Source organism: Cucumis sativus, chromosome 3 (genome assembly GCF_000004075.3).
Source record: "Cucumis sativus cultivar 9930 chromosome 3, Cucumber_9930_V3, whole genome shotgun sequence".
Lineage (NCBI taxonomy): Eukaryota > Viridiplantae > Streptophyta > Magnoliopsida > Cucurbitales > Cucurbitaceae > Cucumis > Cucumis sativus.
Window position 1 is genome coordinate 26,216,663 of NC_026657.2, and position 72,089 is coordinate 26,288,751.

The window sequence follows — 72,089 nt, forward strand, 5'->3', positions numbered from 1 at the left end:
CCTGCATGGTGGAATGAGACGGGATAATGCATAAAAGATGTGTATTATGCCAAGAAGCTTGAGCAACAAGGAATGAATCGGGAAATTCTCAAGGACGATGCTATTGATGAAAAGGTCATCACAGTAGTCCATGCACGAGAATGGTTCATGTCTTGGTGAAAGGAATAAGTGAAACTAATGTACATTTATGATTTGAAATGTGTTATTAAATTTAGACAGTGAGTCTGTATTTAAATGAAAATGATTTATGAGTTGTATTCCCAAAAAGTTTTCAAAAGCATCACTAACTAATTCTTTTGACTTACATTTTAAGTTTTTCCACTTTAGGTTGTATGAGGTAAACGATAGTTTAGAAAGGTAAGTGTTCAGGTAGACATGTAAGCGATCGTTCAAGTTGCTAAGTGATCGTGTTTGAAAGGGTCAGAGATTAGGGCTAAGCAATCAGTCAAGGAGCTACATGATCAAACTGGAAACCTAAATGATCGTTGAAGGTTGAAGTCTTTGAAGACTTTCAACATTTCTTTGTTTAATTCTTGTTAAAAAAGTTTGTATAAGTTTACTAATTTAATTTCCGTTGTGTGACATTTAGTTACGATTTATTTAAGTTATGTTAAGTAAATTGGTACAAGATTGGCACATACCTTTATCCTATTACAAATACTTCCACAACTTCTTATAAATTTCTCCATAATCAAAAAGGGCAGAGTCGAAATTAGTAGCCGAACCCAAAATAAAATCACAACTAATCATCCAACTATGATAAAGCAAATACATAGACGTGCTAAAACGAGTTTTGTTCAACGATAATTGAAATGAACTCAATTTCTTAAAACTGAAAGGTTGAATTCTCTATTCAAGGCATAGTCGGACAAGTAAAACAAATTCAAAGCCAATAGAACAATACGAACGAAGTTGAGACTAGATACTTCCCTTTTTTTTCCTTTAGTTTTAATCTTAGTTATGTTTTTTTCTCCTTTATGATCTAACATTAAATTGAAATAACATCATATCTACAACCAGCTACATGAGTCTTCAATTAGAAGTTTCTCTATTTAATTGGTCCACATGTTTATGTGTCAAATCAATGGGGTCGTTTATGGCCAAAATTGAATAACAATTAAAAATATCCCAAAAAGTTAAAATTCATTGAAGGAGGGCATGTTGGTTACCATTAACCTAAACCTCCTTTAGTTTTTCTAATTTAATTGAACTATAAAGTTACAACTTATAAGGTATTAAGTGTTTGGAAAAAACTTCATGGAAGAAAAAACGATAAAATAATTTTCTCTCTCCCAACTTCAATCACAAGAGCACTCTTTGGAAGCTCTTAACTACTCGTACCTTTATTCAACTTTAAGATGAGTGAATAGAAAAGAAATTTAATTAGAACTATCACACTATGAGTGTGTTTGAAATACAATTTTAAAGTGTTTAATTTTAATAATAAGTTATTTTGAAAAAAAAAATTACTACTCAAAATAACTTTTAAATATGTTCTTTAGACTCATAAGCCCAAAAATTACAATGATATTCATTCCAGATTCAATCAAAAAGAAAAGCATAATAAAATTCATGATATACAAATTTTTCAACAAAAATACATAGGTGTGCTAGTCGATGGGACAACTTAATCTTGTACATGGGTATGCTAGTTGATGTCGATGTCATGATGGAAGTCTGAAAAAAAAAATGATTTAATTAGAGAAGTTGCTCCAAAAGGAACAAGTATGACCAATATGGGAAAACACTTTCAATCACCTCTAAGAATTTACGAGGAATATAAATTTGATTTTGAAACACATACTGAAAGTTTGGAACGTGCGAGATAACATGCATAAAAGCAGTCCAAAAGACTTAAAAAAGACATGAATTTGATTTCGAAACATATACTGAAAGTTTGGAATGTGTGCGAGATGATACATATAACTATTAAAAGACTTCCTAAACATGCATAAAACAGGTGCAAAGCCACCTATAAAACGCCAAAACTATTTTCATATTAAAACCAAAACAACTGAACTATAATAGATAATCTATACCATGCATTTGAATTAGTAAACAAAAGTATATAATTGATTTCAACGAAAAAAAGAAAAAAAGACAACCCAATAATAGAAAATTTTTAAACATGCTAAGAAAAACTCTAGAGCCATGAATACAACCACTCCACAAATTTAAATTTATTTGTACAATGGTACAAAAAGGGAGAGTGATCACCTATCAGGATTTAAGGAAGAAATTGAACGATGTAATCATGGAGGAACTAAGTCGCAAAGAAAGAAGATCGAAAGGAGACCAAAGAAAGACAGTGGAAAGGTGTGCTCTAACATTCACCATTGCCTCACTGACGTTCATTAGAGGAGAGATTTTCCTGAGTTGAGAAAGGCAAGGAGAGGTTTACATTGATTCTTCGACCGCCACAAAAAAAAAAGGCATGCTCCGATGTCCCAAGACAAACTGAAGAAAGGCAATGAAAAAGCATGCTTTGACGTTCACCATTGCTTCACTAATGTTTACCAAGGTAAAGGAAATCGCGAGGAAAACATGTCAATTTCTTTTTTCTTTTTTACTTTTACAATAGAGAAGAAATTGCAAACAGAAGAGAATTATCAATTTTTTCTAGGTTCAGTTTGAAATTACATTAAGGGCTTGACTTTTCATTCTAATTTGTCTTAAATCTAACTTTTTTTTTAAAGTTGTCAACTCTTTCAAAATTGGTTTATTTTTTTTATAATTTTCTAGTTTAAGATATACATATAAGTTATAATAATTAAGTCCATACCACACACATTTTATTATTTTCAAAAATGGTAAAAACGAAGTTCAACCCACCCATCAGGAGGTAAAATGTCACAAATGTCATTGTTACTAATATACGTTTGATACACTTTATACAAGTCTGATACACCTACTACACCCCTTGATACACTTGATACATTTGATTGATATACTTGATGCACCTGATACCTTTTGATACACACCTGAAACATTACTAATATATGTTTGATACACCTGACACACTATAGATACATTTAGTATTCTTCCCTTATACAATTGATTAATTAAATGCACTTGATATGTTTGAAGTCCTACTTATACACTTGATATACTATGGATATACACTTATAAACTTGATAATAATAATTCACTTTTATTTATATGTTTTAACAATATATTGTTGATATACTTGATAATGATACACTGAGTTACATTATTCATATACTTGATAATACTCTAATGAACTGCATAAAATTTGGAAAAATAAAAATCACATAGTAAGTATATTAACCAACTAATAGATGTAATATAAGTACATCACAACACTGATATACGAAACTGGAACAAAGTAAAACAAAAAAATTAATGTAAAAAAATAAAACAAAATCATTTGGAATCAGATTCAATTCAAAATACACATTGAAGAAAGTAAAAAAAAACCACAAATAAAGTTAAATTACTCTGATCAACAACCATTATATTATATTATATTTTATATTGTAATTATTGTACTGTTGATACTTTAAAATTAAGATTTAGACAACAAAAAATATTTTTTCTAGTATAAAAATAAATAAATAATTAAAATCTTAAAAAATGGGAGAATAAATAAATAATGAGTAGTACATTAGAAGAGAAATAGAAATAAGTTATTGAAGAGTAGTTTAGGAATAATAACGAATTTAAGATGAAAAAGTAAAATTTTTGGTATATTTGCAAAATTATAAAACAATTTGCTATAATTGCTATATTATATTATCAAAATGTTATCCTATCCAATTTTCTTAAATATAATTGGAACCAAGCCGAAGGTTTTATCTAATATTTTTCTAAAAACCCGTAAAAAGAAAATTTATTAAAAATATTTAGAAAAATAATAAAATTATAATCTCATTTAACATCTAATAATGAGTGTTTCTATATAATAGAAACAAATTATATATATTTATATAATTTGTGGTATGAAATGAGTAGAAGTGTATCTAAGCTAGAATTAGTGTTTCTATAAACAAATTATACTATATTATTTATTATTTCCTTCCAAAAAAGCAAACTAATTCAAAAGTCAAATAGTCAAAACCCTAAAAAACCTCCGAATTTCTCCCTGAGAAAATTGGCCTTTCGTTCGACAATTTCTCTTCGACTCGACCAGAGTCGACCTTTACCAGAAGCCGCCATGGTTGGAAAGCTCAAAGAGGACTCTACCATCAATGAACAACTGGCCCAAAAGCCCTTCGAAAAACCCGATTTCAAAGCCGAGAAGAAGAAGAAGAAGAGGAGAGACAGGGACTCGGTTCGTTTAGAAGAAAATGAAGTTAGTCCCAAGACGAAGGTACAGGAAGGAACTGACTCAGAGCTTCAAAAGAAGAAGAAAAAGCACAAGAAATCAAAAGATGTAAATTTAGACATCAAAATCTCCGACGAGAAAGAAGAGGCAAAGGTGGATGAAAATTCCACCGATGGGTCCGTGGTGGTCACTGGTAAAGGTGTGAAGGAGGCAAAGTTCGTACCGCTTAAGTCGTTTGTCGAATCGGGACTTCCAGATGAAGTATTGGAGTGTTGTCGAACTTTCAAGAGCCCGTCGCCCATTCAATCCCATGCTTGGCCGTTTTTGTTGCACGGTCGAGACTTTATTGGAATTGCCGCAACTGGATCAGGTAATTGTGGAATTGGCTTTTAGCATTTTGTGATGAGATCATAATCATCTATATTGTGTAGCAGTAGCGGATGTCTTAGTTAAATGTTGTTTCAGGCAAGACTCTGGCGTTTGGTGTACCTGGTATTATGCATGTCTTAAAGAAGAGGAAGGGCAAGATGCCAAGGGGTCGGAGTCCTCTTTGCCTAGTTCTATCACCTACGAGGGAATTAGCTCAACAAGTATGTGCTTACGAAATTGAAGTCTCTTGGATTGAATATTGTACTTATAGTTTGGTATCTGACCTTCTATGTCAAACATCTATACGAAATTTTGACTTTTGGATCTACCAGACATAAAATTGAAATTTATATATTTAATAGATCATTTAATTTGTAACAATATTCAATTTTTCATGGACCCGTTAAGCCCAAAGTTAAAACTTCAAAGAACTATTAGATACAGAAGTGTTAGTTTGCAGACCTATTTGACACTCTTGTAAGTTAAGGTACTAGCAACAAGCAAAATATGAACCTCAAATTAAGGACTAAATTTGTAATTTAAATTTTGTTTTTTTTAGTTGGGAATAATTGTGTTCTTGTTGCAATGCTATTATTGTCTTATGTTGAACTTGTTTTACCTTTCTTTCATTTTTCACAATGAAAACTCTGTTTCTTATGTAAAATCAAATATATATAATTATAAATAATAAATCTTGTTTTACCACTCAGATTTGCGATTAATCATAGGCTTCATGTGCTATGGCAGATTTCAAGTGTACTGGAAAATGCCGGAAAACCTTGTGGTGTGATGTCTACTTGTTTGTATGGAGGAGTTTCCAAAGGCAGCCAAATATCTTGTCTTAAATCTGGTGTTGTATGATGTTTCTGCTCCCTCTTTATGATTTGATGACTCTTTTTATGTTGTAGATATCAACCAATTTGGAACTTATCGTCATTTTCTTTATGACCCTTTTTCTTGTTCCATGTTTTGGATAATAATAAGGTTTCAAGCACTTTATAATTTTTATCGCACACACATACTCATACCTCTCTCATGTTTTTTACTTCCTTTTGGTTAATTCAAGTCTATGTTTCCCCTTTTAGTGATAATAGGTTTACAATTATAACTACACAGTCAATACACAGTCTCATGTTTTTTACTTCCTTTTGGTTAATACAAGTCTCAGCTGGTTCTTTGATTAAGAAAGTAAGAATATCAAATAGCTTCTTATTGGGCCGCTTCTGGAAAAATCAATATCTTTGTTATGGAGTAATGCAGTAAAGGCAATCTTGGTAGAAATATGCTCTAAGAGAAACCGACAGGTCTTCCATAATAAATCTTTCTCCTGGAAGGACAGATTTGAATTGGCTTGCCTCCTTGTGGTGCTTGCTTAGTAAACAATTCAAAGATTTCTCTCTACAAGATATTTTGCTAAATTGGAAGGCTTTCATCTTTCCCGTTGACTGAAGCTCTATTTCTGGACTCGAGCTTTAGATGACCCTTATGATGGCTGTCTCCTTCCAGTTTTGTATTCCAGTTTTCTGTATCTGTTTGCATTGTTCTCAGATTTTTTCAGATTATTTTGGGTTGTATTGGCTATGTTTAATTCGGATTGATCATATGTTTGCTTGGTTTGTATTGGCTGCATGTAGCCTTTTGATCTTTAATTACTTAGGTTGGTATCCTTTTGTTTGGATATGATAAGAGTGTTATGGGGTGTCAACCTAGTTGAGATGTTCGGATGCACTTGTTGATCCTTCTCGTTCTATTGTCATAGCATTTGCTCATTGTATAACCCTCTTGTGCTATGAGCTATTGCTCCTATTTGTATTAATCCATGAGTTTGTTTCCTTTTCAAAACAAATTATAACTACACAGTCCCACTCCCTCCTGACAATCACATGTTATGTTCTTACACTCAGGACATTGTGATTGGAACACCTGGACGTTTAAAGGATTTGATGGAAATGGAGGTCTGCAGACTAGCAGAAGTATCCTTTGTGGTATGTGACCGATCTTTGGTACCATTCATATGAAAACTTGTATCTTCTTAATCTTAGCTGATGTCACTTTGAGTTAAATCTAATGATGTTTATCTCTTCTCGAGTTCTTTTGTTGCTTTAGTTTCCATTTTGTGCATTTATGTAGGTTATGAGTTTTCTTTTGCTGTGCTCTCTTTTTTAGACACTTTTTGCTTGTCTTTCTACTCTTTCATTCTTCTCTTCAGCGAGAGGTCAGTTTCTTGTCACATTTTCTTCCTCAAAATGGGCCAAAAACTTCTCTAGAAATATTACAATGAAGAGCTAAATAAATTCCAGACCCTGTGTTGCAAAAAAGCCACTGTAGTTAATGTTGTATTGGGTATTATTATTTAAAAATAAATGATTGAAGGGTGGAATGCGCTGTTAAGGAAACATTAAACAGCTATATGAACAGTGTGCATGTTATCTGTGGTTAATAGTTTTATTGATTATTTTACAAATGGCTCTGAAAGAGTAGTGATTAGTGGTGATAGATTTTGCTAGGTCCAACATACTATCTTGTTGTTGGTTATATGGCGATTTATTTTGTCAATTTTGTATTGTAATCCTATTAATAAGACAACTTAAACTCTTTTAGGTCCTTGATGAGGCAGATCGAATGTTGGACATGGGATTTGAACCGGAAGTGCGCTCTATATTAAGCCAAACTTGTACAGGTTGACATATTTGTCTTCATTTGCACACTTTGTCACTTTTTATCAATCATTCTCCCACAGTTTGAAATGACTGTTATATATTGAGTTTATTTTTACGAGACTAGGTTGTCGTGCTATGCACTCATTAAGCTTTAGTTTCTTTGCAGAACGCCAGATGGTTATGTTTAGTGCTACATGGCCTCTACAAGTTAATCAATTGGCTCAAGAATTCATGGATCCTGACCCAGTAAAGGTGTGAAAACTTTGCAAATAATTGAAATTTTTGTTCTTCAACTTTTTAAGAAGGAAGTATTTTATGACAGGTGGTTGTAGGTTCAGAGGATTTAGCTGCCAACCATGATGTCATGCAAATAGTCGAGGTATCTTTTTCTTATCCAGACTGAGCTTTATGGATCTAATTTAAGCAAGATAGAGTTAACAATCATCAATTGTTGACATGAATAGGTCTTGGATGATCGATTACGTGACGATCGTTTAGGGGCTCTGCTTGAAAAATACCATAAATCCCAAAGGTAATTGCAGTTTTTTAAAAATCCGAAACTATTCTAATTATTAATTTGTTCATCTATTATGTAGGTTTGTGTTACAATTATTTTTCAAACCCAATCCTAAACTATTTAAAGCATCCTGAAGAGGGGAGATATTATATTGTTGAACACCAAATCATTTAATTCAATGTGATGCCGTATGATTGGAGATTAATACTTTTAATATAACTTTATGTGCATTTGTGAATAATGGTCTGTCAGCAACGTATTATTTTCTTTTCAGGAACAGAGTATTAGTTTTTGTCTTGTACAAGAATGAAGCTGCACGAGTTGAAAGAATGCTTCAGAGAAGGTAAAATTACACCGCAATATCTTGGGGTTAACAATTTTTTGCTCTTGATCCATGACATGATTTTTAATTCTTATCGGACCATCTCTCCTTCTCACTCTTGTTCTGCCTTTATTTATGCTCTAGGGGTTGGAAGGCTGTTTCTATACACGGTGACAAAGCACAGACTGAACGCACAAAAGCATTGTCATTATTTAAAAGCGGTAGCTATCCGTTAATGGTATGATTTTGCAAATATTTGTTCCTTTGACTGTTTAATGTTCATGACTTGTTTTTGTTGGGCTTTTGGCTTGAGAAGAATCCGATGATCTGTAACGATGTTGAGAAATCTAATAAAAAGGTTTGGGAGTTGGTGAGGTTTAATGCTATTGTTTGGCATTGGTCACTAGACTATAAATTATTTTGTAATTATGACTTGTTTTGTTGTTTCGGATTGAAGTCCTTTTTGTACCTTTGTGGTTGTTTTGACATGATTTAGTTTTAGTAGTCAATTGTGGGTTAAATCATTTTTACTTTTAGCAGTCAATTGTGAGTTGCTAACATGTGAATTTTGTTGTAATTATAGATAGCTACTGATGTAGCAGCTCGAGGTTTGGATATTCCAGATGTGGAAGTAGTAATTAACTATAGTTTTCCTCTTACAACGGAAGATTATGTCCATAGAATTGGAAGGACTGGACGGGCGGGTAAGAAGGGTGTTGCTCATACATTCTTCATGCAGCAAAACAAGGTTATCTTGGTTATATTTATATATTTTACACCCCTTTCTTAAATAAAATATAATAATTTGGCCTATTTAATTAATTTCTTTATCCTTTGTTCCAATTCTTATAGGGACTTGCTGGGGAGCTGGTAAATGTTCTCCGCGAAGCTAAGCAAGTTGTACCTGATGCACTTTTGAAATTTGGTACTCATGTGAAGAAAAAGGTAATTCTTTTTTTTTTTTTTGGTCTCTAATCTGTAATGGAAGTTATTTTTTTCCCCTCCCTACTTCTAAATAATAGGTTGGTATGATGTTTTAGAGTAAATCAATTTGAATGTTAGAAGGTTATGAATACGCGTCACTCATTGCATCTTGAAGAAAGAGTTGACCGATTAAGAAGTCATGGTTAGGACTCGTTTTTATAACCATTTACCTACTTGTAAAGTTTTTTTTTGGTATATGTTTTCTACTAATGTTAAAAAACAAGTCAGAAAAATATTAAGTTTCTTTAGAACTCGAGTAAGAATTCAAATATTTTTAATATTTCTTTAAGAAAGATAAGTAACTAATGCTAGGAAATTGTGGAACTGCTTAGTTCAAGCATGTAAACGATTTTGGTATTAAGCAGCCTACATTCATTTTTCTTTTTTCAATAGTTACACTATTGTTTTAATACAATAATTACAATGGAGATCGTGATTTTTGAAACATAAAGAGGAAGGGAAATAATTAAATGCTTGAATAGGGATTGTTTGATTTTTAGAAGCTTTCAATTGATGATATATATGTTAATTAACTGCAGGAATCAAAGCTGTATGGAGCCCACTTTAAGGAAATTACGGCAGATGCCCCCAAGTCCAAGAAGATTACATTCAATGATTCTGACGATGAATAATTTCTAACTAAATTCTCCCAATTTTTTTCCAGGTCCAAAAGCAAGTAAGATTGCTTCGTTTTTGTAAGATGGTTAAATTTATAATAGGAACCATGTATTTTCTGTTTTATTCAATTTTGTTCTTGTGAGCCTCATTAATGTATTGATGAACGAGGATTGGAAAAATATATTGTTATCAATTTTCAATGCAATATTATCATATTGTAAAATGTGCCATTGTGCAAGGTTATCATTTAGCCTCCTTTTAGCTTTTAAACTTTTAATTTGCTATGTTTTTCAAAATATTTTTGTTGGTCGTGTATGTAAAAGGTTGCTTTACTTTTGGGATGGAATGTTGGAAAAGAGTGGTTTTTTTTATTAAAAAAGGCTAAACGTTCAGTTGAATTGAAACAAGGTCTCTTTCTTTATCTAGTTAGTACAATATTTTTAACATCTCACTTACAAATACAACATTGACAGTTTGTTGTCTAGCTTTGTTTAGTCCAACATAAAGACCTCCATCAATATGCATTTAGGTCTGCCGTGGTGGGGGCGTGCTTTAACCAATATCTTATACTAGCTCTATGCATTATGCAGGTTCTCTCTTTACTGTCACAAGTTCATGATGCCCCTCCTTCACCTATTCTCGTAGGGTGGGAAGAACTTTTTCATAAATTTCTCAATTAATTATTCTCTGTTCTCACCTCCCTAGTTTCTAAGTAGTTTGCCCATCTCTTTGCCTCGTCCCTTAAGAGTAAGAGGAAAGAGGGTAAAACAGAGCTCCTCTTGCAATATGTCTGACATGTGAAATGAAACACATTGAGTAGAAGCTTTTGATATGTTCGTGTGGATCTTTGCCTAGGTATTCCCTAGATTGACCAGTGTTTTGGATCATTTGTAACATGATCGATTTAATTTCAAATCTCGCATTCTCGCCAAATACAAGGTAGGTGATACCAAAATTGAAATTGTAAAAGTTTTGTGAAGCATAAACCCTAATGGGTCTGTCCAAGTCATGGGCTATTGGGCAGGGTTCTTCTAGGGACAATGTTGTTTAGAGGAACTCCGTTATTGTCAGTCATTATGTTTGGTTTCTGTCTCCTCTGCTTTTGTTTCTCCTTCGTTGAAAAGTTCGTTCAATCTCAATTTTGGTTATTTGCTGTCACTTATAAACCTGTTCACGTGCTCTTCGATTAAACACACGATATAGCCAATATTAAACTTTCTGCACGAGATTAGTACACAAATTAAATTCACAATAAAATCTGATAATTCCTTGGCAATGCGCCAAAAACTTGCTTGTTTTTATTCGTGAATGCATTCTAATTGGCCTCTAAGTATGCGACTAGAGTAGGCATCTAGGATAGGTTCATGCGATAAAAAAAAGTGTTGATCCTACCTATGTGTTACTAACGCAAAGATTCATCATTTACATGCAAGTTTTCCTCTCTTGTCCAAGTGTAAGCGAAAATGGAGGTTTCCTGAATAAGCCATGGTTGAACTTAGGGAATTAATGATCTTAAGGGGATAATCATGCATTCTAAAATCATATGATGTTTGGACAGTATAATTAAATAAACAATATTATTTATGGCAAGATGAATATGGTGTAGGGGAATTATTGATTGTAAACTCTAATGTATATTGGCAATGGTAACGTAAGGATATCTAAATAATTAGGTATAAGGGTGCCCAATACGTTGAGGCGATATAGAGCATTTGTTAATTTCATATTTAAGCCGAGCAACCTCTTAGTGCTTTCGCCATACTTGCTCGCTTTTTAGGATCCACATACTTGAAGTTAAAAGATGATTTATATATGATCTTTCTGAATAAATTATATGCAACCCTTCCTATATTAAGGCAAGCAACCTCTCGAAGTCTCATTGTCACACACATGATATGTATGCTAAGGATGAACTTGACGACAATAATGCAATGCTACATTCTTTTCGCCATTTGTTTAGTTAAATCCAAGTCATCACTTTGTCAAGTGACAAAAGTCATTACTTCATTCATTCTCTCGAATGAAATGAGACGTAGATTGCTACATTTAACTTAACAAGACAAATAACGCAGACATTCAGTTTCTTTACCATTGATTATCTCTTGCATCATTATCCTTTTTACTTAGAAATTAATAGTTATGGGTAGAGAAAGAAATGGGAGAATGGAAATAAAAAAAGTCGCATTTAAAATTAAAATTGTAGGCCTTTCAGCCATGATGTTCAAATTACAAACACGATAATAAAAATTACAAATGAAAGTATAAGTAGATGCGTCAAGCCGATGAATATGATTTCTCATACTCATTGGCTCAACTTTTTGCCTAATATACTGACGAGAAGCAGAATGGGGATTTCTCTCACCTCTGCTTTAAGCTCTCCCAAAAAACACAATAGGAAAAATGGAAGATTAAAGTGAGTTTGCTCTCTGATAAATTCACACACCTTTCTTGAAGATGCAACCTTCTATTTATAAGTGGGTTGATAGGACTTCTCATAGTCTAGGCTGATGGAAAGTAGTAGATATGGGCAGTGAAAATACAGATCCATTTTACTGTAAATACATCTAAACCATTTAGAAATTAACATGCATCAATTCTCTAATTAAATGAAATTAAGGTTAATAAAAAACATACATTCGTAGATTCGAATTTCTTGTCATCTTCTCACAAACACAATCTTTGGACCACTGTTAGTGTTGATCCGTTAATCTCCAAACTTAGAACAAGGTTATGAGATTCGATAACTGAAGGAATTGAGAGACATATATGTTGGAAATTGAAGGTTTAATTTGGGGTTGAGAGTTAGAGAGAAAATTGGATTTGGTAAGATTTTGTAAGTCAACGTTACAAATTTGGCAAAAGTCGTAAAACATATGAAATGAAGCCTTTAAATAACCTAATTACATTTGAACTTTTTAATTTTCACCATTTTTTCTGTCTTGATTAATTCCAAACTCCCGAGCATGAATTTGCATATTCATTTTTCCAAAATTCAAATCACATTTGAATATAAAGTCGGCCAAAGTTTGACTTTTCAAAGTCAAAAGTCAACATTTTGAGTTTTACAACTTTAACCATGTTCATCAATTTCAAGCTTTCGAACATGAGTCCACATTCATATTTATAATATTTAAATCACATTAAACTTAAGCTCTATATCAACCTGATAATCAACGATTATATCACATATATTCGTCAGTTTCTCTCTATTTACCTAATTTGAACAATTCAAATTATTCCAACATATTGTTCTAAGTTAATTTTATATGAGCTAGTAGAGGAACCTAATGGACTTATAGATCATAGGCTCTAATGATTGGAGATTAATTGGCTAAACCCTTTTAGATCGAGTTAATCAATGTTCGTTAACTAACAGATCATTCTACTAAAGACACGTAGTTGCACTCTCCCTTACTATAGATATATTTATGTCCATCTGATATAACCATAATCAGTTAATTGTCACACCTCGATCCGCAAGACAACCAAAATTGTAGGAAATGGTGTGGATATGACACAATTTAGCTTAAACTTTGCAATGGGTCTTCGCTAAGCTTATTCTCAACTATTTTTAAACTATCAATCAAAACTCAAAATGCAACGAGAGTCAACTTTAAACGCCAAGTGCGATAAATAACATAATCACAACTTACACTTTATTAATAATAGATGTTTGGTATGAACATACAATTACAACACTTGGACCAAACATAATTAACATTTTTACAATAAAGTTAGATCAACTCGCGAATCACATCAATATTCATTTCGCATAAACACCCGTTAGCCAATTATTCTTTTCCCAAGGATCTTGAATCGTTCTCTATGCTTGGTCTCATTACCTCACTTTAGACTACTGTAACAACAACATCTGAGAACATACATATTTGTCCTTGTTGCTGAGATCGCTAAGCTTTATACGCTCCTTTCAATGCATAAGCCAACTTCTTATCACCATGTAGTTCTGTACACTCCATGGTGGCCTTGACTCTTTATGTACACATATAAGTTAACATCATCTCAAGGAAGCAACTGATGGTTTGGAAACTATTTTATAATATTGAAATCATAATCATCAAATCAAGCTTTGACATTATAAATCATGTTTAAAAATTTATAACTTTTCATAGAAATCTCTTTTGAAACACTTTTCATTTAAATTCCTCTTTCAAAACAGTAAAGATAAATCATAATAAAGTTTTTAACATAAATTCATTTGAGAGATAACACTCACCATACTTTACCATAAATCCTCTTCTTGTTGGGATTTATGTCATAAAACTCATAACTTGTAAATATAATTCACTGACCGTTATTAATAAAGTATTATTATAATAAATGTTATTGATTATATTATTAGTTTTGTCTTAATAACCTAAATCCAATAAACTAACATCTTAATCTATTTGATGAGTCTTGAACAGTATGTAGAGACATACAAAAATCAATGTACGAGATTAGCTTAAAGGGTCTATAGTATAGGGATAAAGCTAAGTAACTTATCATGATAACACTATGGATACAACTCACTTTGTATTTAATACAAATGCAATGATCTAACACGTTTGTGTAGTTGACATGCCAGTGAAGCTATCCTATGCAATGAGTTTGCATAAAACAAGACCACGAAATAGTAACCACTAAATGTAACTTTGTTAACTAGTTAGGTTTTTATTTCAATAGGATGACCTAGGTAACTTAGTCTTAATCCTAAGTGTATTATGAACTCTTGTTCACGAGGGATTGACCTTTGATTTGTACGAGTGAGAGTGACTAGATTGACGACTCAATATGCTTATCATTTTGGGGACAAGACCGAGTGGGAAGCGGGAAACATAATTACACAAGATGAAATTCACTCATTTCCTACTTTAAGGTAAGTAGATGATTGTTCCCTTAAATGGTGTCTTTAGGACTTAAACAAAGGATCCTACCTTCTCTATGGCACGAGAGGGGTTTCTGTCTATTTATTGAACCATAAACAAGTTGTAGTGGAACACTAGTATTTAAGGACTAGAGGTAACCTAAGGGTAAAATAGTAATTTGACCCAGCTAGTGTTATGAACACTTGTGAAGGACTAACTTACTGTTATTGGTTTATATCCATGGACACAGAAATAAATCTACAGTGAGAAGAGTTCAACTATGAATATTTAGTGGAGTGTACATAGAGTTAATGAATATTGATTAAAGTGGTTAATGAGTTTAGTCAATAATCTCATATCATTGTAGCATCCAATCTGTAGGTTCATTAGGCCCCCTTCGTAGCTCGTAAAGGGTAATGCAATTTATTTATATTGGTTGTAATTTGAAATGTTCAAATTTACTTTGGAAATTAGTATAATGTATGGTGATACATTATAATATGAAGTTTATATATTTTAATTAAACTTTGTTGTATAAATTTAATTTTGGATATGATTCAAAATTAGGATATAAAATATTTGAATGAGTTCAAATATTAATTTAATATGAATTGGATTCATGTTAAAAATATTGGCTATGAGAGAAATTTATATTTGAATATAATTCAAATTTAATTTAAGTTAAATATAAGATATTTAATTTAGCTATTAATTTATTGGAGAATTAATTAATAGTTTAGTTTTATATTTATTTAATTAAATTAATTTAAAACTATAAGATATTGGAGAGATATTAATTAAATATAATTTAAATGAAACATTAATTAAATATAGTTTAATTAATTAGTTGATTTAAAATCTTTATTAATTTAATATTTTTAAATTAATAGAATCTCATTATTCTCTTACTTGAAGGAAAGAGAGTTATAAATATACAAAAGAAAACAATTTTTTAAATTGAACTAATGAGTTTGCTTTTATGCAAAATAGTATCTCTCTAAACCTTTTCTCATTCCAATTGGTTTTTACAGACTAATCTAATCCTAGAGAATATGAAGGTCTGTGATGGGTGGTATCTTCGATGGATTGTAGATTTAAAAACTTCAATGGGTAATGTCCCCAATTCCATGGATTGTAGATTTAGATACTTCAACAAGAGTAAGTTCTTTGTATCTTTTAATTTAAAAGCATGCTTAGTTTTTTTTATCTAGAATTTTGATTCTAAATATTGCCAATGTACTGATATTTTATGATTCCCAAATTAATTTGAGAAATGGTTATATAAAATATTTCGCTACAAAGGGCTTTATATTTCGCTACAAAGGGCTTTTATCCCTTCACCTCTTTTTTTTTTTTTTTTTTCACGGAGCCTTATCGTGGAACAAATTGTAACACTTAACACTTTGTTTTTCTTCTTCCTGCCAAAGAAAAACAAAAACAACATTTAGTTTTTTTTTAATAAGATCTTTTTGCTTCCTTCATAACCAAGTCCTTTATTTATAGAGCCCTTTAATTAACTTAGTCATGTTTAAACTCTTTTCAAATTTTCAGCTCCTACTTAAAACTCTACCCTTGTAAATTTAATATTAACCCAATCATGCTTAAATCCTTAATCTTACACGTTAACCCCTGTTAAATCAAATATGATATTTCTTCACCAGACCTTTCTTTTCGTCTAACTCCATTCCGCGAAATAACTTCAACCACTCAATATAGCTTCCATAGATCTTAACACAATAACTCTTTTTTTCTCAAAACTTCCTTGCGAATTACCCTCTTAATCACAAAACTTATACTTAACCCTAAAAGTTTTTATCTTCGATCCTTTATGCGAATTGGTTCAAACGCTAACTTCTCATCATAAGTGTTACTTCAAAACGTCTCTTCTTATCCAAAACATAAATTTTCAAAACACTGAACCCTAATTTTCTTCTTATACTCAGATTAGAAACATGTCTAACATTAATCCTTCATAGGTTGTTTGTAACATTGACTAGTTCAAATTACCGTTTTACTCCCGAGATTACATCTTGCTTCTTAAGTCCCACTGATCCACTGTTGAACAATTGGTTTAAGGTCCAACCTAGAAACTGAATCCCTCTCGGGTCAATGTGAGGGTGGAACCCCTTGTTTCAGATTTGGATTTAGTCCTTAAGGGAACAACCTTTCTACTAACCCTAAAATAGGTAGGAGTGAATTCCATATTGCATCCCATGTCCCTAGCTATCCACCCGGTCTAACTCCTAAAATGGTAGGCTTATTGGGCAGCGCTATTGAGCTACCCTCACCTATGTAGATCTAAAAATAATTTCGTATGACAGAAGTTCGTAGTTAGCTTAGTATTAAGATTAAGTTATCTAGGTCATCAATAATCAGAATAGTCAACTTTATATAGTCAATGATGTTATAACTTAAAAGTGAATATTTCATGGTCTAGTGTTTATGTAAACTATTTATATAGGATGTTCCCACTTTCATGTCTCTACATGAATGATTCAGAATCACATCATTTGTACTAAGTACAAAGTGTGTCGCATACATAGCGTCTCCAGAATAAGACGTCCAACCTTATTCATGCATTGTAAATCATTTTGGCTATATACTCTATCTTGATCCACATTTATGTATCTACGTAAAATTCAAGTCTACACTAGATAACCTTTGGAACTTAAGTTTATTGGATTCAAGATTATAACATTCAATTTTCACTAATAAGTTCTCAATAACCATTTTATTGAATAAAATATAATTTAAACGACAAACTATGAGTTTTAAGATATAAATTCCAACATTGATAAGGATAGATTGAGTTGAAGCTAGATGACACGATGAAGGAAGTTGTGTTCAAGAGTACTTAGGCGTTTTGATGTCTTATCGCAAAAATATTAAGGGTTGCAAATTTTTGAAAAAATTCCTAATTGTGATTAATTGGTGAGCTATGTGTCAAGGTTAAGCTTAAGCATGACTAAGAGAAACGATAAACCTATACATGTAAAGTATCAAGTAGGAGCTGACGAGCTAAAGATAGTTTAGGGTTGGCAAGTGAGAAATGGAAAAAAGGAAAAGTTCTTAGTGAAATGACCTCGCATGCAAATAAAGATATTTTGGTAATTTTGGAGGCAGTGACTCATCCTAATACAATTCCCGGTTACAATGTGAATGGTGGGCACCGCAAATATTCCTTGTGGCCGCTACAGCCCCAATCGATGGTGAAATCATAATGTAACCGTAGCAACGTTGTATGGGCTCCCGAATTTAACAGCCCGAGGAGAGAAAATGGGACCGAGACTATCTTGCTTTAAGATAAAATTAGCTTGATACACCCTCCGTTTGCTTCTTTTTGTAACATTGCCTCAGAATTCCACTAGTCTGATTCTCACTCCGCCCGTTTTTACTGTTACCTGACCCCAAAATGTTCGCTACGGTGGTTCCTCGATTCTCAATTCTCCTAATGCAGAGCCGCTCCGATTCTAACCCTCGCCGTGGTTTTGGAAACAAGGAAGACAATAAAGTACGTATACCCATGTTTATGGTGCATTTTTAGTTACAACGGCTTCCTATCTTGAAAATTTACTGTAGATTGGCACATGATTGCGCTCATTTTTAGATATCATGCTATCCTTGATTTTCGATAGGAAGCCTAGTTTGACCATTGCTCGTGTGCATGGTTTTAGTTGAATTATTTATATGAGTACGTAGTGATTTGGTATAAGATAAAAATTTGTTTATATGTTTTGGATAGCAATTTTCTATTCAAAAGGAGTTTCTAATCTAGAATAGTAGAAATTTCTCAAGTATCCAATGCACAACCCCACATTGTAGAAGCAAAACGCACAACTACAATAGTTAGTTAAGATTCTTTCCATTACAGTTGTCCATGATGATACACGTACGCCAATTTAAAGAGAGGATAAAAGTTGAGGTTCTATGCATAAAGTCTTATAAGTCTGAAGTTAATTTATTGGAGTTTGGAAGTTTGTGTTTGGGTGTAAAATTGTAAGATGGAGTTTGTCGACAAATGTGAAAGGTAGAGAAAGCAGGGAAGGCGAGTTAGTTGATAAATGTGCAAACTTTGATGTTGATAAATGTGCAAACTTTGATGGTGTTAACTATTGAAATTGTGTTGTTTAACACCAACTTAAGGGTCAAGAGGCTCCTAAGTGTCAATCCTTCCTATGGCTTGTTCAATATTTCTTTGTTTGTGCTATTGATTTGTCCTTCTTCATTACTTGTTCCTTCGACTGTTTCTTGTAGAATCTGTGCTAGGCTGATTCTATAAGCCATAGCGACCAAGTTTTGTGATTTTGCCTTGTGGTTGTTCTGTTATTTTCTGCTATTCTCTCTTTTACACCAATAGACAGAGGGAATGAGTATTTTTCAATGGTCCGTCTCTATCCACCTAAATCCCCATATGCAGTTATATAGTTGTATCAAAATTCCTCTCCCGTGACTTCAAATTGTTAACTGAGCTATGGGCATGATCATTATGGTTGAATTCCTTTTCCCCCCTCTTAATTGATATTATTAATATTCAGTTCAATTAATTTGTTTAGTCCTCCAATTAAGGCATTATGAACTCATTTTGTTATTTTACACTTAGGCTGACAAAGCCGGCAGCTCGGGCAAGGAGAAGGGTAGGGTGTATCAACCAAGGTATTCAAAATTAGTTTAGTTTTTTTGAAAACTTGAAATTATCGTTTGTGGTTTAGAAATATATTGAATATATAAATAAAGAAAATATCCTTCACTAATTACAAATGATAGTGTGTAATGAGTAAAATTAAAAGGGGCCGTTTGTTTAAGTTGGTGTCAGTTGGATCTGGTAGAACGGGTAACCTCGTTGAGCTGCTCTAATACATCAAAGAGAGAGAAAATAATAAAGAAGAGAATGTATCAGATACCTATTGGCACTTAGCTAGGTATTGATATTGTCACCCTTTCTAATAGAAAGAAATCGACTAATTGAAAGAATACACTCTAGTAGAAGGGTTGACTGGATTGATTACTGCACAAGAGTTGACATTATCCTTTTACTTGACATGCTCTCTATATGGTGTTTTATTTTACGCTCTGTCATCTTCTAATCTAATGAATTGGGGATAAGAGCTGATCAATTTTTATGCCTTTTCACATCCGAAGAATCTTCTCAATTTATTTTCACTTTGATGACTGTGCTAATAATGTGTTTCCCTCTGCTTTGGACTCACTGCTGATGTAGGAAACCCATTCCAAAACAATCTAGTACAGTACCCACACGTAAGTGTAACTCATTTTCCTGTAAGTTTCTTCATTATTTTCTTCCTTTTCTTTTATGATCTCTTAATCGAATGGTTTCTTCATTTTTCCTGTACGTACATTAGCTATGCGGGGGCTTGGATAGCAGGGGAGCCTCTAGGCTTTTCTTGGTGAGGTGAGGAAGTGACTAAGGGAGAATTGGAGCTTTTGTTTTTCTTTGAAACGGAGACGAACTACTTTATTAGTAATAACAACTCAAAGTACAAGGAAGTTATACAATGAGCGTAATAAAGAAGCCTAGAGAGCAATAAGTGAGGGAGGATCAGAAGGTGCACTCGGACATCTCAACTAGGTTGACACACCCTTAGCACTAAAACAACATATCCCAACTAAAGCTAGAAAATAAAATATGCCAAAATACAATGGAGACATAGTCCAACCTAATGCAAAGAGCTGAGACAAAGAAATAAAGAAATAAAAGGGAAATTGGGTGCACACAGCAGTATAAAGGCTGAGCCTATAGACAAAAGCAAAAGTTTCTATTGTGTAAACTAGACCAAAAGAAAATGTAGGCTATGCTCCAAAGAAGGCCGGCCAGAGAGGGGAAAACAAAGCTGTCAAAATGCAAAACAAAGTAACGAAAACAGACAGGGCCTAGGGGACTGGTTGAAAGATAAAGACTGCCCAGTTGAGACAAAGAACTTGAGTGTAGTAATTCACAAACTGATTGTTTAGAGAGCACCAAGCTAGTGCATTGCGTTCTTTTCAAAGACACAAATTGCGGAACTTCCACTGAAAGAGAAATACCTAAATCTCTTCTCCTTTTATTACATTATCTCCTTACCCTTTTTTTAAAGGTTAAACTGCCAACCAAGGTATTTCCAATTGCAACAAAAGCAACCTTGCCAAAATCGGACGTTGAAATTATAGCTACTGAACGCTTGTTCTTTGTGAAGACATTGCAATACTTGCTATTGACAGCAATTGGATTAACAGTATACAGGCATCCAGGTATGTCTACAATTTGTTCAACGAAACCAGAGACTAGAAAATGAAGCGATGAAAATCTTTGCAGAATCTGGTTTTCGATGATCATTACTATTCCTCTAAACATTGTTATCCATCGTGCGATGTGCTCGAGGGTTATTGTTCTTGCTAAAGGGAGCACTGCTGGGTTGAGGAATAGACACACTAGTCGAAGAGCTTTCAATGCGAATGACACGTGTGAAAGCATCATCTAATGATGGAATCTTAGAGTCAGAGAGAATCTGTGCCTTTGCCATTCCAAATTCAGGTAAGAGTCCATTAAAAAAGATCATAACAACCATCTTCTTTCGTCGAGCTTGTTGAACTTTAACATCAGGACTAAAAGGTAACAATAAGCCAAGCTCGACAGTTATTTTCTTAAGCCGCATAAAGTAGCTGGTGATAGACTCAACTTTTTGTTCAGCACGAAAAAATTGCATACAAACTTCAAACATTCTATGTACTTGCTATTTGCCTAAATATAGAAAATCTAAAAATTCCAGAAGTTCTTTAACAGTCACAATGATCAACCAATCCAATTATCTCACTCTCAATTGAGTTTTTGATATGAAGTTCTTCGGTCGCATAAAGTAATTGGTGATTTGACAGTCAGAAGTTCTTCGGTCGTATGATCATTCATCTAAGTACTTCTCAAATAAAACAAAATTGTTCGATGTCAATCCTAATATTTAGATCCATTTAACTTATGTTCTGTGATCTTAGAGGCTAAGGGAATAATGTTGGAGACTACCAATTTTTTTATGTCGGCAATATTGAAGTCACACACTGATTGTAGTCTACACAAACAAAGAAAAAGTCAATCCAAACAACTGCAAAACTGAAGAAGACCCTAAAACAATGGCGTAATCTTCAGTTTTTGTCAAACCCCAATACTATTTGATAGACCCAACGGTATAGACTGACTGGAAACAGAGGTTCGAGACAAGCCCAGAAGATGGAGGTCAAATCGGAGTCCTCAAGCGCTCTCGCACGCCTGCACGTGGATGAAGTACAGGGAGATTTTGGCAGCGTGTGAAGATCACGCGTGGTGTTTCCCGACGATCGGCAAAGACAAACTTGGATGGACGGAGGTGGCGCTTCTTATGGTATGGGCGGTGTCGACAAACAGCCACATGAAAATGATCTAAACTTAAGCCCTAATGGATAACGAAGCTACCAACTACGATATTCCAAACCCTAATGGCTCTGATATCTTATTCATGTAGTGTCAGAGTAAAATTACAGATATAGAGAGAGAGAAAATAAACCCCACTGTATGTACAATTACGATAAAGGACATATATTACTTTTCTCTGAATTATTGACTACATGGTATCAGAGCCATTAGGGTTTGGAATATCGTAGTTGGTGGCTTCCTTATCCATTAGGGCTTAAGTTTAGGTCATTTTCGAGTGGCTGTTTGTCGACACCGCCCAACTCATAAGAAGCGCCACTGCCTTCCGCCTCATTTTGTCATCGCCGATCGTCGGGAAATGTTGTGCGTGAGCTTCACCCACCGTCAAAAAATTTCTGCACAGTCTCCATGCGTTGGTGTGAGGGAGTGCATGAAGCGTTCGATTTGATCCCCGTCTTCTGGGCTTGTCTCAAATCCTATTTTCTGGTCAGTCTGTGCAGTTGGGTTCATCAATGATTATTCGAGTTTGACGAAAATTGAAGACTAAGAACTCGTTCTAGGGTTTGTGGCTGTTTTTGTTCAATTTTTTCGCTGTTTGGATTGATTTGTTTTGCTTGTATGGACTACAATCAGCGTGCCTCTAGTATGGCCTACATAAAAAAATTTGGTAGTTTCTAACGTTATTCCCTCAGCCTCTAAGATCACAGAACATAAGTTAAATGGATCTAATTATTATAATTGGCATCAGACAATTTTTTTTATTTGAGAAGTACTGATATGGATGATCATATGACCGAAGATCCCTCAGAAGATGTAAAGAAGAAGAAAGATTGGTTTCGTGAGGATGCCCGTCTATATCTTCAGATCAAAAACTCCATTGAGAGTGAGATAATTAGATTGGTTGATCACTGTGAGTCTGTAAAAGAACTTTTGGAATTTTAGATTTTCTATATTCAGGTAAAAAGCAAGTACATATAATGTTTGGGGTTTGTATGTAATTGTTTCGTGTTGAACAAAAAGCAGTTTGTTACCGGCTACTTTATGCACCTTAAGAAGATAACCGCTAAGCTTGCTTTGTTGTTACCCTTTAGTCCTGATGTTAAAGTTCAACAAGTTCAATGAGAGAAAATAGCTGTTATGATCTTTTTGAATGGACTTTTACCTATATTTGGAATGGCGAAGGCGCAAATCCTCTCTTACTCTAAGATTCCATCATTAGATGATGCTTTCACTCGTGTCCTTTGCATTGAAAGCTCTTCGACCAATATGTCTATTCCTCAATTCAATAGTGCTCTCGTTAGCAAGAACAATAACCCCCAGGCACCTCGAGCGATGGATAGCAATGTTTAGAGGAATAGTTATGATCATCGAAAACCAGATTCTGTGGAGATTGTTTCTAACTACTATAGTAAGTTAGGTCATATGAAACGTGATTGTTGGAAATTGTTATACAAGAATAGTCAACGATCTCAACATGCTTAGATAGCTTCTGTTAGAATTAGTGGGCTTGGCCCTTGGAGTAGTTTTGGAAGGTACTTTGGAAGATTTTCTTTATTTCTTAAATCTTTTCCTTTTTTACTTCTTGTTGTATTCTATTTATTCTTCCTCTTTGTACCTATTGTATTCATTCATTAGACAAATAATAAAACTAAAATACCGTGGTTTTTCTCCCGATTCTCGAGTTTCCATGTAAGTCTCGTCTTAGTGTTAATTGTTTTCAAAATGGTATCAGAGCAAGACAATAACGAAACCCTAGAACCTAACCTAGGAGAAACCCAGATCGAATCTGAACCCACCGCCACCGCCAGGATTGCTGCCGCCATGGAAAAATTGCTCCAAAACATTTAAAGACCGTTGATCTACCCAATGGGAGCAGCCTCGCAGCCATATGTGTCTCCTTCTGAGCAGAATATGCTGCACATGCAGATCCTGTCCGGCGCATGGTCCCATGTCTTCCCCTACAGTGGATCATTGGGCTGCAGTAGAGCAGATTTTGTGTTATTTGAAAGCTGCTTCTGGACGTGGGATCTTATACAAAGATCATGGACATACGATAGTTGAATGCTTTTTTGAAGCTGATTGGGCGGGATCTCGAGAGGATAGGAGATCGACATCTGGATATTATTTCTTTGTAGGTAGAAACTTAGTATCATGGAAGAGTACGAAACAAAATGTTGTTTCTCGTTCGAGTGTTGAGAGCTATGACACAATTTATGTGCGAAATAGTATGGATTCACCAACTATTATCTGAGATAGGCTTCAGTATTACAGTGCCAGCTTAATTATGGTGTGATAATCAAGTTGTACTTCACATTGCATCTAATCCAATATTTCATGAACGAACTAAACATATTGAGGTGGATTGTCGCTTCATTCGTGAGAAAATCCAGAATGGGTTGATGTCCACAAGGTATGTGAAGACCGGAGAACAACTGGGAGATATTCTGACTAAAGCTTTAAATGGAGCAAGGATAAGCTATCTGTGCAACAAGCTGGACATGATCGACATATTTGCTCCAGCTTGAAGGGGAGTGTGATGGAACTCCTCTTGATCAAAACCGATCAAGTAGGATCAGCCTCATTACGATAGTATTAATGCCAAAAGACTAACAAAATAACAATGTAAACGAATTGAGGATACCTCAATTTGGAAACGATAGGCTCTCCTTTGCTCTCCTTTTCTCTCTAGGAAAAGCCTGAGTTTACCCACAAAATTCTAACTAACTTTCTCTCTCCATAACAAACTCCTATTTATACTCTATTATTTATTACGGAAATATCTACTAACAATATTAAAGCTATTAAAGCTATTCTCCCTGGCACGTGCGGTTATCCTTGCTTCTTCTTCCTTCTACTGTACTGGTGTATAATTGGGGGTCTATCAGAGTGTTATGATATATATTTATAATATATGTCATTTATCACAATTGAACATACAATAGGGTTTATTTATTCTCTCTATATATATGTAACTTTACTCTTGAGTTTACATGAATAAGATATATACTTTTCTTTGAATCATTGAGTGCAATATCAAAACTTATAACTATAGCCCACGAGCTTAAACTTTTGAGTTGATGGGTGATTTAGGAAAGACAACGTTTCGTCTTTTGGAAAATAACAATTGAAGGATTGATTTTGGAGATGGTGCTTTTGATGAGGGTTCTCTTCTTCCAATATCCGAGACCCATGACATTCCAAGTTAGAATAATCATTAAGAAGTACGAGCCCTTTGAGAGTAGAGGCCTGCCCTTTTCTTCCTTTGAAGATGTAGATTTGAGCTTCTTAGTTTCACAAATAACTTGGGACTGCTTCACCAAGAGTTTATTCTTTTTCTTTATAAGCCAGAATAGCCATAATATACAGACTGCATTTTCCCAACCATAGAGCAGTACCTTTCAAGTTTCAAATGTGGTTTATGAGAAGGAAAGAAGAACGGTCGCGGTGGCTGTATGGATGAGGTCCAACAAGGCGTATCAAGGAGTACAGTTGTAAAATCACTAGCTGGCGACATCAAGGAGAGAGAGTGAGAGTTGAGGGATTGGTAGAGGGTTGTCCTTGATGTTGGTTCTAACGACAAAGAGACAATTGGAGACAATATGCTTCTTTTTGGGTATGAAGATGGTAGGTTGTTGATCAATTGACATTGGTATTTGTGAAAGTTGAAGAATAGGGAGGGTTTGGAAGGATGGATAGGGAACTGGGGGAGGGTGAGCTTGGAGAGAGGTAGTGATAAGGACATGGATTGTTTCTTTGTTTTGTTTTGTTTTTCTTAAACAAACCATGTCCTTAACATTACGTCTATTTGGATAATTTTTTTAAACATTCCATGTCCTACTTTTAGTGGACTTCTAATTTTATTAGAATATTCTTCTTTATGATAGTTTTTCTTTTTCTTTCTCTCACTTCTTTCTTTCCTTTCACTCTCCCTGTTTTACTCTTTTCCTGTACTAGTGTCTTTTACATTATCTAAAGGTGGATTGTGATGTAGATGCACGTGGTCTAAGTTCACGTTATTATGAAATTTTTTTATTACAAATCTACTCAGTTGAACCTTTTCTTTTCATTTTTACATGAACTTTCTTTGGTCCCCCTCTTTTTGGTATTGTTATATACTCTTTTCATGTATCTTGCACCTGATTTAAAGTTGGATTATGTGTAGAGGCACCTGCTGTGAGTTTCCGTAATGATGGAAATTCTTATAACAAATCTTTGGACCTTCAATTCGAAGAGCGACTTGAAGCAGTTAAAAGGTACTATGCATGATTGTTTTCTTAACTCAGTTGTTTTATTATGCCTGTTAGTAGAAGGTTAGTAAAAGGCCTTTTTGACGCTCATAAAATGCTGTCTGTTCTTTTAAATGATGATTAATCTCTGGGAATGTCTTTTTCTTTCTTGAAACGGATACAAGTTTCTTTATTAATGTATAAATAAACGGGACCAATGCTCAAAGTACCAGGGAATTATACTAAGTGCGAAAAGAGCGATTGCAAACAAAAGTACAAAAGAATTGAACAATATAGGCAACACAAACGAAACCTTAAGCAAAACAGTAGAAAACTAAGAACAAAGAAAAATTAAAATCTTTCAATAAGAAGCCCAAAAACAGCTAAAGATTGCATACTAAAAACTTCAAAAATGGATGGGAGGGAAACACCAAGGGAGAGTAAACATCTATGCAGCTTCAAGTCGAGGATTGTTGAAAAATATGCCTTCTAATAGTCCTTAAATCTTGAGTGAGTGACTAGAACCAGAAAATTTCAGGAGAACATTAGAGGGCCAAAATAATAGAAGCTGTTGAGATGTTATGAGTCCCACATTGAAAAAACCGAGACTCACACTTCTATAAGATAGATGAGCTACACCTCTCATTGCCAATTGGTTTTGAGATGGAACCCCATACTAGCAAACAAAATCATTTGATGAATCTCTCGTGATCCACTAAAAGACTCGGACCAAAATAATTCCACATTTCTCAACAGTTGACTTCAAGTGATCTGGAACTTCACAGTGCTGAGCTTGTGAGGGTAATAAAGAGGCATGTTTCTCAGTAATTAAATCCTCCTATGTCTGAAACATGGTATTGAGATCAGATTCTAAAGGATCCTTAATCGACTAGTCATCCTTCTCTGCTGACTTTGGCATATGTTCAGTTTCCTCACTATTCACACTAAAAGGAGAGTCTAAATCTGATACACTCTTCTTTTTCGATGAGGAGAATGGATTAGGTAGGAGAACCTCTAAAAACATTTACCTTGGAATTAGGCATAGAGAAAACAGAGTATTCAAAATGAGGATGAACAGAACTCTGAGGATTTGACCCAGTTTGATGGAGAATGGGCTTGAGCAAGGGCACAATTTGCAAAAATCAGGGTTCTGATCTAGAATCAATTTTTCCTTGGTAAACCTTTTTTTTTGGTCGTCTTTACCTCTTTCCTTCAAACAGAATACTTTGGAAAAGTCTCGAAGGGATGTGGGAGAATCCTTGATTTGGGATGTTTTTTAGACTTAGCCTTTGACCCAAATTTGGCAGAGGATGAGTGGGATTACTTTTTGCAGGATATTGTGTTAAATTGGCCCACCTTTACAGCCTCCCCACCTTGAAGTTCTTGATCATCAATACCTTCGGATCAGCCCTCTGCTTCAACAGTTTTTGCTCAATCAATCAAGGCTTATTATTCTTATTTTTCTTTGTTCTCGGTCTGCTGCCTATGATTTATGTTTTTGCTTTGGACAGATTATTTTATCATTTTGTTTGGCTTTGTTCTTGTGGCTTTTTGTTTGATCTTGTATTGCCGTTTTTTGGATGTGATGAGGGTGCTAAGGGGGTGTTCAACCTAGTTGAGATGCTTGGATGCGCCTACTGATCCTCCCTCCTCCCTCCTCCCTATTGCTCTTTGTATATCCCTCATGTATTTTGAGCTTTGTCTCATTATTTTTCAATATTAATAATAGTGAGACTTGTATCCTTTTCAAAATAAAATATTCTCTTTCCTCTTTAAAAGCTTCTCTTTAACTTCCTCTAATACGCTGTTTGCGTAGCTTGAACTCTTGCTCTATGATGGAAGATTAGACGTGGGTCTTATATTCACAAACCATCTTGTATAGTCAACCTTAGTCAGGAAGCTCTTCAATATTTTATGGAAATCTAACCACCTCTGCTTGTCCACCTCTAAGCACATTCGAATGTTGGAGTGACAACCTGACAAAGTCAAAAAATCACAACATAGCATCCATCCAACTTTGGACTTGATTTTCAACACTTTCATTCTTCCTCGATCCAACTCCCCAAAATTCTGAAAGAAACCGTCTTCTAGACCTCTCATGAGGGCCGCTATAGATTCCACGAATCGGTTCAACATGTCTCTGAACTGACAACCTTCTTTGCGCTTCCACATCTTCTACTTGGAATTTTCCATCTTCAAACCATATACAGTAGTGTGCTTGGTGGACTCGGCAGTTTATCACTTCCATCATTTTGAAACTTCTGACTAGAGGCTGAAGAAACACTAGGGAGGCAGATGGAATGGCAACTTTAGGATTCTTGATAATCTAATAATGGCTCATTCTCTGTTTTTCCGGTGCTATATAACTATCTTTTGACACCTTAAAAGTTTTCTCCCAATCTTCTTGCTGCTGTTCGATGACCTTATTTGGGATGATTTCCAAGACTTGTATTCATGTTTTAACTTGAAGCCTCCTAGCATTTTGCTAAACGAAACCCAACCCTGCTTATCTTGACCTGAGGGAATATGGATGAAGGAGCTACCACCTGTATGGAGCCAAACAACGCATCTCATTACCCAACCAAATTTAGCTCTGGATTTAGAAACGTCAACGATTCCATTTTCAACTTTTTCATTTTAAAAAACGAATCTATCTTCTGGTGTTTGGCTAAATTCTGAAATGCCTTCATGAAACCATCAGAGCTGGGGGATTGATAATGACAATAATATGCTTGCTTCTTCATCTTCCACTTGAAATGATCCATCTTCGCACCAAATGCGGAAAAGCAAGCTATCAGTTTTACAACTTTCCACTTCCATCTTCGATTAAGAGTGAAGCGTCCGAAAAGGGAAGAGTGTAAAAACACACTTGTCAGAGAACTGGAAATGATAGTCTTCTTGCCGGAAAACTGATGAGTGGTGTTGGAAAGAGGAGGGGGGAGGGGAGGGAAAGGGAGAGAGGAGAGCGAACTTACCTCTTATCTAGTAATATCTTTGAAGATCACATTCTACTGAAGGGAGTCATTTTTTGAACACTTCAGAAAGTTCTTTCGGTTGCACGATTTTATATTTCTTATCTAATGGGGATAAAAAGAAATGCTATTTCTGTTGTATGGTTTATGTTATTTTCTTTGTTCTGTAGGGTATTTGCATTATGTAAACCAGTCAGGTTATTTGATAATGTAACAGATGCTCTTCTCTTATGAACTACCAAATCTTTTTGATAAAAAGCCGAACATTCACTGAAAAAGAAAATGAAAGAGTACAAGGGCATTAAAAGAAATAAGCCCACAAAAGGAAGTCTTACTAAAGAAAGAAACTCCAATAATGTAAAATGAGACGTGACAAATAATTACAGAAATACTTTTTCATTGGCTTGCAAAGAGAAACATAGAACCTAGTGAAGAATCATACTACCACAAGGGCCCCTCTCTACTCCTCCAAAGGTTCTATTTTTCCTTTTCCCTCACCAACTGGATATGCAAGAAATGAGGGAACAGTAAGTCCTCATCAAGAAGGAAATAAATCTGTATAGTTGAGGAGAACATTTTTTTTAAAGTCCTGTTACATTTTTTAATTTCAGCTCGTAAAATTTATTGAAGTAGCTAAATCAATTAGCTGTACTTTCTGGACACTTTTAATCTGAATACTGATAAATTTATCCTGAAAACTATACAGATCAGCACTTGAAAAGAAAAAGGCAGACATTAAAAAAGAATTTGGAGCAATTGACTATGATGCACCGGTGGAATCGGAAGAGAAAACAATTGGACTTGGTACCAAGGTAAGAAGTGTGTGTTTCAGATGGATATTTCTTTTTCATTTAATGCTAATTCAACTGTGGCACAAGTAGGTTGGAATAGGTGTCGCTGTTTTGGTCTTTGGCTTTGTTTTTGCGCTCGGAGACTTTCTGCCCTCTGGAAGGTATTGCATATGTACTATACCATGCACTAGTTTCCCAAAAACACTCCTCAATTTGCACCAATATTTTTTCTTCATTTATTGCATGAATATTGACATTGATCGTATGCCTTTTCAAATGTCAAGTATTTTGTCTGTCTGCATGCTTTTACCAAAGCTTTGTTCTGTAGGATAGTGCTTATGTTACTAGTAACTAAAAATAGGAGAGAGAGGGAGGGATGAGCCACCTACTCAAGTAAGATGAAAACGTTTCTCTCTCTCTCTCTTTGGAGGCGGTTTATGATAGCCACCTTCATTGCCTGTTTGCAGAAGTGAGTGTAAGTTAAGAGTTTGTGAAGAGATCCTAACCAAAATGCCACCCCGTAGCTGGGAGAGGGAGGGGGAGGGGGAGGTACGGAGAGAGGGAGGGGGAGGGGGAGGGGGAGGGGGAGAGGGAGGGGGAGGGAGGAAGAATTTCATGAGTCAGGCGTGTTTATGGCTCTATGAGCTAGAATGCAAAAAAACCTTTCAAGCACATTATTTGGATCATTGCAAAGATTGATGCTCTATGCTCGAGGGGTGCATTTAAATCCTTCCTTTTGAAATAAGGGTGTAGTCCCTTGGCATGCCTTTTCTTTTGGCCATGTTATCAAAGTAATCACATTTTCTTTCATTTTTTCAGTATTCTGATTCCCATTGCTGCATAAGAAACAATATGCACACACACACACACACATGCATGCATTTTATGTGCAAGTATTGATATGTATGTATATATGCATGTCAATTACAACCCAGGTATTACATGGTTTTTTAACTATGGGTAGATTCTAAAATTTGTTTACTCGTAGATGCGAAGTGGGCTCAATATGCACTGTTTGAATAAAAAATTATGAAGAATTTTGTTCATAGGCTTGCTATCTTCAAGGCTTTTATTGTGTATTATTTTGTGGATGAATTTCTTGGCTTGTGGATGGTATATGTTTCATTCAACAAAGCCTTTCGTATGAGTGACCAAAGCTTGCTGTAAAAGATTTTTTTTGGAAATTTTCCTCACTACAATTTTGATTGCTCAATAAAAGTCTGGAGGTTTTTTGGCTTAACATTTTCAGTACCGGTCCTGTTAAGGATTCTGTGGTGGAAAATATCAAACTATCGAGAGAAGAAGAAAGTAATCTTAAGGTAACATCCTCAGAATTGTTCTCTTATCACTAAAACAGCATTCTTGCAAGGTGCTATAACTGATATGTAGACTTTAACACCTCAACTTGACTATAGACGTTATTCATGCCCAACTTTTTGCTTATTAAACTTTGTATCTTGTCCCCCCCCCCGAAAAGAAAAAAAAAAAAGAAGAAAAAAGAGCAAAGAAAGCTAAATTATTATCATATCATTTGAAAAAAAAAATCAATTTATACCCCTATACATTGGATGAGAAATCGAAACTCAATATCCTAGTTGAGTTATACTTATTTTGGCAAGATTCTTACTTAGATTAAGATGTAGGGTAAATTATTATCATCGTATCATTGGAAAAAAAATCAATTTATACCTGTATACTTTGGAGTGTGTCACTAAACTAATAATAATTGATCAATCAAAACCTTAAACTTTCATAAGTGAACTAATTTTGACCTTGCACTAAGCTTTTGTCTTAGAAACGTTAATGCATAAATTTCATTTAGTTGTCTTCCTCTATATTTCAATACTTAAGTTGATGGAATTCAAATGAGAGAATTTTATTAATGTTTTGAAGTTGTGAATACAAGAAGACAACTACTCTATTTATAGCAAAAGTAAACTCCTAATTAATAAAAGAAACTTAATCCTAATCCTAAATAATAAAAGAAACCAATTCTAATCCTAATAAACTAAAGAAACTAATCCTAATAAATTAAGAATTTGACCATAATACCATATTCCTACTACATCTTTTCTTTCTATCTCCCAAAAAATACTCGTCCACGAGTTTTAAAACGAAAATAAAGTAAGCTAGTTGATTGGAGGCATCTTTTTTTTGAAAAGGAAACGAGTCTCAGTATTATTCATAATGAAAATAGAGGGACAAAGCTCAAAGTACATGAGGGACATACAAAGAGCAAAGGGGGAGGGAGAGGATCAGCAGGTGCACCCAGACATCTCAACTAGGTTGACACCTCCTTAGCGTCCTCATCACATCCATAAGCGAAAATAAAAACCCACATAGTAGGTTAAATAAAAGCAATACAACAGAACAATAACAAAGTAAAGGCCACAATACAAGGCCAAAAAATGATAAAGCAAGGCAGCAAGTCGAAAACAAAGCAAAAATAATAGTCATCCTTGATTGAGCAAAACTTGATTAGAGTAGAAGGCTTGATTTGGGAGACAAGAAAAACTAGAGCTTCAAGGTGGGGAGGCTATAAAGGATGACCAATTTAAAACAATCTCCTGCGAAGAGTAGTCCTGAAAAAACTTGGATAATGAGCACCATGAAGATGCGTTCAGTCGAGCAGAATCATAGTATTCCATCCAAGTCGATGATTTTTCATGGAAAACTCTTTGGTTTCTTTCAAACCAGATTTCAGCTAAAAGAGCTTTTACTACATTTGCCCAAACTAAGTCCTCCATCTTTGTAAGATTTAATTACAGCATCCCATTTTACTAGGTGGTTTAGCTTTCCTCCCTTGTTAACTTCCCAAAAGAAATTTCTCATGATTCTTTCCAAAGAACTTAGAGCAGATTCTAGCATGAGGAAGACAGACATCTAGTAAGTGGGGTGGCTGGATAGAACTGATTTGCAAAGTGTAATCCTCCCACCCCTAGAGAGATTGTATCTTCTCCATTTATCTAGCTTTCCCTGGCCTTTATCAATGATGGGCTGCCAAAATCGAGCACTTTTTGGATGACCTCCCAAAGGAAGACCGAGATAAATGAAGGGGAGACTTTCTATCTTGCAGTTTAAGATGTTTGCTGTTGAAATAACCTTGCTGTCCTCAATATTTAAACCACAAATAGCTGATTTCTCCCAATTAATCTTTTGACTGGAACACCATTCAAAGACTAGTAATGTTTTCTAAGATTTTCCATCATTTCCTCATCAAATTTACAAAACAGTAGCGTATCATCTACAAATTGGAGGATAGGTATGTGAATCCTATCTTTTCCGACTACAAAGCCTTCAAACATTTCTTTCTTATGAAGGTTGGAGAAGAGACTACTCAAAACTTCACTAACCAGAAGAAAAAGGAAGGGAGAAAGAGGATCTCCTTGTCTAAGACCCCTTGAAGCTGAAATTCTTCCTCTTGGCCTTCCATTGATGAAGACCGAATATTTAGGATTCCTGATACATCCCATTATCCATAAGATCCATCTTTCAGCGAATTTCTTCTTACGCATTACTTTTTCTAAAAGAGCCCAATCCACTCTGTCAAAAGCTTTTTCAAGGTCTAACTTAATGATCCAACCTTTCTTTTTTCTGATTCTATAATCCTCCACTGCTTCGTTTGCAATTAAAATAGTGTCCAAGATTTGGCGCCCTTCCAGAAAGCCACTTTGTGAAGGGGCTATAATGCTTGGCATTACTTTCTTTGATCTTTGTGTGAGAACCTTTGCAACCAGCTTATAAATTAGTGTTGTAAGACTTATTGGTCTAAAGTCTTTTACCCTTACTGCATCTTCTTTCTTCTTGATTAAACAAATGAAGTTCTCTTTTACACATGCATTTAACCTCCCATTCTCGTAAAACTCGTTAAAAAGAGCAAGGCAATTGTCTTTGAAATGATCCCAAGTGCAGATTTTATTTCGGACAAACTGAATCTTGAGGTGAGTCTTGTATTTTGTTCTGTCGAAACTACTGACCAATCAAGGGGATTAGGGAGAGAACCAGCTTGAGGAGATTTTGTATAGAGAGACTTGTAGAATTCAATGATGAGACTTTCAATTCCATTAAAGGAAACTGTAGGAGTACCTTGATCATCTATCAATTTTGAGATCAAGCTACGTCTTTTTTTTGCAGCAAGGAAACGATCGAAGAAGCTAGTATTTTCATCTCCCAATTTTAACCAATTCAGCTTAGATTTTTGGATCAAATCTCTTTCCTCTCTCCTGTAGATTGCTAAAATGTCCAATTTAATAGACAATTTCACAATGTTATCTAAGGATGACATGTTCAAGGATTCTTCCTTAATTTCTTCATTTGCAAGAGCTTGGAGCAAAGACTCTTCTTGGAATATCCAACCTCAATAACATCCAACTTTGCATTCCTACTTCTTTTTTCTTCCTTGATTTTTGCATAAATTGTGATCCATACAGGATTAGTGCATCCCAAAATTCATCTTCATCTTCGTAGAGAATTGTTTCTTCATTTTTATGTGCAAAAACATCAGTTTTGGTTGGTTTGTTTTCCTTTACAATGCTGCTGGCTTCATCTTCTTTGTCCAAAGTAGGTAATTTGATTGCTCCCCGTTTTTTTGTTGTCAACGATTTTCACTTCAACGCTTAGAGTTCCAATCATGTTTTCCCCGATTTTTCCTCCATTGTTGACATCACTTTCTCTTTTAAATTAGGTTGTACAATCTCTAAATTGAAAGTGTTTTCGTCTTTTTTGTGCCCACAAGCAATTTCTTCTTCTTTGCAGTTTATACTGTAATATTCCCACTTCTTTGAGTTTATTTCTTCCTCATCTTCTTTACTCGACTCATTTTCTTTGAATATCGACGTCATTTTCTAGTTCAAATTAGGTTGAACATCTCTAAATTGAAAATGTTTTCGTTGTTTTTATTCCCCCAAGCAATTGCTTCTTCTTTGCTGTTTATATTGTAATATTCCCACTTCTTTGAGTTTATTGCTTCCTCATCTTCTTGGTTTAGTTTCTTCAAATGTTGGCATGCTGTTTTCATAGTGTCTTCTTTGGTAGACTTGTCTTCTTGGTCGTTCTTGTATAATCAGTGGAAAATTTTGGACATGTTTTGGAGAAATTTGTGGTACGTTCAAATTCTGTCTTTGTTGGGGGTAATTTGTGATTCTTGGTTGATTTTTAACAATTCGTGGTTGTTAAACCCATACTGTTTTCTATTTGATCAAGTGCCAATCACATGCATTCAAGTGAACAAAAGATACCATCGATAGTGCTTTCGATTGACCACAAGCGTCGGATCGTTGTCTTTGACGTTAGGATGGTTGTTTGCTTCACCTCTTTGAAGGTTGTTGTGGGGTTGTTGCTGGTAGGCGTTCTCCTACCATCAGGTCCAAATTTCTTGGTGCTCTGATACCAATTTGATGTAATTCAAATGAGAGAATTTTATTAATGTTTTTGAAGGTGTGAATACAAGAAGTCAACTACTCTATTTATAGCAAAAGTAAACTAATTCTAATCCTAATAAATCAAGGATTTGGCCCTATTCCTACTACATAAGTATTTAAAGAAGAATTATGTGTAATTTATTTTGTGACTTCGATAGGGTTTTGGGAGAAAATAACCTTATTTTGGTGATTTACGACTGATTTTAAATGGAATTAAGTGAATAATTAGTCAAAAGGTAAAACAGAAGGGGGTCCTGAAAAGGAATCAGAATCGAAATGAAAGCAAAAACTAGTACAAGGAAATGTCTCCTAACCAACCTTGTCTCATGCTGATATGAGACTAGAGGTACAAAAGCATAATCTATCATGTTACAGATAGGATAAGAGGGGTCTTCAAGAGTCGAGCTATAGTGGTAGTAAAAGAATCACATGAGGAGAGTGGAGACCCTTTTAATGCGAGACTCTCGCAAAAGATGCCGCAAAACATACAACCACAAAAAAGATGAGGCAGGATCTTGGATTTGGGTGGGGTGAATAGAGAATGTGAAATTTCACAAAGGGTGAGGAATTGTGTGTGCTTACGTTATAGAGAAAGATAAATTACTAATGGAGGGTCAATTGGTTAACTCATGAAAGTTCAGATTTAAATTGATACAACTTCTAAAGTTTTAGATCTATAAATTGATTTCCCTGTATTTTTGTTTATATTTCATGATTTTTCCTTATTTTTGTCTATATTTTGTGGGCTTCATTTCTTAACTGCCATAAGTACAGTTAGAATGTCAAGAGGTCGCCGAATCTGATTGTTTGTGTTTAAAATTTAGATGGTGCCTCTGCCAGAATGAGGGATTTCAATTTGCTTAATTTTCCTTGGCTTATAATTTTTTTGGACAAACTAATTTCGTAATGCTGAACTTTTCTTACTTTACTCAATTTAATGTGAGATCTATAACACCTTTGCTCTCTGATGTGGCAGAATATGCTCAAAGAATACGAGGTTACACTTCGTAGCAACCCAAAAGATCCAACTGCTTTGGAAGTGAGTGATGTTTCTGTTGCTATCAAGCTTCTAAGAGTTAATTTGATTTTGGTACTACAGTTTCTTTTCTCTGAAGGCAGTAAGGGTAAATCATTCCAGGTGGATCTTTACTTAGTTGTCTTCTCTATGTCATTCCAAAAATATATCTACCTCCTTACCAGAGAGTTCGGTATAGTGGTAAAGGACCTTGGATTCAACCATTGGTGGTCAGGTCAAACCCTTTAGAATATTAAATACTTTCTAAATATTTTGAACTACCAATGGACACTCCACTTCCAAGCATCTCGTACTTTGAACATGATGAACATTAAGAGATCTTATGCATAATATGGAACTATGTAATGTATTCACTTTCAAATTCTTACAAGCTTTTTGGAAAGTAATTAGTATAAATACTCTCTTCTATCCGCTTGTTTCTATAGATTCTAACCTAAGCCACTTAATTCAAAAAGGTTGTAAAGAACATTTAAAGAAGACCAACAGTTAGTTCTTTCTGCAAGTAAATAAACATCATGTGATATTAGATATTAGATATTAGGTGATAGAATATTGAACTTTTTAGTCAGTCGATGATTTAAGATAATATCAAAGCAAGAGGTCCTATGTTTGAACTTTTGCATTGTTATTTCCTCCTTAATTAATATTGATATTCACTTGTTGGTCTTCTGCATATTTTTAAATCCACAAGTGACGGATAGTGTTAGAGGATATTCGATAATTTAAGATGCAAGATACTTTCTGTTAATTTTTGTACTGTGTACTAGACCCTAAACCAAAGAATTTTTTGTGTAAAGTACACCAAGCTGCTGCATTCCTGTTAGCTATTTCAAAACAGTCTAACCAAATCCCTCCTTATTATAAAAAATGTACAACTGCAGTAAAAGAGCAGTGGAAGATGATACAATGGTATTTGATCTTCAGAAGAGTTTTCACAATTGATACACTAGTCGGGGGTAAGTAGCATTTAGGAATTCTTTATTGCTTCTATTACAAGCTTCCAAGTCTTCTCATGTCACGGTACAAACGAAAAACTTATACCTCTCTAAAGGTTTTAGCTTTAGTCAAATTTTTATCAGTTATACTCAGGCTCAAATCCCAAAATGGGGAATTTGATCAGGGCCTTGTAAGTTACCTGTTTCATCCGGCAGTCACTTTTTTGCCACTAAAAGCTTGGTTCACTTAACAATGTTAGACTAACCCAGTTCATAGTTTCTAAGCTGAAGAGGTTGGTTTGAAACAGACTTTCCAATATCGGAATTCCTTGAACCAAGTATGTGCTCAAAATACCTCTGCACCCCAACTCTTCTTTGTGTACTGGAACTGCTGACACTTCCTTAACAATAATAAATGGAAACTTATATTTTTACCGCTTGATGAAGTCTTGAAAAAGAGTCCTTTGAAGGCAACTATACCATCCTGGAGTAGAATACAATTTCTTTGACACTTTTGAAAGAGACCACTTGACAGTTTGATGGCTTGTAAAAGGTAAAAGCCATGGCATTCTTGCATCTTCTTTCTCTCCTGGATGGAACTGAGTACCCTCTTGACACACTGCAGTTACTTGTGCTAACTATGGTCTTGTATCAAAGAGCAACAAATCAAGTGATTCAACCACTTCGTTAAGCAACAAGAATTTAATTCCTATACTTTTTTTTTAAAAAAAGGAAACGAGCCTCTTTGTTAAGAAAATCAATAGACAAAGCAGTGTTGAGTACAATGAAGAGACAAGATATAAGCCTTTGGGATCAACAATTGTACTCGGACATCTGAACTAGGCTGACACCCTTTATCACTCTCATCACATCTAGACTTAGACTGAAAAGTAAAAACCAAACCAAAGCAAATACGGTTCAAGCGAATACATCTAGAAGCAAATAACAAAAAAAAAACATTACAAGGACCTTTGAGTCTGAAACTACAACAAATACCACTTGAATCAGAATGAGAACTACAAACTAAAATATAAAAACATATAAGAACGCCCGACAATTAAGGCTAATGTCTTGGATGGAATATGCTTCAAACATTTTAGCTAGGGAGAACCATGAGGAGGCATTGATTCTAGCAATCTTCAATCGAGTCATCCAATTCAAAGCTTTGTTTTAGAATTGTTAAAAATGGTAAAGTAAAGTAGACACCGAGTTACATGGAAACCTAAGTACCGGGAGAAAAATCACGATTAACTTTCTTATTAATTTCTCATATTAACAAAAGATACAAGAGGGAAGATAAATAGGTTACAACTTATGATAAAAACGGAAAGGATATTAGGATAAATCCTTCCTTGGGCCAAACCCATTAATTCTAACACTCCCCCTCAAGTTGGGACTAAATATCAATGAAACTGATGTAAACCATAGTTAGTTAGTTAGTTAAAGCCCATAATTAGTTAAAGACAGCTGTAAAACAATAATTAGCTAAAACAGTTAGATACCTAACTGTTTCAAGAAATCAGTTGCTTGTAACTAACCTTGAAATATTAATAAATAAACAATTTCTTGGCGAAGATAGGCAGAGATTTCATTTGAGGAAATTAGTTCCATCTTTGAATTACATCAGAAACCCAACTTGCTTAACATAAAAGTCCAAGTTCTGTTTGAGAAGCCCCTTGGTGAGAACAGCAGCAACCTGTTTTTTTGAAATGGAAACATGCCTCTTTATTAATGATAATGATACTAAAGCTCAAACAAGAGAATTATACTAAGAGCAAAAAGAACTAAGAGAAAATATAAGCTAAAACTAAAACAAAGACTATACTCGGGTAACATAAAAATGAAATCTAAAAAAGAACCTGAGCAGAAAATAACAAGCTAATCAAAGCCACTCAAAGACAATACATGAATAGAAAGCTAAATACAAATCAAAACTTAAACTCTCTTGAAATTAACCCACTTGAAACTAAAATTTTGCACACCCAAATCTTCAAGATGAAAAGAAAAGAGACAACTCAGAAGATGCAACCAGTCGTGACAAAACTGTCTTGCCAATGTAAACCAATGCCTAGAGGAACTCGAATCAGTCTACTAGTCTATGTCCACAAAATCTTGTTAGCATTGCCTTCAACACATTGCTCCAGTTGTCAAAGAGAAATCTGCTTTAGCAATGTTAGACTCTGAAAAATAACCTTCATCTCACCTTGTAAGCATGTACCCTGAAACTCTTTAAGGCTTCCAGCAAAAATCCAGCCAACATCTTTTGAGCTCTAGCTGCTTTTTACCCATGCTTTATCGAAGCTGACTCTTCTAGATTCTTGAATTAGTACAACAAAGTGGGTTAATTTCCTCGGCAATCTTTTAGTAATCAACCAATTGATTTTTGTCCAAGTTCTCAAATATTTCAATAGTTGGGTAGCTGTAGGTGCAACTGCCCGTGGAAAAAGAAATTCAACTTACTTTCTTCACCTCTTTGTGAATGTGCTTCAGAATCAGATTTGCTTCTATTTGCCATCCAATCAGCTAACACGGAATGCATAACAGAAAGAATCCTTGAAATTTCATTCTTCTTCCGGAAGGTAGTTCGTAACATGGTGCCCAATGTGTTTTGAACGAAATCTTGAGCTTTAGTATGAACTGTTTCCTACAAAGCATCAACTATTAGAGTGTCACACTGCTGCATCATTCGTAACAAGGCTTCTTGCAAGCAGTATTGCATTTAAACGAGAGAACGTATCTTCCTTTAATGGTTCAGACACAGATATTTACTTTCATCCCACCTAGTCAACATTCCTCCAGTCTACCGATTGATTCAATATACACCAGCCAATGTCCTTCGAATTCCATATAGCCTTAAGTCTCTTGTTTTGTCTCTTGGATTGGAACATCTGTATAAGTCAAATTCATTACTTCTTTCAAGGCTAATTGATTTGATTTGTTTAGGATGCCTCTGTTCCATGATATGACTTTCATGTTTCTCTTATTCAGATTTTCCTTAGATAAGATCAATTCCACAAGGAACAATGAAAGGGATTAATTCTACAGGAAAGCTTTCTGCCAATTTTTTTACAGCAAGCCTGGGGTTTAGGGGTGAGAAATAACTTAGGAAGATCTAAACCCAATGCCCCATCCAGATTATTTGCCTCGAAATCAGCCAACGTGTCATCTCTCTCCACCAAATTAAACGGTTCTAATTTTTCACTGCTGGTTCTGATTATGGAAACTTCATCATCTAATTTTTCTTTTCCAGAATTTGTAATGATGTAGAGTACCTCACACAAGATTAATGCCCGAGTCTGAAATTTTTATAGGAGATCGATTAAAATTTGAAGAGATGTGAGTTTTATTTTCTGACCTTTTGCATTCTAATCCAAAAGTTGGAATTTTCACATAGCTTTCCTTAAGTAAATCAGAATTCAGGAGGGCAGTCACAAGCATTTTGGAATTATGTTCTTCCTTTGATTTAGAATTTCTGGAGATTCTTAACCACTGTTCAAACAGGGACTTTCTGAGTTTGAGTTTTGGCGCTTGTTATGCTCTTCTCCTTCTCTTTTGGAGAATTAAAAATATTGGAGCTGCAAGGTTCTTGGAGAATATTAGGACAAAAAGTATATACTTGGTGGGGTCCGGGGCAGAATGAAAAGGGAGTTACAGTGGCAGTGGAAAGTTCAGAAGTTGACTGTTGAATTGGGTTGGGTTCAGGTGATCTGGCCGGAACAGTCTTCTAAAGGCTGAACGGATTCCTAGCCCTGGGAAGAACAACAAAAACTGATTTTGGAACGTTAATGACTGGGGGGAAAGAAGATAAATCAAAACCTTCATCATTCAAGACTTCCCTTATACGCAACCTGTCAATTGAATTGCTGAAATTCCCTTGTAAATTGGGGGCTAAGCTTGAATTAGGTGGACTTAAAAACTCAATATCACCATAGCGCAGAGATATGCTATCCCTCTTATGATCAGAGATTTCAATTGTTGAAGGAACAAAGCCACAAATATTCTTTTTAACCAGTATTCGAGTTTCACTACAGTTTGTGAGATTTAAGGTTTCTGTGGCAATGTCAATTAAGCCTCCAAATTGGTCTCCTATAGCTCCCAAAGTGCTTGTTTGCCAGAAATCTAAAGGAAGATTCTTTATTTTAATCCAACACTCAAAAGCTTTTGTCACAAGTGGCCTACTATGTCGAGCTGAATCCCATTTTTCAAATTTAATGTGAAGTTTGCCCCGAGCCTGCCATTTCTTTTCCTCTCCAATGAATTCCATGGATGTTTTGTCAAAACTGATGAGGGTATTATCGTCGTAGAGGGGTTTATTACAAATTTTGTTTTGGAAAGCAATTCCAACTGCTTGCGAATCATCCTCCAATGATCTGAAGCAAACAGTTTTTTAATAATCCAAAGGTCATCAAAGTCGACCTTGACCACTTCATGATTCTTTATTAGCCACTGCTTGTGTTTATGGGGAGAAAAACGGATAGGAGCTTGATGAGTTCTAACTGGGTTGGTACAAAGACAGGGGTTCTTATTTCCAGATTTTGCTGCTGGATTAGAAGAGCTGGTAGCCTTGACCATCTCTACATAGGTAGGTCTGTTCGCAAGAAGCTGTGGGAAGGACTTTGGGACATTACCTGAAAACCAGCTGGTGTAATTAACATGTTCTATAAATTTAATCAACATATTACAATATGACCATCATCCTTGCAAATTTTCACCAGAACAAACTCTAATGTTGGAATGCCGTCCTGAATAATGTCAGAAGTCGCAGCTGAGAATTCATCTGGAGTTTGCTTGGAACTTAGAGACTTTTAGCCGGCCTTTGTCAATGTCTACGTGCTTTTTAAAGAAACAATCAGCTGGAAACTTGAGGAGTTTGACAATGGCTTCTTGGAGCCATCGAATCTGGTCATTGGAAAGGGATAGTCTTGTGGGCTTGAACGTCTTCAATGATGCAGCAGTCGTTTTCCTTCCAAATGCAATAATGAGAATGGTTGATCTTGCAGCTAAAGACCTCCATTCTGATAGAGTTGGTGGTGGCTGGAGGGGTTGGCTGCGAGAGGGGAGAGAACCTTAAGTTTAAAGGAATAGTTATGGTTAAACTTACAGATTCAGCAACCTGTTAGCTCGAGGGAATCTATGGAATGCATATGCTACCATTGTCCAGTCTTTCTTTAATGAAGTGTCGATCAATCTTCACATGTTTAGTTCTATCGTATTGAACTGGATTGTTGGCGATGCTAATAGCTTACTTGTTTTTTTTTTAAACGAAGGCAAACTTATTTATTGATAAAAAGAACTAAAAGGACAAAATAATTATACAATTAGTGTAATAAAGAAATCTAAAATTGTTGCCTTGTTATCGGAGAATAATTTTTTTTTAAATAGCTGCCTTCTTATCATAGAATAATTTCATCGACACCTCACAATCCTAATGAAGATCAGATAAAACTTTCTAGAGCCAAATTTTCTCACATATCCCTAAACTCATAGCTCTGTACTCAGCCTCAACACAACTTCAAGCCACAATACTCCAAGTTATAAGATTGCCCCATACAAAGGTACAGTAACCAAGGTAGATTTCCTGTCAACAACAAAACCTACCCAGTTAGAGTTAGTATAGGCCTCAATAACTTTCCTGTCTGTCTTTCTGAAAATCAATCTATTTTTATCTTTCACAGTCTATATGGTTTATTTCTTATTTTTTTAGCATGCTTAGTTTGAGGATGGCTGTTCTTAATATTTTCTTTGAAATTGGAGTGGTAACTTGGTGAAATAATGTACTTGTATTGAGTGGTATGGAGATATTGTGGATATTCTATGCATGGGTTTTGTATGAAATTTTGAACAAATATTAGGTGCATTGTAGGGTGCGGCAGTTACCTCAGCTGAATTAGGTGAATATGCACAAGCAGCCTCTTTGCTTGAAGACTTGATAAAGGTTGCTTTTATTTTAGATTTGCAATATACAGTATTTTTCATTGATGTTGATCTTATGTGATATAATAATTTTGTTCTTTCTTTATGTAGGAGAAGTCGGATGATTCTGACATTTTCCGCTTGCTTGGGGAAGTAAAATATAAGCTTAAAGATTATGATGGGAGTGTTGCGGCTTACAAGAGTGCCACAAAGGTTAGTCTGCTTCTATTCTCTAACAAATTGGCAAATGATTTTGTCTGGTTGTGCTTTGTTGGCTTTTTTTTTGTTTTTTTTATATGGCATTAGAAATTAAAGTGAACAAGATGAACATTTTCTCTCCCTCATGGATTCTCTCATCTCTCACCCTCACCCTCACCCCATCCATCCCCCCTTCTCGTTCACCCTTCCTCTCCCCTCCCCTCCCCATCCATCTCTCTCCCACAGTTGGTGTTGTGACAGCTCCAGAGTCAGCTTGAGGAGAGAGGCAAAAGAAAGAGTTCTAGGTCTAATGCTTTATTTGCTTTTTTTACTTTTAAAGGCCATGTCAACTTTTCAAGTAAGCTCATAAGTGATCGAATTAGTCTATTTAAACTCCAGTCAGATTTCTATTGAGGTCTAATGGTTTTCTTGCCAACTACTTAAGCCTATTTTTTAAAACAGAAACTGCTAAGAATACCTTTTGAAAATTCAAGACTAAAATGATCTATTAGGATAAACTCAAGGCCAAAAGTGTCATTTTTTCTTACTAGCCTTTTCTTTATCTGGATAAAGGACGCATAAGTATTAATCTAACTAATAAGGACGCATAAGTATTAATCTAACTAATACATGTTGAGAGCATATAATACACAATAACACATTTATTGAGATAGTGGCTAACAAATTTTACAATAAATGTTTGTATCAACAGAAGCCCTGAGAAACAACGATATCATGTTGCATCATAAGAGTCCATCTTAATTTTTATTTTATCCTTTAGAGAATACAACTCTTTCCGTTGATTAGAGCCCAACCGCAGCCTTGCTCCTTACACAGATTCAGGAGCATACCTGATCCTTTCTACAAGTTAGGATCACACTGTTTGGAAGCTTTAAGAACACACCGCAAACTCTCTCAAAAGAGTGAATATAAAAATTGATCTCACACACTCTAATTTGAGATTAAAAGCCAAACAAGTAATTAGCTTTCCAGCCAATATCAATATTCTTCTTTAAACTGAACTTTTTGTCATGATTATTAAAGTATATGAGGAGGATGCCTTATAATGATGCTCTTACAAAAAGGACTTGGACTAAGTGTACAAAGCCATGAAAAATAGTAATTACAGAAGGATTTGGGCTTAAGTCCCTACAAAGCCATTTCATGAGAAGGTACGTCTTTTGCACTGCAACTATATTATTCATCCGGTGGTCTTTGCAAAGGAAGATAAATGTACAAATTGTAAATATTATGAAAATTTGCTACCTTGATAGGAAATAATATAAATAACCTTTAAAAGACTAAATATATGGGTAATATCTAAGGTAGACATCCATTAATCTCTTTGAAATCTTTTATAAATTTTTTTCTAAAAATTTGATTCTTGGCTTGTGATTGATCGGGACATTAAATGTTCATGTACATGTGAAATTGGAGAATCCATACAATTCTGGAATCAATTGTCAAGGCTTCCAAGGTGTCGATATTTGGGAAGTGTTTTATCACGTCTGGCAATATGTCTTTATCAACATACTGATAAATTGTCTCTCCTTCAATGTGCTTGATTGTGAACAGTTATTTGAAGATGTCAATTTTGAGGTTCTACGTGGCCTTACAAATTCACTACTTGCTGCCGGGAAACCAGATGAGGTTAGTTACAGTATTATAGAAATTCAGGTTTATAATATGTAAAAGTTCATAAAAATAGGAAGGGTGATGGTCCCTGAGGTTTGGACAATATATCAATTTTGGGCCTTCTTATTGATATCTTTCTCTGGTTTCTATTTCTAATTTTTCATCTTTACTTTATTTTATTTTTTTCCTTTTGATTTCAATGTGGATTTGGTTTGATTTGTTTGAAGCTTTATTTTAAAAAAACACTTCAATAACAATCTGGTGTTATATTATTTTTTTCCTATCATATGCCTTCATGATTTCTCTCTCTTTCTCTAGCAAACACATACTTTCGCTTTTACACTACTTATTTGTAGAATCCGTGCAAGGGGATAGGAATGGGAAGAAATGAGAAGGGGAGAAAAATGAGAAAGTGAAGGAGGGGTGGAGGGGTGGAGGGTCAAATTTGGAGGGAGGAGTGAGAATTTTTTAATTTAGAATATCTTGTCAATATTTAAATAATACTAAAATAATTACTCAAAGACACTACTTTTGGGGCCTTTTAACCCTATTTCTAAAAACTTGAAAACCAAAAAGGTATGTTTTGAAATCTCAAGGACCAAACACACCTATTACTAAAATTATGGGGACTACAAAGTTAATTTTTCCTTGATTTTCTCATTTGTCTAAATAATATATACACAAATTTTTTGTTAAGTAAATAGCTTAGATTCTTTATCCCTTATGACCTACATTTTCTTTCATAAATTCAAATTTATTGAAATTTTTTATTTAATTGAATTAAACCACCAATTCACCCAAAAGCTTAAGCTGATGGTTGAAGACAAAATTAATTATTATCACCAATACTTTCTCTCACTTGTGGGTTTGAAATATTTGAAAGGCCCAACAAGTGTAAATCAATTTTAATTGGGGAGGAAACGACAATGCAAAGGCTTGCACACAAGACCTCCCTAGACCACCTGCTCTAATACTATATTAAACCATTAATTCATCCAAAAATTTAGGTTGGTGATTGAAGGCAAATTTAATTACATATCACCAACAAATTGATAGATAATATTTATTAGTTTCCATACCTTGTTTCAATTTCTTCTTTAAAGTTTGTATGCATAGATGGAAATGTATTTCTTAAGAGAATTAGGAAACTTTTTAAATCTTTTCTAATTGAAACGTTTTGTTAGATTTAGTGTGCTTGGCTCAAGGGAAGATTTGGCCTAATATCTTTTCCTTTTTTTATTCCTCACTGTAGCCTATTTATTTTCCCTTTGTATCATTTTCATTATAAGAAAATAATAAGAACAAAATATCGTGGTTTTTCTCTTGGTACTCGGGTTTCCACGTAAATCTGTTTGTTTTTTTGTCTCTACTTTCAATACATTTAATCGCAGTAAAGTGTGGAGTGGCCACTACTAGACAGGACATGATTGTTGTAAACAAGACAGGACATGATTGTTGTAAACATCTATTTGATCATTAGCATGTGGGGAGTGGTCTAGCTTACTTTTGTTTCAATTCTTCTTAAAACAGAAATGTATTCTTTGATGCAACATAACATAAATGGAACCCTGATTTTTCCTTCAGAAGATACTTGTGCTACTTTGTAGTCACGTGATAGAATAATTATTGCACTCATTTGTTACTCTTTTACGTAATTTCCATGATAAGAGTAACCCAAATTAGAGATTTTTACCTATTGATGCTCGAGTATAGTTTATGTTCATTACTTGGATTCTAAATCAAATACTGTCTGGTTGTAATAGTTTGATTTCATTGGCTCTTGCAATAATTTACCTGAGCCTTGAACATCTTATGGATCTAAAGTTGTTTTCGTTCATGCCTACGCTTAATTCCGTTGATTTCAAGCATGCGTTCTTTGACTGCAGGCTGTTCAATTCCTTTTGGACTATCGGGACAATCTTAACAATGTAAAATTAGGAGAGGGCAAGGAAATGGAAACAAAATTATCGATTGATCCTGTACAAGTGAGTTCAATCAGACACCCCTTCCCCCCCTCCCCAATTCAGAAGAAACTGCAAGCATGTTACCAATTAGGAAGATATTTTAATTCCTTGTTGGGTTTAATTGTTCTTAGTTTTAAATCCTAATTTTCTTATGCTTATGGGTTGGTTTTCTACTTTAAAATAATTTATTTTTGTGCGTGAACTTTCTGTTAAAGTTAATTATACTTCGCAAAAAATTGAATTTACAATTTTTCATGTTGCATTCTTCAATTGAAAAACCAGGAGATGACTAAGATAAATCTCTAAGATGAGGAAAATGAGTGTTGATCGGAAAGTGTTTTCCGTCAGAATAAGTAGATATGTAGAAAGGTATTTGGGGAGGGGGGTTGAGAAGGGAAGGTTGGAGATGACTGATTTCTTTTTCTTCAGGTTTTATCGAATGCTAATGGTAAGTTTGGATTGATGTCTCTGGAAAGCCTTAGAGGAAAAAAGGACTGCTTTTCATACCAGAAAGCATTAATTGAAGATTCTGGTATTCTCTAATCACCACTAAACCCAAGAATTTAACTTAAATGGGTTACAGTAAATTTTATCTTTTATCAATACTTTAACACTCCTCTCAATTGTAGGGCTGAGAGTTGAGTTTAAGAAATTGTTTGCATAGGCTGTAATAGGTCTCGTTATTTCCAAAGCTATTTCAGAAGGAGAGAGGAAACTTGACATTGATTGAGTTTGTGTTTGATCTCTTGACTGCAATTATCAATCAAAAGTTGGTGAAGGGACTGGCAGCTCAACAATCTTTAGGTCCTAGAGTCACCTCTGGTCATTGGTCAATGTGTTCAGACCCTGGATTGCTGAAGTAGGGCCTAACACCTTTCAGATTTGAAAATATGGTGCTGTCTCATCCCCTTTCTAGATCCTCTTTACCCCCTTGGTGGGCGGCAGAGGTTCCAGAAGATTCAGGTTTGAGGAAGCTTCATCGTCTAAAACTAAAAAGAGCCATTACAAATTTGGAATCATGAAGTTCTTGGTGACTTGAAGATCAAGAAATAGGATTTACTATATCACATGTATTGTGATTCATATTTTGGATAGACTGGAAAAGGTTGATCCTCTAAGTTCTGAGCAGAGTGAGAAAAGGTTGTCTCTGATAATTAGCTTGAAGGTGATTAAGATAATAATAAGAAGCTATATTTTGCAAAGCTAAAGGTCCTTTTATGATCCTTGCACACTAACAAATAAGGTAGCTTAAGACAAGGGGTTCACTTATCTGATTAATTTTTTTTGAAAAGGAAACTAGAAGTTTTATTGATATAATGAAAAGATGGTACAAGGTACAATGATAATGATAGCAAGGATCAGTAGGTGTACCCATGTAATGTTGAATGGATCAGACTGGCAAGCAATCAGAATATTCAGCTTGTGGGAAAATTCTCCCTACCTGAAATTACAAGAGCTGTTCAAGAGTTGGGGAAAAATAAGGCCCTGGTGCTGAATGGTTTTATAAAGGAGTTCATCCTAAAACTCTGGGACCAACTAAAAGAGAATTTCTTAAATCTGTTTCAAGAGTTCTACAGCAATGGTAAGCTTAATTCTTGTATTAAGTAGAAGTTTATTTGTTTAATTTGGAAAAAAGGAGGATGCAGTGTTGGTACTTTAGGTCCATAATTTCTTAAAGCTGGGTTTTTGAAAAAACAGCCGCAAACAATGTTTTTCAGCTTTTGGTGGGGCCAAAACTCAAAAAGAATCAACAAATCCTTTGGAGTAATATGGTGAAAGCAGTGCTGACCGATTTATGGTTTGAAAGAAATCAAAGAGTCTTCCATGATAAGGAAACTCCTTGGTTTACTAGATCCGAAGTAGCTCGATTGAGCACATTCTTTTGGTTCTCTCTCTAAGACATTGGTTAGAAAGCTTCCTCTGCAACACCCCCAAACTATTAAGAGCTCATAAAAAATTGATGGAGACTAATTGATAGTATGGAGTTCCATCTCAAAACCAATTGGCAACGGGAAGAGTAGCTCATCTATCTGAGTGTGAGTCCCTTTGGTTTTTCCAACGTGGGATTCACAACATCTCAACAGAGACAAACATTGGTTAGAAAGCTTCCTTTGCAACAGACCTCCATCTATTCACTTATCTGATTCATAAGTCTCCTGTGTGGTTTATATTCTTCCATCTATTAGAAATTCTTCTTTTACCTTTCTGTTGAGGAGATTTTTTTAGAAGAAACAAACTCCTTCACTAAGATAATGAAATGAGACTAATGTTTAATGTAAGAGTGATACCAAATAAGGATAAACTAGGGTTCCGCAGGTGCACCTGGGCGTATGAACTAGGTTCACACCCTTTTAGCACCTCCATCATCCCCAAGAAAGACTAAAACAACTGGGACCTAAACAGAACAAAACCAATACACCCGGCCAAAATAAGTTCTAAAACCAACAAGACTCTAATAGCATATCACAAGCTCAATCTGAAAAGCAGTACATATCAAAACAAAAAACTAAAGACTATGGCTACTGCCATCAGAACATAATGTCACCGTCCCAGAACCAAAGGTGGAACTTGCTGCAACCAAAAACAACATTAGTGATCCAGGGAGAAGAAGGGCACCCCAATTCAAGTTAATTGCTACATTCTGACAAGGAGACTAATGACGTTGATATTCCTTGCTTTAATTGCTAATTTTTGTTCGGGAGGGAGAAGTGATTGTCAGCCATGAAATCCTAGTCCTTCAGGTTGGTTCTCCTATTGTTTGGTTTTTTCAATGTCGAGCCGGTTTTCCATCTTCTTCCAAATTTAGAAGATTAAAACAACGAAGAAGGCTACATTTTTTGTGGGCAAGTTTGCCTTGGTAGGGTGAATAACCATGGATCATGTTTGGAGATCGTTGCCTAAGTTGATTAGCCACTAATATTGTATCCTTTCTAGGAAAGTGGTTGAGGACTTGGACTACCTTTTTTTTTTATGGGTAGAACCTGGATTACCTTCTTTGGTCGTGAATTGTGGCAGCATGCTAGATCGTCATGGACTCATGGCATGGTGTCTTTGAGGCATTTTCCTTTAGTTCAACCTGACCAAGGAGTTGTGGATACTTGCTAGAGAAGTTTCTTTTCCATTCCTCCAGTGGGCCAAGGGTAGAAGGCTTTGGTTTACTTGTCTTTGTGTTATTTTATTGGGGCTTTGAGAGAAAAGTTCAAAGAAACGACAGAGTTTTGGTTACTGCTTGGAATAAAATCTAGAAGTCCGAATAAATGTATTGTTTGGCATAAAATCTTTTGCAGGTTGACTTACTGCTTGGAAAATCGTACTCAGATTGGGGACATGTTAGTGATGCTGTATCTGTTTATGATCAGCTTATCTCCAGCCACCCTAATGACTTCCGTGGTTACTTAGCTAAGGTTTGTCTCTCTTTCTCTCTCTTTCTCTCTCTCTCACACACACATGACACACACGCAATCACTGGTATACTCATAAATAGCATCCACGCCTTTCTTTCTATGGACAAAACAAGAGCTTTCCAAGAATACTTAGAGCAATACATAGGATAATTCAAGATAATTAAACTAGAAACATAAATACATTCCCGGTTGAGCACAAGTCTTAGAATATTCTGCAAATAGATTGGAAAAAAAATTCCAAAATAAAGAAGCTTTAACATTGGCAACTTTAGAGTGATCAAGCTAAGGCCGAGCCTTTTTATTTTTAAAAAAATGTCATATCCATTTTCACTTGCTTGGTAAAGATTGCATGTCTTTTATAATGAATATACAACAAAGAGTTTTTGAGCTTTCTTTAATGATGCTTCAACAGGGAATTATTCTAAAGGAAAATGGTAGGTCTGGAGATGCTGAGAGGATGTTCATCCAAGTGAGTATAAGAGTATCTATGTTGTGATTTTTTCAACCACACATGATAATATTCACCTATACCAAATTCTTGCATAGCTAAAGTGACGTCTATGCACGGTACTAATTGTCCTAGGTGCTACCGTGTTATTATACATAGCATTTGTAGGACTTAACAAGTACGTAAATATTTTAATGAAATAACGATAGGAACATGGTAGTTCTCATTTAGGCTTAGTAGGTTCTTGATGTTGGTTTATTAGTGGTACATGTACTACTGAATTCTAGACCCTCAACTAAGGGTTCTAATTAATTAGGAAGCTATTCTATTTTCTTTTAAAACGAGAAGTAAATTGTTTTTCCCATTTGGCTCTTGAAAGAGTTCCTGCATTGAAGTTTTGAAACCCTAATCCAATTAGGGTCAATTAAGATGTTACATGGTGTATAAACGGGATGAATATGTTCAACGTGTATAATATAATAACCCAGGTTAATAATGGCTATGTGCAGGCCCGATTCTTTGCTCCTGAGAATGCCAAGATGCTTGTAGATCGGTATTCTAGATGACCTTAGCATCTCCTACATTACGTTTATAGTTTGTATACACAATTATCATTTATCACCATAAGTTTTGGTTCTACGATGTGAAAATCTGAAACGCAGAATGTGCGTTTTGCTGATGTACAAAAGAAATTTGTAAAAAAGTTGTATTTCATGTATATAATACATATATGTATGTGTCTATATATTAATGTTTGGATTAAAATCACTATTCATCAAAGTAACAATTCTTGAACTTTTAAAGGAACCGATTTAGTACCAAAGACTTTTTAATTGGTATGAATTTAGTCCTATTAAAAATTTTGCTAACTTACTAACAAAGTGGTGAGATAGTGTCACATGTCATCTACTCGAAAAATAAAGACCATGTAAATTCAGTTGGGAGAAAAAGATAAGAACAAAGATTTAGTTAGAGGAAAAAATGGGTGAAACACGATTTAGAAAAACAAAAAGGAACAAGATTTAGTTAGAGAAAAAGTGGTTGAAATGTCGATTTACCCCAAACCTTTATATCTCTTTTTGCTCTTTTTCAAACTCCTAACTATTCTTTCCTTTGTTCTTTTTGTTTTTTCTTCTATTTACTAAATTGAGCTTCCTTCCGTTTCTTTCTTTGAGCTCTTGCAAACCGTAATTACTCTATTTTTTTTAATTACGTGGTGGACTATAATTTTCAGTGCAATTGTTCAACTTAGTTAAAAATTCAATTTAGTAAGCTTGTTGTTTCTAAGATTTAGGGGTGAATGATAGGTTCTTTCTTTGTTCATCTTTAATTTTTACAAAATGTATAAAGCAATTAGGATTTCAAAAATCAAAATAAAGAATACGAACACTGAGGCAATTGCAATGAAATTGATAGTCTTAAATTTTATTCTAACTAATTTCATAGTTGTTACAAAACTAATTTCAAACTTCTCACCTTCCACAACCATTACAAACTAGTTTCTTAGTTTCAATGACTGATTAATTAAAGAAATATGAGAATACAAAATAAGGTCACATAATAAAATAAAAGCTAACCATTCAATCAATAATTGATAAGTGTTGAGAAAACGCTAAGTATCTACAAACATAAAAACACATGCATAGTGAGATAATGGACATGTATATATCCACAGTATTTATAATACTCTCCCTTAGATGTCTATTGCATATATGAAATATGTCTCGTTAAAACCTTACTAGAAAAAAAACCTAATGAAAAAAAATCCTAGGTATGGAAAAAGAGTACATATTTCATATATACTTACAAAAGTGAAATTTACTCCACCTCATGGACACATCGTTTGAGACCTTTGAGTTGTCGCATTTCAATGTTATGAAGGTTGCAGTAGGTAGTGATTTTGTGAATAAGTCTGTCAAGTTATCCTTTGAATAAATTTGTTGTACCGTGATGTCGTCATTTTCTTCAAGATCATGAGTATAGAAAAGCTTTGATGAGATGTGATTTGTTTTATCACCTTTAATATAACCTTTTTTTATTTGAGTAATACATGTGTTATCTTCGTATATTGTTGTTGGAAGGAGTTTACTAGAATACAAACCACATGATTCCCGAATGGGTTGAGTCATCGATCTTAACCATATACATTCTCGACTAGCCTCATGATTTGAGAAGGTGGTTGTTGTGGTTTTCTTTATTGATCGACAAGATATAGCAGTTCCTCCACATGTGAATAGATAACTTGTTTGAGATCTAGCTTTGTGTGGATCAGATAAATATCCAAAATCTGCAAAACCAACTAGGTTAAAATCTAATTTATTTTAATAAAATAATTCTTTATAAATTGTTCCTTGGAGATAACGAAGTATATGTTTAATTTCATTCCAATGCCTTTTTGTTGGAGAAGAATTGTATCTAGCTAATAAATTTATTGAAAATGCAATATATGATCTTGAATTATTAGCAAGATATATAAGTGCACTAATTACACTAAGATATGATAATTCTAGATCAAATAGTTCTTCAATATCATCTCGAGGTCGAATCTTCCTTTACATCTAGTAAACGAATTTGCATTGAAATATTCAATGGATGTGTTTTATCCATATAAATCATTTTCAAAACTTTTTATGTATAAGTTGATTTGTGAATAAATATTCCATCTGCCAGATGTTCAATTTGTAAACCAATGCAAAATTTTGTTTTTTCAAGATCTTTCATCTCAAATTCTTTCTTAAGATATTCTATTGCCTTTAAAAGGTCTTAAGGAGTTCCAATTATATTTAAATCATCAGCATATACAGTTATAATAGCAAATCCCGAATGCGATTTCTTTATAAAAACGCATGAACATATTAGATTATTTTGATATCCTTCGTTCAACAAGTATTCACTCATTGGATTGTACAACATACGTCCTAATTGTTTCAATCCATATAATGATCTCTGTAACTTTATTGAACATAGTTCTCGAGAACTTGATTTATATGTTTCAAGTATCTTAAATCTTTTTGGAAATTTCATATAAATATCATTATCAAAATATCCATATAAATATGTTGTGACTACATCCATAAGATGCATGTCTAGATTTCCATACACAGCTAGACCAATTAAAAATTTGAATGTGATTACATCCACCACTTGAAAGTATGTATCCTCATAATCAACACCAGGTCTTTGTAAAAAACCTTGTGCAACTAGTCTTGCTTTATATCTTGTGATCTTATTATTTTCATCTCTTTCTCACAAATATTCATTTATATCCTACAGATTTCACACTTTCTGGTGTTTGGACTACTGGTCCAAAAATTTGACGTTTGAAGAGTGAATTTAGTTCTACCTTAATTGTTTTTTTCCACAATATCCAATCTTTTCTTTGTCGACATTCTTCAACAGACTTTGGTTTATAATCTTCATTTTCTGATACAATATCAAGAGCAACATTATATGCAAAAATGCTGTCAACAACTACATTGGTTTGGTTCCATCTTTTACTTGTCATGACATAGTTGATTGAGATCTCATTATTATCCTCGGTTGTTTTATCTTCTTCGACTTTTTTGCCAGAACTTAATTTTTGGATTTCTTCATGAACATCCACATCATTAATAGAGTTATTGACTTGATTTCTTTTTCAAGAATTTTATCTTTAGACCTATTGATCTACCACGCTTCTTGCATGTTTCAGATTCATTAATGACAACATATTGTGTTGGGATATTAATCTTTGATGAGACATTTGCGACTGTTATATGTGATTTAGTTACTTTTTTTGCATCTACAAAATGCATATGATAACTGATTTGCTATATTTTGCAAATGAATTATTTTTTGAACTTCAAGTTCACATTAATATGTAGGATGATCTAAATGAGACAATAATGATACATTCCATGTTTTTTTTTTTTTCCAACTTCTTAGAGGGTGTTTGGCCCATGGGTTAGGAATTAGGAGGGCTTGGCATTTGAAGTCAAACTCATGTTTTGACACTAGGAATAAAATTCTCGGGTTTAAGATTTCAAACCCATGGGTTTGGAATGTGACTTTTATTTTATTTTATTTTATATATTGAATGTCATATGTTTTAGAAAATTTTTCACTTCAACATCTTACCAATGATAATTGATGATTGTTGGCAACAAATGTTAGCCAACTTTAGATCAACCAAGATGATCGATCATTAACCATCTTCACCAAGCTTCCTACAACAATTTCTCATGGGATTGAATAGTAAACACTATTCAAGCCCATGGATTACATTTTTTTTTCAACATCTAAAAAATTCATTGAACTTTAAATACCACCTCTGGTGACCATTGTCAATCGACCACTGGATGCCATTTCTGACAACTCCGCAGATGAACTTTCAACCACCAACTTTTGCAACTATTGTCTTGAAAAATTAATAAAAATGAATTTTTGAAAAACTTTTTTTTCAATCATTCCAAATACACCTTAAATTTAATCACAATAATATTTTTAAAAATAGGCATTTTTTCATTCCACTATTTTCTTTTATCTTGTGTTTTTTATTTACTATTATTATTAGACCATCGTTTTTAATTATCTATTTTCTTTTCTTCATTTAAAATTAATCTTTCCTTCATTTTAGGAAATTTTGTTTATTTTGTTATCTTTTTTCAAGGTGAAGATGGATGACCTATGTATTGTGATCTCCAGTATAAATCAAATATTAATATATTGGTAATATAGTGGAAATTATAAATATATATCATGGTTTATTTTTAGTTTACTAATATTTTTCAATTTTTTCGTTAGTTAATTTAACTAGAAGATTTAGGGTTTATTTCGATTGACATAAGAAAAAAAAGTGTTCTTTTTTAAAAAAACAAAACTAATTTTTTTTAGACTCGTTTAATAAAAGTGGTTTAAAATGCATTGCATGCGTGTCATATAGGAAGACAATCCTAACTATGACTAAATGTAACTCTACTTAGCTTTTGCATGACCCTTTTGGTTATGTCTATTTTGAAGCGTATAATTAGACATTTTTTAATGTTGCTTAACTAGAACTTTCGCAAACTCTACCCGATTATATAAATTGTTATAGTTGGTGAATCGTTTGTAATATTTCTAACTAGATCATTCATGTTAATGCAATTGTAATCAAAATTATTGTTATCAAATATTAAAATTTCTTGTTTTTACATTATTTTCATTAAAATCAATAGAGTCAAAAAATTGAATTAGAGATACAAAATATGAAGAAAAAAAATCAATGAAAATTTTGATACAAAATAAATTTAGGACTACAATTATGAAAAAAACTAAATAAATTAGCTAAACCCATAAATAAAAAACTAGCACCCCAAATATAGGCATCAGAAATCCAAATTTCCAAATCCTACCCGCAAACACAGGCATCTGCAATTTCCAAGCATAAAAATTCCATCAAATAAGCCAACATCCAATTTTCAGGCATTTGATTCTAAACTTGTGCGCTAAACGCCCCCTTAATTCCTCCCCTTATATTGGAAAATTTGTCTCATTAAAATGACAATCAGCAAATCATGCAGTAAATACATCACCTGTTAGTGGTTCAAGATATTTAATAATTAATGAAGAATCAAATCCAACATATACTCTTAGTCTCCTTTGAGGATCCATCTTAGTATGTTGTGGTTGAGCAATTTGCACATATACTGCACATCCAAAAGTTTTCAAATAAGAAATATTTGGCTCGTGGCCATATGCTAATTGAAATGACAAGTACTTATGATAAGTTGTTGGTCTAATAAGCACAAGTGATGTAGTATGCAAAATAGCATGTCCCCATATAGATGTAGAGAGTTTAACTTTCATAAACAAGGGTCTAGCAATTAATTACAAACGTGTTATAAATGATTCTGCTAGACCATTTTGTGTATGAACATGAGCTACAGGATATTCAACATTTATCCCAATAAATATACAATAATTATCAAATGTTTGGAATGTAAATTCACCAGCATTATCAAGTCGAATATTCTTAACTGTATAATCGGAAAATTATGCTCTTAACTTAATTCTTTGAGCAAGTAATTTTAGAAATGCAAGATTTCTACTAGATAATAAGCACACATGCATCATCTGCTGGATACGTTTATTAAAATCATAAAATACTTAAATGGTTCACTTTATGGGTTAATTGATCCACAAATATCACCATGAGTTCGTTCCAAAAATTTAGGTGATTCGATTTTCACTTTAGTTGGTGATGGTCTAATTATTAATTTTTCTTAAGAGCAAGCATCACATGATAATTCATTAAATTGAAAAATCTTCAGGTTCATCAATGGATGTTCATATGAATTTTCAATAATTATTCTCATCATTAAGGATCCTGGATGACCCAATCGATTATGTCAAATTGCAAATATGTATGGATTCATGAACTTCAGGTTTATTGTTGTATATGCTTCAATTACTCTTATATGAGTATAATATAATCGTGAAAATAAAGTAGTCAATATATTTCTAATATACGTTTTTCATTTGTGACAGTAGATATAATATAAAGATATTATATTCCATTATTTCTATCAGTCTCAATATTATAATCATTGCAACGTATATCTTTAAAACTCAATAGATTTATCTTTGATTGACTATAGAAGAATGCGTTATCAATTGTAAATTTTGTTCCTCTAGGAAAATAATATTTGTTTTTTCAAACCCTTTAATCAAGTTTGTAGAACCTGATATTGTATTGACTTTTGCTTCCAGCATTGTCAGTTTGAAAAAATAATTTTATTTGTAAGTATTATATGTGTGGTTTGGACTGATTGCTAGACATAGATTTTCTTTGTTCATTTCTAAATCACCCTACGTATGAAAATGATTCATATTTCTTTATTTAAAATAAGATAACTACAATAAATTGTTTTACAAAAAGGTTGAAAATGTTGAAAATTGACGTCATATTTGAAGAAATTACTGAAAATTGTTTTACAAAAACTAAGATGACTTGATAAATTAAATATATTTAATTTGTGTATTTAAGTTAGAATATGAATTTTAAAAAAGAATAATAATTTATTAGCATGAAACGCTTGCATAAAAAACATTGAAAATGTACATCGTATTTAAGAAAACTAATGAAACTTATTTTACAAAAATATGACAATTTGATAAATTAAATATATGAATATTATTTGTATATTGGATTTAGAATATGAATTTTAAAAAATAATAATAATAAATAATTTTCATAATCCTTCTTCCAAACACATACTATCATAACACTATCATTCATAATCTTCCCCCAAACACATATTATCATAACACTACCAATAACAAACATTCTCCCAAACACATATTATCATAACATAGGATTATCATAATTTTTTTTCTCCATAACTTTTTCTCTTTCCCAAACGCACCCTAACTAATAACAACTCTAAAAAAAAAAAATTATTGAGTGTGAGCTTGAGGTTTGAGATGTTTGTACGGGACTAAAAGCGTGAGCGAAAATTTAACTTTTATCACTGATTGAAAGTTATACACTTATATCATTAATAAACTTCTATGAGCGCTTATCTGTAATAGACACTGATAATAATAATGTCTATCACAACTATACAAAAGTAACAAAATTTCCAATAATAATGTCTAGTGTAGGTAACATAAACTATCTAAAAGTAAAAATAAAAACTAGTTGAAGAACTAGCAACATTAGAATGATTATCTATTGTTAACTAGTGATAGTGTCTATTTGTGAGAGATAGTAATAACAAAATCATTATATATTGATAGACCATTTTTAGAATTCTATCACTAATTTATCACTGATAGGCAGTGATAGAAAACTAGCATTGTCTGTCACAGATAAATAGTAATAGACAACTATAAGTTATCTATGATACAGAGATAGTGATAGTGAAAGAAAACTATCATTAACTATCGTAGATCGATAGTGATAATTAAACAACTATCGATGTCTATCTATGATGGATAGTGATATTATTCTATCACTTGGTCTATCACTTAGTTTCTCATTGTCTATGATTATCATTCTAATTACTATTGTGGAACTAACAACAAACCTACCAAATTACTATAATTATCATTCAATCACTTGGTATATATTAGTTATATCACTCTATTGATAAAAATTTATAATTTTCTATCAGTGATAGATAGTGGTAGACTTCTAGCATTATCTATCACCCAAAGAAAGTTGTACACTTCTATTATTAATAGTTAATGATAGACTTCTACCAGCTTCTAAAGTTGTGCACTTTTATCATTGATAAAATGTTAATAGACTTCTATCATTACCTATCACTAGTAGAAAGTTATATACATGTATCATTAATCAAATTCTATCACTCTACTTCATTTAAGTTACCCCTCAATGTATTCTTGTATATCACCATGACATAGGGTTGGAGATTACTTTTGTTGCATTAAAAAAGAACCTAAGGAAGAAAGTGGTGATGATATTTATTCTATATTAATATACATTGATAGTGGTCTATCATTATCTATGATAGTGATAATGTTCTATCACTGTCTATACATCACCGATAGTAAATGTTTTATCACTTGGTTTATCATTTGATCATCCATTGTCTATTATTGTCGTCTTAATTAACATCTAAGAGACTGTTCGGGATCTAGGATTATAGGACCGTTTGGGACAAAGATTATAATAATCACCTCTTACCGTAAATACTATTTAAAAGCCTCACGATGTTTTTGAAATTTCACCTACTGTCATCTTGGAATTTACCATTTTAAAAACTCGTACTTAATGTAAAAATAATCATGCAAGGCCGCTAGAAATTAAAGAAGACGAACAAAAAATATTGCAAAATTAGAACTTAAATCTAGATCAAACCAAGACTATGAAATGAGACTTAAAACCAAATTCTCATACGTTTTCCTTAATTTAATTTGTCTTCTCCTTTGCAAGGGATTTCAAGTTGTAACGACCTCAACTCTTGGATGAGATTAGATCAAAATGATGTGTAGAAAATTTGTGACTTTTAATTAAAATGACGAAGAGTTGAGATACGTGAGAAACAAGAACTTGAAACTGAAACTGAAACTGATTTATTATGTCTACTGCTGTGAAGTGGACTAAACATACAGAAATGAAGTTCCTGAAAATTTAACTTGAAGAAATGAAATACATCAATCAAACTTAACTAAACTTAAAAGTTAATACAACGAAGAACAAGACAAAGAAACTAAAACTTAGAAAAGAGATGCACACTTGTCTTCATCTACAACGATTCAAGATATTAGAATCCCAACTTTTGCAAGTGTTGCAGCTAAAATCTTCAAGAATGCTAGGAAAAACAAGAAAGAAAGATGCATAATTTTCTTTTGGGTAGAATGATGAACGGATGGTCCATGAAGAGCTTTGAGAGCCTTTCTATAGATCTCAAAAGGTTATGGTTGCTTCTGAAGATGAGGGTTCATGGATCGTCCTAATTTGCCAGAATTGATTTACAAAATCCTTGAAATCATGCCCAAAATTGGATCTGAAATTTCAATTCTACTATCGTCCACTGCTTTAGAAATTTATTTTTTTAAAACTTCGTAGCAATTTGCCTTGGATAAATTTTCTACATAAATACACAAAAATTAAGAAGCTTCTTGTCCATTTTCAACTTTCTTTCTGAGTTAACATTAAATATGTCATTTATAGTTCATGTGCTATTTTGGACTTGATTTTTTGGTACGTAAGATACCAAATATATGCAATCTTATATTAAAATGCCTAGATTTAATAGCTAAATAATTAAACTATCAACTAAGCTAACGAACTAATTACAACAATTAAATGAACTATAAAGTTTAAAGATGTAATTATAACAGAATTCATAGTTTAGAAGTGGTTAGTGCAATTTTTTCCAATAATTTATTTATATTTTATTTTGAATATTTTTCTATTTCCACCTATAACTAACATTTTATCAATAGTTTTGTGTCTAATTTCCATATACATGATATTTTAAATCTTAATAGTCCCACATTTTTCAACGGTAAATGGCACAATTTTCTGATCAAGTTTGCACAAGTTGGACTTTCTCCTCACCATAGAAACTGAATCCCTCACCCTAAGGAATCGTCTCATCAGAAACAACGAACTTCAGCTCATTAGCAACGAAATTCATGGAATTTAGAATTTGGAATTGTTTGAGAGAAATAAAGGGGTGCATGTTTTAACCATCCACGCCCAACCAACACATGGTTGGAGTGTCGATGTTGAGATTCAAGATATGCTGCCTTACTCTCTGTTTAATACGTACTTGTTACTAAAACAGAAAACAAAAAGAAAATGTTTATATATTAAATGGAAAATTGAATGATAATTTAAAAACCTCATCCAAATTGTAGGTGGCAATAAATTGAAACGATATCTATAGTTTCTGAATTATGTAATATTGTTATATTATTCAGCCACATCAATTGCTGTCTACAGCTAAAAACATGAAACAAGAGAACTTATGTATTAGCATTTGGAGATTTTGTGAAAGAAAATAGGTCCACTGGAAAGCCTTACTCTTGCATCCGTTAAGATTTGGGCATAGAAGAGCAGCAGCGCAGCGACTTGCAGTAGAATTTAAGGCTGTTGTACCTACCAGCTGTTTATATGTGCGGTGGTGAGAGCTTAATTCAAATGAAACCCTGCAGCACCCACCTGATTAAGCAAGCAGCCATTCATTCCATTCCTACTCATCTTCTTCACAGTTAACATCATTAACCGTTTATATACACATTAATATACATACATACATCTCATATACCATTATACTACCAATCAAGCAGTTGAGTTGACAACAGTACTACTACTACTTCAACCAAAGAATGGAACCTGCCTCATATCTCTTCTTTTCATTCATCTGCTTCCACTCCCAATTTCTAAACTCCTCAAGCTGCTGACGCTTGACTTTCTGCACCCAACATATCATACTCAGTGGTTGTAAACCAATAAGTTATAAATATTACTTTGATCACTATTTTTTAGTTTGGTTCATTTTGGTTCCTATACTTTTAACTTCGGTTCATTTATGCTTTCTTTCAAATTGGAGCAACAAAGGGTTGAATCTCAATAGATTATGGCAGCAAGCCACTCTACCAGTTACAGGGTACCATGTGGCGTATTTAAGTTGTCTACAAAGGACTCTACCCATCCTTTGGTGGAAATTACGTTACAAGCTGGCCCCCACTTTTAGCTTTTGGTCTCAATTCTTTCAAAAAGTTCAGTTTTATTATTGTACTTCTAACGGTTCATTTTGGTTCTTGAACTTTTAAAAAATGACCATTTTGATATGTTAAAAATGAAAATGAAAAGATCAAAATAGCCACTTTTAAAAAGTATAAGTTCTTAAATGAACCAATGCTGAAACTTGGAAGTACAAAGACCAAACAAAACATTTTGAGAGCATCGGAACCAACGTGTATCAAGTTAAAAGTATAGGAATCAAAATGAACAAAAGTTGAAAGTATAAGGGCCCAAATGAACCAAAACCAAAAACATAGGGACCAAAATGCTATAAAGTATTTAAACCAATAATATACAAAAAGCAACAGCGCAAGTTGATAGGGGACTTCGTCTCCTAACAATGTACAGATGAAAACTTGAATGCTAACTTCCGGGTAGAATACTAACAAGTGTTACATGTAACAGAATTCTACTAACAAGTGTTGCATTTATCAGAATTCCTAGAGTTCAAGATATGCAGTTTTCTCTATTTTGGTCAGTTTCATGTGTAGTTAATGAGGTTGATCATCTATTCTCCTGTTGTTAGTTGCAAACAGTTCGTTAGGGTAATATATAAACGCACCTTCACCCGACAACTGTTCTAGTCGAGCAACTATGTGTTTCCCGTAAGTATACTTCTTCAAAGCTTGAAGATGACCTTTAATACGATTCAACAACCTCTCTCGTTGATCATCATTGCATATTTCAATTATCTTCTGAACAACGTAATTTGCAAACTGGTCTTTCATCATTGCCTAAGACAGCGTACAAGGAAAAAGTCAGTCACAGCTGAGTATCAACTAATACATTGGGAAGATTGAAAAATGAATGATATTGTAGTATTGGAAATTATACAAACATTGAAATAATCAAATTACTTTTGGATAGAAACTAGGCCTAAGATTACATTTTACTAACAAATGTAATCCATTATATCTTGAAAGCTTTACTGACATACCAACAAAGTATCATTTTCTTCGGATTGCCCCATAATTTCCTCAATTATCAACTCTCTTTCAATCGTATCACCATGCTCCAAGCACTTTTCGACAACATTTGAAGCATATTTATGCTGGCTCATCCGCACAAACTTTCCAGTCAACTTGCTGATAATTTGGCTTCTTTCATGGTGCATTCCCCTCTCAAGAACATGCTATAGCAACAAAATATAGATTACATACTCGTTGTTTATCAGACGTACTCCCATGGCACTAAGGAGTTAAGAGCAATTTATGATGAAATCAAGTTCTAATGGGGGAACTAGCATGGAAACCTTTTTCAGTTTGGCTATAAAAAACATGCTATATAATATTTCTTCACAATGAAGTATGCAATTTATAAATTGACATACTTTTAAATAGTTTCTTAGTGAACATAACACAAATGTCAAATCCACGGAAGAAGCCTGCATTGTAGAAAGTGAATAGTGATGATAAAAAGGTGAATAAAAACTAAAACCTGAATGACATAGTTTCCATATTGATCTTGAGCAAGACCATAAACAGAGTCCAATATTTCGTCCACTATACACTGACTCTGGGCCTCATCTGAACAATGCTCCAAAATTCTCTGTTACAGTATTGAAAATGAACAAACCAAATGAAATCGAAATTTTTACTTCTCAATTAAAAAGAAAAAGAAAAAAAAAAGAAAAACATAACATTAAGTTTATCACATGTCACATCCACTTCATGTTTGTTGCTACCTGGATAACACGGCAGCCATATGGATGAGTGGAAAGAGTGGCGACTTGGCCTTCAAAAGAAGAAATTATAAAATCAATTTCTTCTGAAGGAACACATTCTATACACTTCTGTATAACGTGATTTCCATTTTGATCACGCACGCATCTCATAACATGACCATCAAGTTCTCGCACGAGATGTGTCTTTTGATCCAGTTCAATAACTTCGAGTGCCTAAAGAAGCATCAAGCATATGTGAAGAGCTTAGGGAATTATTGCCGTGGCATTGACTAACCATAAAACAGTAGATGTACGAGTCAAGCAAAATTCATTATGCAACAGTAGATGATATGACGGCCAAAATTCATTACATAAAAGTAGACTATATAACTTGGAAAAATTCACTTGAAGCATCATGAGAAAACAGGCTGATTAAACACAAAGTAAACCAACAATTCTTTTGTAAAACAGAAAAAAGCCTCTTCATGAGACTAATGTTCAACACACAATAAAGAAGAAAAACTGAAATAACTCACAGAAGATGAAAACAAATACAAAGCAAATACTTAGCAAGAGATTACATGCTAACTAATAGAAGTAGAAGAAACAAAGCACTCCATTTTGAACTAATGACTAGAATTGAATAGTCTGTACAAGATTGGAAAGAGAGCACCAAGAGGAGGTTGTGACTCGAGCAATCTCAAAACATGCTAACTAAAGTGAACCAACAATTTTAATTCCTTCATTATTCAAAATGAACTCTATTTATTAGTTCCCTTAAATCACGCTCACTTTATATTCTGTACGAGAATAGATAGACTCTCATAGAGGACACAGGGGCCAACAAACACAGACCAACTGAAGGCAAGCTTCAAAAGCGATAAGCCCTAAACAGGAGCCAAACAGGAAAAGACCAAGGGCTCAAATTCAAAGTCAAAAGAATAAGGTATAGTGAACATTTGCATATGTGTTAAAAGTAAATGCCCATTACAAATTCAAGCTTTAGCAGCTGATGCTCAAAAGGATCCTATGGTCTTTTTTGTTGTCAGTCTGTGCAACATCAGATACCCAATGCAAGGCAAAATAAAGCTAAAAAGAAATCAAACTTCCCCAAAAATGTCTCCAGATCCCTAGAGTTTAAATTACTCCTATCAATTCAGTGCACCATAAAACAAGAAAAAAGAATCACCCCCAAGTGAACATTACCTTCTCTCCCCATGGAAGAATGAAATAGAATCTTATCCATCATAAGAAAATAGTCTCTATAACAGACAAAAAAAAAACACCCCCAAAAAACTCAAACAAGCAAATTCTAATCAGATAAGCAAAAATGATAGCCTCAAAGGATATAGCCCAAATCCCCAAATGCTAGCTCAAATCCTCAGACTCCAAGAAACTCATAACATCAGATGCCCATTATGAAGCATAAAACCTAAAAAGGAATTAAACCTCCTCAAAGAAACTCTCCACAATACCATAGATTCTATTACCACTCAATTTTGATGCTCCATAAAACCAACAAAACAATAAATATATAAATCAGCCCTTTCGTGAACACTATTCTCCCTAGAGGAAGGATGACAAAATAGAATCTCCTCCATCATAGGATAATAGTTCCGACTAGGACAAAAAAACAAAAACAAAGAAAAAAAATCTCAAAAAGCAATTCCTAATCAAAGAGCAAAATGGAAACTCCCAAAAGATATAGCACAAATCCTCGAACAGTATCAAACTCAGGGGGAGAAAGTTAACAAACAATGATAAATGTTAAATAATGTTTTCTAAATTCTAACACAACCTCTAATTTGCCATATATTCCCATATTGGTGACTATTGTAACAAGATTAATTCTTTAATCTCCATTTCCAGGCATGTGAATACCCTCTCTCTCTATTTTAGTTGGCCCCCTTAATTAACAGTCCTGAGTAAAGTCAATACCAATAGAAGTTAAATATAGTGCCAGAACACCACCTAATTCAATCCATCTGTTATTCTCTCGTAGTCTAGATAATTAAAATTATCTAGTCATAAAGAAATTTTAGAAGTTAGAACCCAAAGATCTAATATTAAACAGTTAACCATCATGCAACACCACCTGCCCAACATCTCCAGCAATGATTGAAACTATAAATCCCTACAATATCCGTATCGTGAGTTGATGCATTGATAATCCAAAGAGTTTTCTCAAATGGAAAATGCAAATATGAAAAGCAATAAAAACTTATAACACTTTGCCATCTGGTTTGTGACTATCTACCTTCTGAATCACACGACAACCATACATCTGCAAGCTTAGAGGCAATATCTGTCCAGCAAGTTGATCAGCAAGTTCCTTCCTCTGCTCATGAGTTCCGTGTTCAAAGAACTGTGTAAGGTATGAGAAAATTAGTTGTTGCACATGCATCATTGAATGTAAAAGTCTGGGACAGAATATTAGGACTGGAAAATGAAAAACATATATATCACACACACACAAAAAAAAAAACAAGGTGCACATTTTTAGGACTAGAGTATACCTTTTGGATAACATAATTTCCAAAAACATCAGTAATTAGTTTAGAGGCATGTGGAAGAACTTCTTTAAACACAGATGCCTTCTCTTCAGGACTGCAGTGCTCCAGCTTCTGTTGAATAAAGCGACTCCCATGTTGATCAACACTGAAGTAAAATAGGTGTGGAAAATCATGATCCATATGAAAGTAAGTTATTATTCCTATTACATATTGCAAACTTATGGAGAAAGATGCTCAAGAACAATGCCTGAATTCAACAATACGCCCAGCAATATCAGAAAGTTCAAACTTCCGTGCATTGCTCGATTTCAATTCTTCAAGAAAAGAGTGCCTTTTGGAGTCATCAAAGCTGTTGGAGCCCCTCTGCCCCTGCCAACCAGAATAGTCCCCTGCATTACGAACTAAACCTGAAGGAAACCACATTTCATTCCGTCGGCCTAGATAATTCACCCCACCTACCGGAGATGAGGGTGAAGCAGGGCTTGCAAGAGATGGGGTTGAAAATTGAATGATGCCACTCATGTTAGAAGAATTTCCATAATTACCACCAGTAATCCCTTTTCTCTGACTCAAGGTGCTAAAACCCCCATTTGTAGGTGACTGAATTTTATTATCATTCAAATAAGTAGCAACGTTTGAATCTTGTTGCGAACCAAAAGAATTAATCTGCATATGACTAAAACTTCTAGAACCCAATTGACCATGATGAACTGAACCACCATAAGTATCTTCTATTGGACGTTGACCATATTGTACATGAGCAGGGTCCACAAAAGGTGGGTAAACAAATCCAGGTTGAGCATAAATCTTGCTCATGTGTTGTAAGTCCCCCACTGGTGGAATACTTTCCCCTATTGAAACACCAGCAGTTCGACCATTAAAGTTCGAAACAGAAGGCTCTGGCAATGGAACAGCACCATGTGTAGGATAACCAGACATGAACGGAGGAAAAACTGTGGAAGCAAGAGCATATCCTCCCACATTGAACTGAGGACTAAACAAACCTGATGGTTGATAATTATGATAAAATGGATTTCCTGGAGCCACATATGCTGCTGCTGTGGCATACAAGGGAGGAGTGAGTCCTGATGAATGAAATACTGTTTGCATCTCAGCAGTTGAAAAATTATGCTGTCCATGTGAAAAGTTTTCAAGTCCAACTTCTAGACGGCTAATTCCTTGAGAAACCATCTGGGACTGAATATCTGGAGCTGGACATGGAAATGCTTGCTGCTTTGAAAAATAAATATGTGGATGATTTCTCCCGTAAGATTGATGATCAAGTTTATTCCTATTACTCTCAACATTGGATGTTTTTGCTCTAGATTCTAATTTTGGAATATCATGCCCAATTGTCCCAGATTTTTCCGCGACATTCTCCTGACAATCATTTTTCACCCTTGATCCCTCTAGGTGTGGACTACGTGCTCTGTTGGTTCTCTCTGCATTTTGAGATTTCTTCAGAGGAGCTTCATCGGTTATTAACCCCACTGGATCCGCAATCACATTGCTTGGCTCCAGGATGGGAGAGCATGAATTTGACTCCACTACTTTTGAAATGCTTATAGATGAAACACCAGAGGCAATAGCGTCCAAATCACCCTCAACTGCTTGTTCTGTTGTTGAACTGGTTGCTAAAAATGATTGATTGTAGACAGGAGAAGGGGTCCGAGGAAAGTCTTCCTGCACATACTCGAAGTTTTGATTTTTGTTTATATAAGAAACAGGAATACAGGGTTGGTGCAGAATCTAATATAATGAATATCCAAATGTAACTATCTAAACAGGTTGAAATTTTAGAATTACACAAGCTATTTCTTTTTTACATAAAAAGTAGGTGATATAGATGATATTAGCACATTAAAGATAACTTTGAGTACCAGACAGTAAAGCCAGAAAATAAAGATAGTTTTGGAAGATTTAGTTTTAAACCAATTAAATAAAAGGTAATAAGAAAGATCTATTGCAGTCTTAAAAATGAATATTAGAGTTGAAAACGTTGTTTTTCCCTAACATCACAATATTCTCTATCTCGACTAAAAACTAGCATAACAATTATCTGAGCTAAATGGTACACAGTACCTGTATCAAATCAACCAAGCTCTTATGGTGACTTGTGATAAAAGATTTGTTCTTTGCAGGCAAAGCAGCACCATTCTTCTCTATAAAGTTCTCTGGAACTAGGTCTGATAGTCTATCTTCTGAAGTCTCCTCCTGATGGGTAGAAAGGGAGCCTTTGGAAACATGTAAAAGTTCACTGGCAGTATCATCTGTCGAGCTCAATCTTCGATTTTTGCCTAATCCACCAATATGTCGCACTAATCTACGATTCTCTCGTGATATAAGAGGAGGGGGAAGCCTTGGATTCAAGTTAACATTGGCCCAATAGTATTCAAAATAAGCTGGATGTGAGCGTAGCTGTTCTTCTGACACGCAATTTTCTAAAGCATCACATAAAGTAGACAAGCTTGTAACTAGACTAGTGTCCTGCTGAGTTAACAGGTTGCCAATAGCTGCAAAAGAACCCTCCATACTTGGTGGTGCACTGCCACTTCGATTGGGAATTGATTCTGATGTATTTCTATGAAAATTATGCCTTTCTAAAATTGATCCCAACTCCTCAGACGCAATGTTTTTAAATGGAGATCCAAAGGTCGCTATATCTTTAGTAGAGGGCCAGTTTCTATCACCCATCCTGTCCACTATTCTGGTAGGGCTCTCAGTTGCCATCCTATTATTATAATGATATGAAATCCTTTAATCAGAAGGAAAAAGACCTCTTTAGCACAATTTCTTCATCAACAGCGTTCATATATGATAACATGATACCAAATGAACAGTTTATATCATCAGCTTATTAGTTCGTGGCAATACGATAATAAATTGTGGTAAAGGTAAATCCTGGCACTTGAACTCTTAGGCTTCCTAATCTCTAGCTTGCCTGAAATAATTTTTTTCCCAACAGGGGGCCAAACTTTCAGTGATTTGATCTAAGGAAAAAAGAGTGCACTATCTTTACAAGAAAAAAGAGAGTGCAGACTGCACTATCTCATCGACCAAAACATAAGAAAATTCACATGCACGCACGTAAATGCAATAAAGCTCAATACCCAATTCTGCATTAATAATAATAATATAGCATATCAATTTGTTACAGTTACCTTTGAACTAAACCAAATAAAAAGAACTCTAAAGTAAGACTTCTATATTTATGTGGAATCACAAACGTGTCTAGAAACTGAGCCAAAAAGAAAAGTTGATCATAGAAGAAGAACAATAAAATATCTAAACATATATAAGAGCTCATGAGAAATGGTTGTCGTTGTTGCAGGACGGAGTTGTTTCATTTTTTCAGGTCTTTGGTCTGAAAAAAATAATTTAATCTACAAAGAGCAAAGGGAGATCTTATCTCCAATGTTTGGTCCCTAGTTGGATTTCAGGTTTCTCTTTAGGCATAAGTGACCAAGTCTTTTCGTAACTACTTGTAGGTCATATTTTACTAGACTGGAGCCCTTCTAGCGGTTTGTAACTTGGCTCCTCCTATATTCGTGGGCTTCTCTTTTGTATGTCATTTTACTCTATCATTTTTTCATTGGTTCAGTTTATTATAACACAAATATAACCGATATATGAAAGGAACAAGAAGAACATCCCCGTTTTCATGCTCAAAGTTATTATCAACTGAGCAATATTCAGATATTTGATCCTACAAACAGGAACAATCATTCAAATTTCCACTACAGTGACGAGTATTTGGAACAAATAGGCGAGGGGTTTTCTGATTCTTGTTTCCAGTCTTTTAGAAACATAAAAGATTTAGATATTTATCACTTGTTCCTAGATTTTTGTTTAACAGTTTATGAAGATTATAAAAACAAGTATGCAGCTTCTCATTTCATTGTTTAACCAAAAGCATAAAACTTATCATTTATAATTATTAAAAACATAATAAAAATTAAAAAGTAAACACAAAAGAGTAGTTTTGAATATTTTGTTTCTTAAGAATTAATAATTGCTATGTAAAATTTTTAATTAAAAATTTGAATAAATATGTAACAAGCACACATTTCTATTGTCATTTCATTAGCAATTTAATCAAACATGAATTTTGTTTTTCTATATCCTTCAAAAGAGGAAACATAAGCAAGAAGTGAGAATCCCAAGATCAAAGCTAACTTATCAGTAGGACAGAGTTTGACCATAATTGAACTCCCAAGAGTCAAAACCAAAGCTAAGTGCAGCTAAAACAAAACACTCATATTATTCAACACCTACATATTCCCTATACTTCTTGAATTCAACAAATTCTCAAGAAATTGAACAAAATAGAAACAACTTAAACTACTCCAAATCAAACAAAAAATAAAAAATAAAGTCAAAATGAAATAGAAAAGGATGACACAAAAAGAAGTAACCGAAGTACGAGCTTCGAAGAGGATGGGCAATAAACAAGTTAGCAAGTATAAAAGAATTCGTTATTGATGAATTTGAAGATGATGATGATGATTGAAAATAGAAGAAGCAGAGGAGGGGTTACCAGAAGTAGAAGAAGAAGAAGAAGAAGAAGAAGAAGAAGAAGGAATTTGAGAGTCCGAAGCCAAGATGAAGAGAAATTGTTGAGAGGCGAGGCAGGGGATAAACAAAGAATGAAAAGGTTTGGAGAGAGAGATGAAGGGGAAGGATGGATTTTAGGTGTTTTTTCAAAGACAAAATTAATGTAATGTTTGCTTCCAAAACCCATAAGCATAGCACAGTGAGGCGCAAGGGTTGGGAACTTGGGGGAGAGAGAGTTGGTAAATTAAATTAAAATATAATATAGTATAGTATGCTTTTTATTTTTTCCTTTTTATTTAATAATTTTCTATACTTTGGGAGGGCTCATGTTTAGTTCTTTTTTCTTTTTAATTAAGAAAATCAAGTTTTACACAAGTTTGTATAAACCACTCAATCATATTCTTTTACATAAACCAAATGTCCTCATTTTTGTTAGTAATGACTATCTATCCTGGTATGCCTGAATTGAATCTTGACATGTAATTATCATCTAACTAACCTAATTTTAAGCTAAGTTTGAATTCACTCTAAAACGTGTTTATGTAAAATACTCATTTTTATTTAAATATTTTTAATAAAAATTTGTTTAAACTATACTTTAAATGCTATTTTTGGAAGTTCTCAAAACACTACCCTAAATATGATAATTAATAATCACTGTTACCCAAAATTTTGATTATCAACAGAATTTTATTTTAAGTTAAATTTGCCAAATCAGGTCCTAAATTAACTAATAAATCATAAATAGTAACTAATCATAAAAATTTTACTAACTCTACAGTTACATATCTTTTTTTAGAAAGAAAGAAAAAAATGAGATGTATCTTATTTTTCTTAAAACCCATTACAAAAGATCTCTAAACTTTTAAATTTTTCAAAAATATCATTAAACTTTGAATTAAAAAATACTTGATTGGGAATGAAAATCATTAAAATTTTGTTTCAAAAATATTTACCAACTATTGAAAAATTTCATAAATACTCTTGTATTTATAAAAAGAGTTAAAAATAATAATCTCATTAATCCAATTTTTACACCAAATTTCTTAGCACTCGGAAAAATATTCAAATTAAGTTTAAGTTTTAAACATTGTTTGAATTTTATGTTGATATGTGATATTTTATTGATATTTCTTCATTTTCATGAATTCGATATCGA

The 72,089-nt window shown here is 33.9% G+C and overlaps 3 protein-coding genes across 7 annotated transcripts; 2 read left to right on the forward strand and 1 right to left on the reverse strand.

Moving 5' to 3' along the window:
* The first annotated feature begins 4,058 nt into the window (after window positions 1–4,058).
* LOC101220294 (DEAD-box ATP-dependent RNA helicase 5) lies at window positions 4,059–9,978 on the forward strand. Its single transcript, XM_004144365.3, has 13 exons — window positions 4,059–4,655; window positions 4,751–4,875; window positions 5,402–5,509; window positions 6,559–6,639; window positions 7,256–7,334; window positions 7,481–7,566; window positions 7,637–7,693; window positions 7,779–7,846; window positions 8,106–8,174; window positions 8,298–8,391; window positions 8,737–8,901; window positions 9,006–9,098; window positions 9,677–9,978. The coding sequence occupies exons 1-13, from the start codon at window positions 4,175–4,177 to the stop codon at window positions 9,767–9,769; spliced, it is 1,599 nt and encodes a 532-aa protein (XP_004144413.1). The 5' UTR covers window positions 4,059–4,174; the 3' UTR covers window positions 9,770–9,978.
* Window positions 9,979–17,770: 7,792 nt separating this feature from the next.
* On the forward strand, window positions 17,771–51,765 carry LOC101220521. 3 transcript variants are annotated; one of them, XM_031882618.1, is made up of 15 exons: window positions 17,771–18,131; window positions 19,221–19,273; window positions 19,839–19,897; window positions 26,164–26,269; window positions 29,921–30,026; window positions 30,096–30,166; window positions 31,255–31,324; window positions 36,402–36,464; window positions 43,260–43,331; window positions 43,421–43,522; window positions 45,083–45,157; window positions 47,029–47,127; window positions 50,394–50,510; window positions 50,923–50,979; window positions 51,468–51,765. In XM_031882618.1, exons 1-15 carry the CDS (start codon window positions 18,033–18,035, stop codon window positions 51,522–51,524), a joined length of 1,206 nt encoding a protein of 401 aa, XP_031738478.1. In that variant the 5' UTR covers window positions 17,771–18,032; the 3' UTR covers window positions 51,525–51,765. The 3 variants fall into 3 exon arrangements, with proteins under 3 accessions (XP_031738478.1, XP_031738479.1, XP_004144414.1); XM_031882619.1 differs by having other exon boundaries at window positions 19,839–19,876; XM_004144366.3 differs by having other exon boundaries at window positions 17,773–18,131; window positions 19,839–19,876; window positions 26,179–26,269.
* Window positions 51,766–61,283: 9,518 nt separating this feature from the next.
* LOC101213118 (pumilio homolog 5) lies at window positions 61,284–71,154 on the reverse strand. Of its 3 annotated transcripts, none has more exons than XM_011653390.2 (10): window positions 70,914–71,154; window positions 68,459–69,107; window positions 66,624–68,059; window positions 66,380–66,521; window positions 66,121–66,228; window positions 63,885–64,097; window positions 63,638–63,748; window positions 63,138–63,332; window positions 62,763–62,934; window positions 61,284–61,868 (listed from the first exon to the last, which is right to left on the reverse strand). In XM_011653390.2, exons 2-10 carry the CDS (start codon window positions 69,104–69,106, stop codon window positions 61,846–61,848), a joined length of 3,048 nt encoding a protein of 1,015 aa, XP_011651692.1. In that variant the 5' UTR covers window position 69,107; window positions 70,914–71,154; the 3' UTR covers window positions 61,284–61,845. The 3 variants fall into 3 exon arrangements, with proteins under 3 accessions (XP_011651692.1, XP_011651691.1, XP_031738170.1); XM_011653389.2 differs by having other exon boundaries at window positions 68,459–69,131; XM_031882310.1 differs by having other exon boundaries at window positions 68,459–69,317.
* Between the last annotated feature and the right edge of the window lie 935 nt (window positions 71,155–72,089).

Excerpts from the sequence above, each read along its gene's own strand:
- LOC101220294 (XM_004144365.3), top strand. The coding sequence starts at position 4,175 with ATGGTTGGAAAGCTCAAAGAGGACTCTACCATCAATGAACAACTGGCC. Across the intron at positions 8,175-8,297 it reads GAAAGAATGCTTCAGAGAAG|GGGTTGGAAGGCTGTTTCTA; the intron begins GTAAAATTACAC and ends TTTATGCTCTAG. Across the intron at positions 8,902-9,005 it reads TCTTCATGCAGCAAAACAAG|GGACTTGCTGGGGAGCTGGT; the intron begins GTTATCTTGGTT and ends CAATTCTTATAG.
- LOC101220521 (XM_031882618.1), top strand. The coding sequence starts at position 18,033 with ATGTTCGCTACGGTGGTTCCTCGATTCTCAATTCTCCTAATGCAGAGC. Across the intron at positions 31,325-36,401 it reads AAGAAGAAAGTAATCTTAAG|AATATGCTCAAAGAATACGA; the intron begins GTAACATCCTCA and ends CTGATGTGGCAG. Across the intron at positions 47,128-50,393 it reads TATCGATTGATCCTGTACAA|GTTGACTTACTGCTTGGAAA; the intron begins GTGAGTTCAATC and ends AATCTTTTGCAG.
- LOC101213118 (XM_011653390.2), bottom strand. The coding sequence starts at position 69,106 with ATGGCAACTGAGAGCCCTACCAGAATAGTGGACAGGATGGGTGATAGA. Across the intron at positions 66,229-66,379 it reads GAAATTATGTTATCCAAAAG|TTCTTTGAACACGGAACTCA; the intron begins GTATACTCTAGT and ends TACCTTACACAG. Across the intron at positions 62,935-63,137 it reads AAGAAAATGATACTTTGTTG|GCAATGATGAAAGACCAGTT; the intron begins GTATGTCAGTAA and ends ACGCTGTCTTAG.